The 71877-nt window shown below is 42.5% G+C and overlaps 1 protein-coding gene and 1 long non-coding RNA gene across 7 annotated transcripts; both read left to right on the forward strand.

The window, feature by feature from the left end:
- The first annotated feature begins 14023 nt into the window (after positions 1-14023).
- On the forward strand, positions 14024-53867 carry GCLC (glutamate-cysteine ligase catalytic subunit). Of its 6 annotated transcripts, XM_036414028.2 has the most exons (17): positions 14024-14052; positions 17786-17976; positions 35122-35234; positions 36009-36191; positions 39804-39917; positions 41867-41925; positions 42015-42148; positions 46164-46238; positions 46669-46785; positions 47878-48016; positions 48480-48592; positions 49092-49184; positions 49475-49579; positions 51749-51830; positions 51904-52019; positions 52110-52230; positions 53237-53867. In XM_036414028.2, exons 2-17 carry the CDS (start codon positions 17827-17829, stop codon positions 53446-53448), a joined length of 1926 nt encoding a protein of 641 aa, XP_036269921.1. In that variant the 5' UTR covers positions 14024-14052; positions 17786-17826; the 3' UTR covers positions 53449-53867. The 6 variants fall into 6 exon arrangements, with proteins under 6 accessions (XP_036269921.1, XP_045429354.1, XP_036269923.1 ...); XM_045573398.1 differs by lacking the exon at positions 14024-14052 and having other exon boundaries at positions 17397-17976; XM_036414030.2 differs by lacking the exon at positions 14024-14052 and having other exon boundaries at positions 17397-17976; positions 51907-52019.
- Positions 53868-54107: 240 nt separating this feature from the next.
- LOC118705349 lies at positions 54108-59891 on the forward strand. Its single transcript, XR_004983666.2, has 3 exons — positions 54108-54381; positions 59744-59748; positions 59882-59891. It is a non-coding gene; the product is annotated as an uncharacterized LOC118705349 (long non-coding RNA).
- The last annotated feature ends 11986 nt before the right edge of the window (positions 59892-71877 follow it).

The following is a 71877-nucleotide window of genomic DNA, read 5'->3' on the forward strand; positions in this document are numbered from 1 at the left end:
CTCCTTTTATTGTACTCTGCTGCCAAGTTAATTTCCTCACAGCATAACTCAAAGGCTCTCGGTAACCTATGGGCCACTGCTCCCCAGAGAAGTGCAAAGATGTTTACCAACCATAGGCCACAGGGAATCAGCTCTGGGGGAACTAGAAGAGGGAAGAGTGCATTTATCTTAAAAACAGAAATTCCTGAAAAGATTGAAGGTCACTGTAGACCTTGAGTGGAGAGGCCTGCAGAGGTGGAATAACAAGTAAGCTGAGTGTTCTTAGATTCTGCTCTGCCTCTTTCAGATTTCCTTTGAATCATTGCCTGTCCATTATCCCTACGAGTCAGAAGGTAGCAACAAGAGCCCACATAATGTTACCCTGAGCACTCATTCCTCCCACCCTCACCAAGCCCTCATAAGGGATGGTGGGTCACCATGAGATAACTCTTTTTTAAAAACTTTAGAGGAGAGCCCTTATTAGAGGAATGCCTGGTGGAGGGGCAACAGATGGGTGGCTGCCTGTAGTTCTGTTGTCTGGGACTCTGTGCCCAGGGGGCTCATCTTCTAACCTTTTCTTACAATCACAAGGAAGCCACTATACCTAGGGCCTGCGCCTTGGTGTTTCATCCTGGCACCTGATAACTCTCAGGGAACATTAGCTCACAACCTAAAGTTGAAATACTGGAACATATTAGAATTGAAAATAAACACAACTTATGATGTTGAAAGATACTGGTACTATGAAGCTGGAAGAAAAGAGACAAATGGAAGATTAAGTATAAAACACACACATTTGAAATAAAGTAGGTGGCATAAATAACATGCTGAATATAGCCAAAGAAGACATTGCAGAACTAAAAGGGCAGATTGAGACAATCTCCTGGAAGGAAGAAAAAAAGGTTAGAGAGATAAATATAGAAACAAAAAATTAAGTGGCATGGGGGATAGCATAGTAGATATGCTAACATATCAAAAATAGGAACCCAAAAGGAGAGAAAAATAAAAGAAGGGGGAAATATCTAAGAAAATAATCAAAATAAATATTCCTGAATTAAAGAAAGATGAAAGAACTTAGATGGAAAGAATTGTGTACCAAATAAGAGAGATTAAGAATTCAGATACTGTATTGGGAAATTACAGTACATCCAAGAGAAGGAGAAAATTATAAGAGGTTCCTACAAAAGTTCAAGAATCAATTGGATCAGATTTCTTGACAGCAACACTGGTTCCAAATATTTGGGGACTTTTCAGATATCATCCCTTCATTGATTTCTAATTTAATTCCATGTGGTCTAAAAATATACTTTGTATGACTAAATCCTTTAAAATATTTTTTAAAATATATTTTTATTGATTTCAGAGAGGAAGGGAGAGACAGAAACATCAATGATGAGAGAGAACAAACGAATGATCAGCCGTGCTCCTCCCTTCCCCCTCAGTCTCTGCACCAGGGATGGAGGTGCAACAGTGACATGACTGGAAATTGAACTTCAACCTCCTGGTTCCCAGGTCAAACCTTATTGTAGGTCAGGCTAAATGCTCTTAAATTTATTGAGACTTCTCTTATGGCCCAAATTATGACCTTTCTTGAGCAGATACTTTACCAAAGAAGATATATAGATGGCAAATAAGCACATGAAAAGATGCTCAACACAATTAGTCATCAAGGAAATACAAATGAAACCATACATAATGAAATACCTCCATCCCCAACCAAACTAAGGGTTGCCTAGAGTGTAGAGGACTGGAACTCTCATTACTGCTTCCTGGAATGTGAAAGGTCTAACAACTTTGAAAAAATAGTTTGGAGTTTCTTTAAAAATTACACAGACACTACCATATGATCTAGTCATACCACTCATTAGAGGAAAAGAAAAAGACTTATGCATGAGTGTTTACAGCATACTTACTGGTAATGACCCCGAAGAGAAGCAATCCAAATGCTTATTAACGGGGTTGGGTAAACAATTGCAGTGCATTCATACACTGGAACACTCAGAGGTCTGAATCCAGCCCTACAGGGCTCCTTTTCCAAATTTATAGATTTTAATAATTTCAAACTCTTCTAATATTTTGCAGAAATAGTGGGGAAATGGGAATACTACTTATTAAGAAAGAAACAATGAATTTTCACTACTTTTTTGTTGTTGTTAATCCTCACCCAAGGATATTTTTTTCCATTGGTTTTTAGAGAGAGTGAAAGGGAAAAAGGAAGGGGGGGAGAGAGAGAGAAATGTCATCAATGTGAGAGAGACACTTCAATTAGTTGCCCCCTGCATGCACCCCAATCAGGGCGGCATCCAACCTGCAACCTAGGCATGTGCACCTCACTGGGAATCCAACCCACAACCCTTTGGTGGAGGTGGAGGATGAGAGGGGAGGTGGGGGGTGACAATCTAACCACTGAGAGCACTGGTCAGGATAATTTTTCTCTACTTTCAAAGAAAGATAATAGCCTTAAAGTTTTGTTTCCTTCAAAAGGTGTTACATTTAAAACATTCATACTGAAATATTCATAGAAGAAATAATGTGATGCCTGTGATTTGCTTCCAAATAACTTCAGGGGAAGGATTGTTAAAGTAGGTTGGGCTATAGATAAAACAAGATTAGGCATACATTTACAATTATTACACATGGATGATACACAGTGCGTTAAAATATTCTACTTTTTTATGTTTGGAAAATTTCCACAAAGGCTATTTTCAAAAGCATGCACACAGTAGTATTTATATAATAAAAACATTCACACACAAAAAGTGAATTAGAATGGCTGCCATTGGTGTGGGTGGGGCTGGGATCAGAGTGGGAATGAAAGGAAATGAAAATGAAGGAAGGAAGGTCTAGCACAGACCAATGGTCAAAGGATGCTATAACCCCTGCAGAGTACTCACTGACTACTGCAGCGAGGAGAACATGGCTGAGAAACAGGAGATGACCAATGTAACTAGGCTCAGAGCTGCCCTCCACGATGATGCCAGGAGAGGTGAGGAGGAGCACCCTCACTCTTTGGAAATGCTACAGGAAATAGGGAAGAGGTGGGGAAAGAAAGGTCCCTGACCCCCATGTCCCCAGAGTCAATAGTTGACTTTGCAGGAGAGCCCTGGGCTCAGTGCCTTGTTCCCCTCTGGAGCTGGGGAAAAGCAGACAGCAGAGGGATGCCCGGAGAAGCCAGGTGTGGACACTTGCATTTGAATTGGGATTCTGCCATTTAATAGACATAACTTTAAAAAAACATGCTGACATCCTCCAAAGGTTGCTTTTTCTCAATGGCTAAATGGAGATATTGTTGCCCATCTCATCTGGTGGTCGTGAGAATTTAAAGAGAGGATGTGTTTGCCGAAACCGGTTTGGCTCAGTGGTAGAGCGTCAGTCTGCGGACTGAAAGGTCCCGGGTTCGATTCCGGTCAGGGGCATGTACGTTGGTTGCGGGCACATCCCAGGTAGGGGGTGTGCAAGAGGCAGCTGGTCGATGTTTCTCTGTCATCGACGTTTCTAGCTCTCTATCTCTCTCCCTTCCTCTCTGTAAAAAATCCATAAAATATATTTAAAAAAAATAAAAATAAAAATAAAGAGAGGATGTGTTTAAGAGTTCAAACACAATGACAGACACACACACTATGGCCTCAACCAAGGGAACTGTTTCCATAATGATTGGATCCTGGCTTTGAATTAGAGGAATCAGCCCCCTTAATCTTTTCCTGTCTTGAAGAATGAATCATCTTCCCAATTTCTTTCCAAACAATAAGATAGCATATCTTAAATATGCAAAAGTATAGCTTTTTAAATTTTTACCATAAGTGTTAATCAAAGAGATATTATTCTGCTCCTCCTCTGCCCTCATACACTCAACCTGAGTACTGGACACCCCGCACACTTTCTCACAAGATATGGATGTTTATTCTTACTCTCTGGGCTACAGGGCCTGAATCCCACTTGCAGGCCCTTGAAATACCTCCGATACGGTTTTAGAAATAAGACGATAAATGAACCTATGCCTTTCATTAATAATAGCTAGAGAGAATTTTCTTTTGTAGAGAATTTTCAGAAAGCACTTTTATATTCTGTTGTTTAACCCTCACAATAACTGTGAGACAGGGCTAGAATTATTATCACTTCCAGTTTTTTTATTTTTTATTTTTTTAATCTTCATTTTCCCTGCTGTCCCCAGAATCCAAGCTAAGAGGTTAATTTATTGACCCAAAGTCCTATCACCAACACATTAATATTTGAAAGAATGAATGAGTTAGTTATGAGCTAGTAAGCATGGAATTTAACACACCAATCCATGCCACTGCTATTGTCTTTCTTTTCTTTCCCCTTTCTCCCTTTCTCCTTTTCTCTCTCCCCACCTGCCCCCCTCACCCCCCTATGCTTTCTTTCTCTCTGCCTCTTTCTGGTAAATTCTCACACTCCAGTTTTTATGCCCTTCCTCTGGAGACTCTGGAATGCAACAGTAATGCGATTACTAATCTACAAGCCTCAAAGAAAACAAAACATAATAGCCATTGTTTTTGCTCATTTCAAAGTGTTCTTTCCAAGTACAGTTGAAAACAACCCAGCCTTCATTAATCATGCAACAACATGTTACCTCAAAGAACTGTTAACAGACCGTAAACGTTGAAGTAAATATTTTCAGGCTTACGTTGGCATTTCTTTTGCCTTTTAAATAAACTGTATAATCATCTAACTATAAAACAGCCCTAAAACTGCATGAACGAGACATAACTTGAAAACTAAAACTTGGAAACCTCTAAGCATACTCCTTTAGTTTAAATCTGATGGCCCTGATTCTCTTTTTCACAAAAACGGGCAAAGGAGAGAAAATTTTGTTGAGGATTCCATCTTCAAGTAGAATTTACGTTGTTTTATTCTGAAGGGAAGAAAACAGGATTTATAAGCAGCCTTGAGTGTAATATAATTTCTGTGAGGTAAATTTCTTATTTATTACAAATCTGACATCAAATGTACCAAATTTCTGAAAAACAGAACTATTTGGACTTTTCTCTCTTGTTTTACCTCCTAAATGTCTGCCACCAGCCTATACTAGGAACATGACAGCAATATGGTCTGCCTACAGAATATTATAGTGTAATATTAGCAAAGGCATGCCATTCAACATTGTTTTCATCCAAATAAGTTGGAGGAGAGGGAATAAAAATCTTATTACAACACAAGTCAACTTAATCAACAGCCTTAAGACATCAAATCAATTCTTGTTTGACATTTTGACACATTTTGGTTTTCTAAATAAATCCTACCATAAATCCCTCACAAACCCTTCTGGCTTTAGAAATTGTTTAAATATTATGTTTCTAAGGATCTATAGATTCATAACAGAACCTAAGGATTGTCAAAGGTAACTAAAACATGTGGTTTTCTTTTAAAGAATCATCTTTTTATTTTCATTTTTTATATACTTTGTAAAAAATTGATTTCAGAGAAGAATGGGAGAAGGATGAAGGGTGGGAGAAAGAAAGAGAAAGAGAAACATCAATGATGAATGAAAATCATTGATCAGCTGCCTCGTGCATACCCCACACTGGAGATTGAGACCACAATCCATGCATGTACCCTGATCAGGAATTGAACCGGGACCTCCTGGTTCATAGATCTTTACTCAACCACTGAGCCATGCCAGCTGGACTAAAACATGTTTTTCAATAACCTCTCATGATGATCTCATTTTGAAGGAATTTAGAAAGCTATATACCCTACCTAAAGAAAAGGAGGGAAAAGTTATTTCTTCATTTCAACAGAGTTTACCCGCAGCTGGAGCAGAGGAACATTTCCTAGAGCTGGCACCTTTCTCGCCCTGAAAAATCACAGCACTGGTAGCTAAATCATTAGCAAAACTAATTGAAGATTATCCAGCATGTCTAAGGTGTCACAATAACAACACTTTCTTCAAATTGGCATCTGAATCTATGGAGTTTCTTTCCTTGTCATTGTCTGTGTTCTCCAGGAAAGCTCCAAGGGAGCAGAAATGTTGCCCTTCCCAACCACCCAGTATCCCAGTACCAAGAACCAGACCCGCACAGAGTGGGTACCTAGTAAATATTTGTTAAATAACCAAGCATGAGTGTAATGCGCCTGGCAGAGAGAATTGCCTTAGTTATATAACATGGATATTTATATACTGTCCAAACTTCCAAAGTTTTTGTAGCCCAGATCAACACTGGTACTAATTTCACAGCTAGTTTATGGACATGCTATTAAATATTAAAAGACATCTGTAAAAGATTTCTTAGTTATTTGTTTAGCACAGTGAAAACAAAAAGATAGTGCCCAATCTTAGCTTCAATAATAACCTTGCCTTCAAGGACGCATTCTCAAGTTCAAGGTTTTGGCTTTTGCCATTGCTATTGCAATCTCATCATGACTCAGAAACCTACTGAGTTTCGCCATGACACTTGCCAGTAACTACAGGATGGTGCCCCTGACCTTACTGAGGGTTGTGTGAACTGTACGTGAAAATGGTTCATGATCTCTCAAAGTTGTATCTGGTTTTCCTGGAAAAGCAGCTTTGCTGTGCACTTGAGAGGAATCTCTAGACAGAGAATCTTCTCTTTTTTTTAGTGAATTATCTTACTAAATGATATGAAAAAGATTGGTCTGTTTTACATCCATGGATTTACCTTAACGACCATGCTCAATGAGGGTTTCCATTTAAAAAGAAATAATTTCTTTTTTTTTTTTTTTAAGCATTTCAAGATTTTTTTAAAAATATATATATTTTATTGAGTTTTTACAGAGAGGAAGGGAGAGGAATAGAGAGCTAGAGACATCGATGAGAGAGAAACATCGACCAGCTGCCTCCTGCACACCCCCTACCGGGGATATGCCAGCAACCAGTGTACATGCCCTTGACTGGAATCGAACCTGGGACTTTCCAGTCCGCAGACCGATGCTCTATCCATTGAGCCAAACCAGCTTCGGCAAGAAATAATTTCTTAAGGGACTCCTACCGCACTAGCTCTCCCAGTAAGCACTCTCACATCTCAAGCCTGTTCTTCACCTGATTGGTGATTTTACTTCGAATCTGCCTTTTTCTTTCTCCATAGCTTCTTCTCCCAGCCCATGACATAGCTATTGTTCTAAAACCCAAAAACTATAAGCAAGAAAATAAAAGGGTATAGAGAGAAGAGTTTCTTTTGTATAGTCATTTTCACCCAGTAAAGATGACTATCTTAGTTTGAAAGTTTCTACTGGATGAAATTGCACCATCGCTCATGGGGCAAGGAGGGTCCTGAATTTGTAGTCACAAGTCCTGAGTTTAATGTGCAAGTTCTATTATTCAATTCTTCTCCAGCTCAGTTTTCTCATCTCTAAAATGAAATTGTATTAAAATGCCACAAGATTACATGATCCAGTTGTGAAAACAGAGCATATTAAATAGAGCATATATATTAAAGTTGGCTATCAAATATACACTGAGTGGCCAGATTACTATGGTCTCTGAACACATAATAATCTGGCCACTCTGTGTGTGTGTGTGTGTGTGTGTGTGTGTGTGTGTGTGTGTGTGTGTGTTAGAGGCCTAGTACATGAATTTGTGTATGTGTGGAGTCCGGCCACTCTGGCCGGGGGGAGAGGACATGGGTTGTTGACCAGCCTGCCTGTTGGTTGAACTCCTGGTCGAGGGGACAATTTGCATATTAAGGCAAACCTACATATTAAGGCCTGCAGGCAGAATATCAAATGAGGGTACTGTCAGGAAAGACTTTGTGAGGACGAGTCGGGTGAATCTGGGCAGCCAAGCCATCACCCTGAGAGGAGGGATGCTTGATCTCACCACCTGCCCCAAGCCAGCATCTCCTCTACTCAGAGAAGAAAGCAATTTTCTGGATGAGCCTTCTTTTTGGTATTGGTTCTGAAAAGAGCAGTTGACTGAGGTCATTTTAGTTTTTATTTTTCCCCCATTTTTTAAATTCAATTATTATCTGTGTATATAATTTAACATTGCCCCCCCTCCCATATATACCCCCATATATAGAGTTTTGTGTCCATTGGTTGTATTTATATGCATGTATACAAGTCCTTCGGTTGATCTATTATCTCCCCCTGACTGAGGTCATTTTAAAAGGGGGGGGGGGGTAGGGAAAAAACTATCTGCTAAACTTCAACTCTTGAAGAACTGGGTTTGTGATGAAATACTAATCATTGTCCACTGCCAAGTGCTGGCAGCGTAAAGCAATAATGACAGGTGCCAATCCCAGCTCAAGCTTGGACTAGCAGCTGGACTTTGGAGCAAGACAAGTAACTTCTCAGCCTCAGTGTGCTCCCCTACACAGGTGTGTTATAGGAATAAAAGAGGATCAAATATTTGAAAGTTACACTGTCGTACACAAATATGAGTCCAGTTCTTAGAAGGAGTGAGGTTGGAGAGAAAATTTTGAAAGGGTGTATTAAACTTGTAAAACACATGAAAGCTATCTACTATAAATTTATACATAACAAATTAAAACTGTTAAGAAAATTAAATCAAACTGTTGATATAAAGCACAAGATGTGGTGTAGGTTTCTGAGTAATATTCGTTCCCTCACTGAAACTGGGTTGGCTCAGTGGATAGAGCGTTGATCTGCGGACTGAGGGGTCCCAGGTTCGATTCCGGTCAAGGGCATGTACATTGGTTGTGGGCATATCCCCAGTGGGGAGGGGGGGGGGTGCAAGAGGCAGCTGGTCGATGTTTCTCTCTCATCTATGTTTCTAGCTCGCTATCCCTCTCCCTTCCTTTCTGTGAAAAATCAATAAAATATATTTTAAAAATATTCGTTCCCTCATCCCTTAATTCCCCCTTTCTCTGTCAAAACACTCATAGGCCAGCAAGGTTTAATCAAAAAGTAGGTATATCTGTTTCTATGGTTTTGTTTTGTCTTTGCAATGTGAAGGGAGTGGAATGAACTTGGACTTTGAAGGCAAATAGACTTGAAACAAATCCTAGTTCTGCTGTGTTCTTGCTGTTTATAAGTGTGGCCTTTGAGTATGCTTCCTAATCTGTGAGCCTCAGCTTCCTCCTCTGTAAAATGGGTTAATACCTCACAGTAGCCTTTCCCAACCTTGTTTTTAACATTGCACTCCTTGAAAATGAGAATATTTTTACCTCAGAGGATGTTGCTGCCCACAGTGGCTCTAATCACCCAAATCCAGTCCTGCTCTGCCATCACAAGGGCTGAGGGAATGGGCATCTTGGCACTCCATTGCTCCTCAGGGTACATTACTATCTGGGCACACTCTGTGGGAAGCTCTGCATTATTTGGTTTGTGGAAAGGAGTAAATATGAACCTTCCTGATCATAATAGATGTTAAATGATTTCTTAGTTCCCCTCCTTCCCTAGATCAAGGACAGAGCAGCCCACTTAGCTGGTGCCCACCACCCTGACTGGACACTCCTCTGAAGGCTGACGGTTGGGCTGTGTCAGAGCAGAGATGCCCCCACCCCATGATGCTTCAATGGCAACTCCTCTTCGGTGACTTTTCTGGCCCACCCTGCTGTATGCCCACCTTGAAGCATGGTTCTGCAGCACCCCTGCCCCAGGCCATGCAGGCAGCTGCTGCCTAGCAAGTTGTTCGCTTCTTTGTCCAGGTTGCTACTTGGGGAGGAAGAAGATGGGGGTGCCTGTGAAGGTTTGCCTGAATGACACTTGCAGAAAAAAAAAACCCACAAAAAAACAGGCAATGGTCACCAAACCTCAAAACTTAAAATGCCAGAGAGGAAGCTATTAGTGGCCAGCAGAGAGCTCGTAACCATGGCTTTTCCAGGAGCTGGGCTTTTGACTAACAGGTGAGTGTCTTTTCCAGAAAAGTCTAAAACTTCTTACCATTGCAGCAACAGAAGCATCCATGCTGGGAGATGTTTTCCGAGCTTACTGCTCCTCCTGAAAGTCCTCCCTTGCCTGGACGATAGAAGAGTAGTACCATTAATGAGCCCCCAATATTTACCAGATGCTCTACATGTTATGTTCAGTCTTTGCAACCACTCAGCAGAGTGTCACTCTCCTCCCACTCCCATTATACAGATGATAAAACCGAAGCACAGTAGCTTGTCCAGGGTTACAGAGCTAGAAGGAGGCAAAGCTGGGATTCTAACTCAGTTCTAACACTCAAGCCGCTGTTTTTTCCAGGACCCACATTTCCTGTCCAATTGTAACAGAGCTTCTAAGAGATCTAATGAGTTTTCATTCGTTAAACCTGAATTTTTAAGAAGTGTAGACAGGGGGGACTAAGAAATCTGCAGTTTTATGTTAACGTTGGTACAAGTATGTAGCTAGCCTCACATGGACAGAAAAGAAGATACTACAGAGAACAGACCATGGCTGGACCAGCAAGTGGCCACGAGGAAAAATGAAACAGGAGAAAGAAGGGCCCTCACCTCTCCATCGTGGTCTCCATCGGCGCACTAGAGACTAGTAGTATATTAGATGACTATATATTTCTGCTTATGATAACTACACATAAAGTGATACTAACCATCATATATATTCAGTTCTTTTCAACTAACCATTTCGATGACCTTTGGAACTCTTGCAAATACTAAAGGAAAGGTGCCCATGTAATATTTAGAATTAATTCTGATGCATATAGACCAAGGGGTCTCAATGTTGGCATTGTTGACATTTTTGGATGGATGATGTTTTTGTGTGGGGTTGTCCTGGCCATTGTAGGACAAGTTGTGTCTAGATGAGCTGATTTTCCCCTCAAAGGTACCTACTACATTTTAGTCTCAGTACTAAAATAGGTGGCAGGGGGTATTGTGTGTGGAAAATCTAATACCTTCAGGAAGTACAATTATTTCCTTCTCCTTCTCTTTCTTCAGCTTCCTCTTCCTTTCCTCTCTTCTTTTTTGGCATTGAGCAACTGGTCTTATTGAGGCAAAATTACTTGATATCCAGTATAATTATTTTTTTGCAAAGATGTAGTTATGTTTAGCACTTTTTCACTTTTCATCATCCACAAATGATGGGTTGCTCTGTGCCAAAGATGAATTATTTGGTGTTCTCTAACCTACAAATAAATTTAAATATTTTTTGTGAAGCAAGGTGAGTGAAGTAGGAGAAGAGTGGTGAGTAAGGTTAGGAGTCTTTAAAAGATTAATTACAGTCTTAAAAACCTTACTCACCTTTTGAGAATGGGTCTACTTTGATCATAACAATTATCCAGGCCAGCCATTGTGAAATAGTTTGCGTGACAAACATGGTTTTTTTTGTTTTGTTTATAAATACAATGTCCCATAATTTATATCAACAATAGCTAAAAATTCATAATAAAGAAATTGAATAACATAAACAGTTTCCAATTTCAGGATGAAGGAAGTTGATTTTCAGTAAGGGATTAGCTTGTTGCCCATTCCTTTCCATCTCCCTGGGTTACCCCTCATACCAATTGCTCAAACCATCTTTATATCCCTCTTTCTTTATTCTGCCCTCATTTCAAGCTAACTACCTGAAATCATAATCCAGTGAGATTTGCTTCAAACCCATGGTCAGCAAACTGTGGCTGAGAGCCACATGCGGCTCTTTGGCCCTTTGACTGTGGTTCTTCCACAGAATACCATGACCTGGGCGAGTCTATTTTGAGGTGGCATTCGAAGAAGTTTAAGTTTAAAAAATTTGGCTCCCAAAAGAAATTTCAGTCGTTGTACTGTTGATATTTGGCTCTGTTGACTAATGAGTTTGCTGACCAGTGCTTTAAACTAATAAAAGAGAGTGAACACCAGAAATAGGATTAACCACCATGGTGATTCCTACTACTCATGAGGTACATTACACTATATTCTCTCTGTTTTTGTGCTTGTTTGGAGATGTCATTATAAAAAGTTGTGTTTCTTTAGCCATACTCCCATGAGGAGATTGATTCTACTGGACTCAGCTATCACCTTTCCCATCCCAACACACTGTTGGCTCCTTACTTCCTTACTACGAAAAAAAGCTCACCATTTCACAGGTGTTCTGGATCTCATTAAGTTATGTCTCCTGAGGCACTTGCTGTAGGCACCCTTTCTCATACCCACATGTTTAACCTGACCATTTTCTTTATTCACTTGAGCTTCCCTGTCTTAATAAAGGCCTTCACTTGACAGAGCAGACCTTTTGTACTTCCACATGATATTGAGCATATCTATATTTTAAAAAAATCCATATAAGCTAAAAGTTGGCTTTAAAAACCAAATTAAGAGGTTACATTTGTTTTGTAAATCTATATTTTTATTGATTTCAGAGAGGAAGGAAGAGGGAGGGGGGAGACAGAGAAAGAGAGAAACAATTATGAGAGAAAATCATCAATGATGAAATATAATCATTGATTGGCTGCCTCCTGCTCCCCCACTTCCCCTTACTGGGGATCAAGCCCACAACTCAGCCATATATCCTTGACAGGAATAAAGCCAAGTCTCTGATGTCCTCAGAGCAGACCAACACTTGTTCCTCAGAGCCAATCCAGGTAGGGCTGTTTGTTTTTACTTAAAAAGACAATGGTGCATCTCAGAAGCATATGGAATACTATACAATACAAAAAGATTTGCTAATTTAGTAGTACTGAAACCAGAGAATATTTAGGTTGGGAGGGAGTAATCGTTTCTTTATAGACTCTCATTTGAAGAATGAAGAGGGTGGGGTTCCTGAGGATAAACACAACTTGGCTTAAATTGACCCAGCAGGTTACCCTCCGAGCTAAGATGAAGACCCCAGTGTCTTTTGGCTACTGCTCTTCTATCATACAGTCCTGGGGCCTTGTTCAGTATAAGCAAATCAAGTTTCAAGTACAATATAATGCAGGGAAAAATCCTCTCTACGTCTTCTGCATTTTGTACCATGTACACTGAAGTTAAGAAGTAACTGCACTTGTTCCTACCAACTGATTCAAATAAAAAGGAAGCCTTAAGTGCTTCACTGGCATATCAGAGGTCTTTTGGGGAACAGGTGTATCAGAGAAGGGGAGCTGTGTGGAGCTGGTATCAGTATTCAGGAAGAGTCCTGGAAAGAGGCCCTCTGCTTCATGAGGCTGTGAGGTGTAGCAGAAATGGCAAAGGCTCTGAAATCACAGTTATTCAAATCCCCGTGTAGCCACTACCCGTTATTTACAATTACAGTAGTACTACGCCCTTATCCAGGGTTTTGATTTTCCTTTCTTAAAGTTTCAGTTACCAGTGCCAAACGCAGCCTGAAAATATTAAATGGAAAACTGCAGGGGGGAAAAAAAATCATATTTAAAATGTGTGTGCCCTTCAGGGTAGCATGATGAACCCTCCCACCGCCCCCTCCAGATGTGAATCCCCTTGTCTGGAGTCTTCACCCTGTATTCCTGCCCTGCCCTAGTCATTCAGTAGCCATTTCAGTCATAGTTCAACTATCTCGAGTACTTACGTTTCAAGTAAACTTTATTTAACTTAATAATGGCCCCAAAGCACAAGAGTAAACTTTAAGTATGTATGCACGGAAAAAACACCATATATAGGGTTCTGTACTACCTGTGCCTTTAGGCATACTCAGAGTGGGGATAGGGACTTGGAATGTATCTCTCACATAAGTGAGGATGCAAGGGGACTACTGTACTGGATCCCAGTTGCCTGATGTATATAAAACGCGGCAACGAGGACTGTTCTTTGGACTCCAGATCACAGTGCTTGGCATAAAGCAGGTGTCCCATAAAGAGCGAGTTACTGAGCCCACCGGAGAGACCAGAGTATGCGCAGGCCAAAGAGAGCAGCATGGTCTGGGGCGGTGACAAGTTCTTCTTTCAGATGGACCCCTAGGCACACACCGCTGCTAGCCTCATTTAGTCTCTGCTCTGCCAGCTCCCAGCGCTGCGCGAACCGCTGACTCAGGGTAACGGGAACTGCGTGACTACTGGGAAATAACCATTTTTTTCCCCCCTCCTGGCCCGGAGTCCCGAATAACCGACGAGTCAGAAATGGCTGCTGCAGCAGCAGAAGGAGCCAGGGGGTCAGGGTTGGCCAACCCAGACTTTGCCCCCGAAGCAGCCTTGCCTGGATTGACCTCTAGCACGGAGCCCGCACAAAGTGCTGAGTCACGCGGGGGCGGCGCCCCGCGCCGGGAGGCGGGCCCGGGCCGTCACGTGGCCGGGGCGGTATCACAACAACCCCGCGGCGTGCAGCGCCCGCGCTTCCTCCCGCGACCGAGCATGCTCAGCTCGGCCGCGCGGCTGCGGGAGGCCCCGGCGCCCGGCTCCACCGTCCGGGTTTTCCCGGCGGCCGTCCTGGGTGCGGGGAGCCCGGGATGCGCTGTCCGAACCGCCGCTCTCTGAGCTCGGTTCCGGCCTTAGGAATCTTGTAACCCGGCACCAACCCCAGTTTGTCCCCCACCCTCCCCAAGAAATCACCAGGAATCTCCTTTGGGAAAAGCCTGGGGAAGAGCTGATTCTGCAACATATGAGCTCCTTCTTGTCTCCTTAAGGCTCGTTGAAGCCCTAAGCGTGTCAAACTCGCAGCATGTCAAACTTGCTTGCTTGCGGGGGCTGCCTGCTGAGACCCACTCCCTAGTCCTGGTTGCAATCTGCAGAATGAGTTCCAGGAGTAAACCTAAAAATGCAAAACGCTGTCCAACACAGGGGAATGACTGTTGTGGAATGTGACTTCGTTGATCGGTGTTGGGTTTCCTTACCCCTAGTAACAGTAGTTGGCAAAGGCACTGCAGAGACCATGGCTTGTACCTAACTGCCTGGTGGTGCCGCCACGCTGCACCCAACTGGGGATTGTCCAGAGCCCAGAAGCTCCCTCTTGGGGTGCTAGTTTGGAGTTTGGGGGCCCTCCTGTGAGAATCAACCGGAATCTAAAACTGACTCAAATGATAGTATTGACTCTCACTACATTCAGTATCATGAGCACTAGCTAGACTAAACCATGGCGCCTCCTGACCACACACCCCCTTCACCGTTTCCTTTTTAAAACGAAACTGACGCTTTCCCAAGAGACCAGCTTCACCATATTGTGAGGAAATGAAACAGGTGTAGAGGAAAGTGGGTGCTTTGCAAAGTGTAAAAGTCTACACTTGTACTGCCTTAATTAAGTGGAATGCAAGCCACAAATGTAATCTAAAAATTTCCATTAGGTACCTTTAAACACTAAAAAGAAACAAGTGAATTAATTTAAATTATTTTATCTTGACATATCCAAAATACTCCTATAGCAATATAGTCAATATGAAGTTATTGAGGTATTTGCATTTTGGGGTACTAAGTTTTTTAATTGGGTGTGTGTATTCTACCCATATCACACCTCCCAGGCCACTAACTTTTCACTGGAAATTCTTGATCTGTGTTTCATAAAATGAACAGATGGAAAAGTGGATTTACATTCCCAACCTCTTGCAGGTTCCCTTAAAAGTTTTCCAGCAACCACATGAAATATCCATTTTGACATTTACATTTAAGTGGGCTTAAATAAAACTGAAATTCAGTTTCTCAGTCAAATTAGCCATATTTCAAACACTGTAGTCACAGATGGTGGACCGCTATTGTGTTGAACAATGCAGATCTATGCAAATATGCGGTGAGATTGTGAGAAAAACAAAAGGACCCTTTGGATGCCTCCTCACCTGTATTCAAAACAATGGCCAACCCTGTCTCCCACCCTAGCCCCCACACGTATCTGCCTTCCACAGGAAGCAAACATTTAGGCAAAGCACTTTTCTAGAATTAAAGATACAAAGGCATAAATGATATCTATCCCAGAGGAAATCACTATCTAATGTGGAGATATTTTTAAAACGATTCTATTATAATGCAGAAATCGAGGCCTGTTCAAATATGACCAAAATACAGGCAGGAGTAACTGCAACTCCAAGAACTGGAATGTGTTAGGTGGAGAATTCCAAGATGAAAGACACAACGGAAAGCCAGGACTACACAGGTCTGGAGAGATTGGTGGGGAGGGTACAGGTGAGAGGGCAGGGCAGGGCGAGGATGAGCTCCCAACTCCGCCCCATAGGGCGGAGTTATCCCTAGCCCTCAAAACCCCTGGACTGGGAGAAATCCGCTCTCTTCAGCCATGCTGCCGGTGTGGGTGGGAGGAGCACATGCTACCATGGTGAAGGCTCTTTTGTTTATTGTATTGGACTTGGCTCCCTGGTGGTCCTTGGGGATCTGAAGTCTGGGCGTAACACAGGGAAGAGTGTGCAGTAGGTGGGGATGTTTGAGTCAGCTGGGGGTAAATTAGAACAAGACTTGGTTTTTATCCCGGCTATACTTCTGGGATTGAAATTTCATCCCCTGAGCTTCAATCACTGCCACACTCCACTCCACCTACATACACATAACCTACTTGAAAATTACAGCCAGTCCTTGGGTATCCATGTCCCCAAGGCACATCCAACATGAAGGATATGAGAGAAGAGACTCCTATCGTATATCCACTTAGCAGCTAACAAGTGCTTACTAAATGTTAACTTTGTAGTGTGAGGGAACTGGGCACCGTAAGTACACACATTCTGGCCTCAGTACATGTATGATCTAGTTGCTGTCACTTTCCCCCCTGACATGTCATGCCATTGCTCTGTCAACACATTTATTGAACAACTACTTTGTGGCAAGGTGACTCATAGCTTCCCTTTCTTGACAGGCCAACCCCAGCTGTTTCTTATATCTTCTACCCCTAGGGGTAAACTCACAGGAACATTATTGTAATCACTTACTGGATGACTCTTAGGCTAGGACCCGGTATATATTTTTGGAGGTGATTCCTTCAAATGACCCATCTAGGGCTATTGAACAAAGTCCCTTTTGTTACAATAAATGGTGTCTGTGTCATCCAAAGAAAGTATGTCATCAAATAATCAGAGAATACACACACACACACTTGTAATATACACAGGTGTCTATTGTAGACAAATTGATTCTTCTTAATAACCAGACATTTATTGACCATTAACTCCATGCACCTGTGCATTGTGCACATTCTTACAAACAGGCAAAAAAGACAGAGTTAAGATAATTTTGTACAGGCGTGAAAATAACTTGCGCAAGGTCTCACAGGTAGTAAACAGCGGACACTAGAATGGAACATGTGTTTCATCTGCCTCCCAAGTTACTATTTTTCTTGCCATTCCCTGCTGTTCTCACTCTGCTTTTACAAGGGGGAAGCCCCTCTCTCACCTAAAAAAAATAATCTGGTGGGTCCTTCATTAATTCAAACACTCAACTTTCTTCCCCAAACCGGAGTCGGTATGTTTGGGTAAGAGAAAACTGACTTCTACATTTCGCTTTTGCTGACATCCAGGCCGACCACACACTCCCCGGCCCCGGTGAGCGCGTTCCCTCTGACTCCGCCCTAACCACGCCTGCGCACGCCCCCCTCCCCCGCTGCCCGCTTTGGTCGCTTCCGGCGCTAGGACCCGCCCCTCCTCGGACCCGCCCCGTCCTCCGGCCACGCCCCGTTCCGTAGTTTATAAGATCCGGAGCGACGGATCGCGCCCAGGAAGGGCGGGCGCGCAGAGGGGAGCACTGGGCATGCTCCGCGGCGGCGCAGGTTTTGGTCACAAGTAGGAAGGAGCCAGCGCAGGGCTCGGGGCAAAGGGAAGCGGGAGCCGCCGCGGCCCCGCCGCCTCGGAGCGGGAGCGGGCGAGGGGCGAGGCTGCCGGGCCCAGAGCCGCCCAGCCTGCCCGCACGTCCTCTGTCACCCCGCGAGGTGCGCCGGATCTCGGGGCCGGTCACGGGCCGGTGAGGACCGCGTGTGGGGGAGCCGGACCGGACCGGACCCTCCCTCAGCCGGCTGCGGCCCGAGGGCGCCCCTCCGGGGCGGAGCCGCCCCTGCCTCCTGCCGGCGGCTGAGTGTCCGGCTCGCACTCGGCGCCGGCTCCCGAGAGGAGGAGGAGGAGGAGGAGAAGGGGGCGGCCATGGGGCTGCTGTCCCAAGGCTCGCCCATGAGCTGGGAGGAGACCAAGCGCCACGCCGACCACGTGCGGCGGCACGGGATCCTCCAGTTTCTGCACATCTACCACGCCGTCAAGGACCGGCACCGGGACGTGCTCAAGTGGGGCGATGAGGTGAGCGCCCGCGGCCCCCCGGTCCCCCTGGACCGCCCCGTCAGGTCCCCCTGCGCCGCCTTTGTTCCGCGAGGCCCCACCTGCGACCCCGGCCCCGGGACCCCACGGCTGTCTGCGCCCCAGGGTCCCGGGCGCCTCCCTGCCCCGGGCGCCGCCCCCGCCCTCTCTTACCGGGCGTCCAGGATGGTCTGGGGCGGGGGCCCTGCTCTGAGCCTTCCGGCAGGACTGTTCTCACCCATTCATTCATTCATTCATTCACGCGGGTTTCCTCCTCCTCCTCGAAGCAAATGCGGACTGGGCACTGGGCGGGTTCCACCGTGGAAAAGCGTGATATTTACAATACTTGGTGCTTCGGGGAGTTTACAGTCTGATACTTCTCTGCCGGCCGCCTTTCGCGAGCTCCTCTCAAGATGCACTTTCGCTATTAACGTGAAAGGGGAGTTATCCCAGGAAGGAAGGCCCGTCGTTACTAGGAATCGGGTCTAAAGGATGTTCCTTCTGCCCCGAACCCCCTCATTGGTTATCTTTTAAACCTCTGACTCCTCATCAGTCCCCCCTTTCCTTTCTCCTTTCCTCTCCCTCCGCCTCCCCCCCCCCCTCCACACACACACACACAGAATTGGGATATGTTAATACCTTTCTGTGGCCTAAATCCAGAATCTTAAACTTTACCACAGTGTACGTTCTGCCTGGAGGTGAAAATGTCTCTGGGTTCTCAATATGTTGAACCTGTGTTTAATTGGAAAGATCTGGAAAGCATTGCTTCCGGTGAGAGTTACTCTTTTCTGCCAAAACATTTTGTGCTCTCCTCCCGTTTTAAAAAAATCACAGGTATATACAGTTAAGATAATTAAGTGACTTCATGAAGAACCCACTTATATTTTCTGTATTTCTATCATTGGCCTTTTTTGCGTGGTCAGGTGTAAGTGACTCACCTTCTACTTTGCTATCACTCTTGGCTTAAGTGTGCCAATACACACTCTCTCCCGGAAAGAGTTAGTTGTCGTGTTTCTAAGATTGGAACATAACTCTTCTTGCTGTTTTAAGTTAGAAAAGTATAATAACCAGTAATTCACATTTCTATGTTGTGTGTGTGTTGTTTTTTTTCTTGTCACAAAAGGGGTACAGTATATGTTTGGTGATGATTCTTCAATTTTAATCAAAAGTTAATTGTTTCTTTACAACATCTGGAATTTTATACTTTCATTTGTGTATTGTGTGTATTTTATTATCTATTTATTCTACCCTTTGGAATTCTTTTTTCTCCAGGACTTTTATAAAAATGGAATACTATGAAGAATATTGATTTATTCATGCATAGTGAAGAATGTCAAACTTTTGAGTTATTATTTGAGGTACTGTGTATGGGGTCACATGTAGGGTATTTCTCACCATGGTTTCAGTTAAAGGAGTTTGATAGCCAGATTTATTGTGGAAGGTTTCCTTGATGAGGTGAGGCTTTAAAACAGAGCGGTGGAGTAATTACTCAGGTGTTAGCACTGATCCTTACATGTAGTAGGAATTCACAACTACATTGCTGAATAGAAGTCTTCAGGCTGGGCCAGACAGCAAGCAAGTTTGTTTTTATACAGACCCCTCCGGCAGTAATTGAGAAACTGGCTGGGCAGATAAGAGTAGAGAAGGGTGTGGTGGGTAGTATGGCCCCTGAGATGGTGAGTGGCCGTGGCAGACAGAAAATGGTGTTTGGGGGGCGATATGTTGGACAGTGTTAACGTGAAACCAAAATACGTATTGCTCTTCGTGGGAAGTTTTGGTGGTGTCCTTACCAGGTCATGGACTTGGGTTAAAAAAGAAGAAAGAAGTGCCTTGAAACCGTGGCAGGAGAAACGCTCAGCCCTGGTTACTAGGACACTGTTTGTCTCTGGTAGTATTTAATCAGAAAGAACCCTGGATCTGAGGTTTCACTAGTGTATTCCAAGGCCTGCCAACCTGCCTGTGTGATTCTGAGCCTCAGCTTCCTCGTTTGGCAAGTGAGGGAGTTCTTAAGCTGTAAAAACTACTCCAGCTTTTACAGCTTAAGTACAGTTTGAATAAATTTTAAAATAATGTACATCTTTCAAACTAGAATGTTAGTCTTTGAAACTCACCTGGAGATAATCTTTAGATTGCTGAGTAAAGAGAAGGCTGTCACAAATTGCCATGGTAAAAATGGGTTGTATGCTGGCTTATTGAAACTAAAGAAGTGGGAGCCTTGTATATAGATAGGTAGATTCCAAGATCAGCTTACAGATGCTCTTTCTTTCTCCCTCTTTCTTTCTTTCTTTCCTTCCTTCCTTCCTTCCTTCCTTCCTTCCTTCCTTCCTTCCTTCCTTCCTTCCTTCCTTCTTTCTTTCTTTCCTCCCCTCCCCTCCCCTCCCCTCCCCTCCCCTCCCCTCCCCTCCCCTCCCCTCCCCTCCCCTCCCCTCCCCTCCCCTCCCCTCCCCTCCCCTCCCCTCCCCTCCCCTCCCCTCCCTCTCCTTCCTCTCCTTTTCTTTCTTTCTTCCTTCAGTGTGACAGTGCTAACCCTTGCCACCATTTATTATGCTGTCTCTGTTGGGAATAGGAGTTCTAACTCCTAGGTGCCAGGAACTCATGGGTTCATTTTGCCTCAGGATGAGGTGGGGGTGAAGGGGAGAAGAGGGATATCCCAGGGCGCTCTATTGCTGCTGAACATTGTATGTATGCAAAAAAGTATGCACTTCTCTCTTCACAGCTCACACACAACTTTTCAGGTACATCTTTTGTTTATAACTTTTTTTTAAAATATATTTTATTGATTTTGTACAGAGAAGAAGTGAGAGAGATAGAAACATCCATGAGAGAGAGTCATCGATCAGCTGCCTCTTGCACACCCCCTACTGGGGATATGCCCGCAACCAAGGTACATGCCCTTGACTGGAATCGAACCCGGGACTTTTCAATCCCCAAGCCGATGCTCTATCCATTGAGCCAAACCGGTTTCGGCCATATTTTGTTTATAACTTGAGTCTGCACATTAAAAAACAAACTTATGAAGTCTATGGTGCAAATGTGGCCATAGATACAACTTTTGAGTTTCCCCTGATAATCACTCTAGTATTAGCTACCTGCCAGCCCTTGGCCGCTATTTAGTGGCAGAGGCATTATCAGAACTGAAATCTGTCTGACTCCAGGTTCATTTCTTAAGCACATTATACCGGTTTTGGATTATTTACAATGTATGAGATTTCACCAAATCTCCATTTACAGAGTTCAAACTCTACAGGTTGCAGAGGTATAAGAACACAACATTTAAAAGCAAACATAATTTTTCTTAAATGTTTTTAATCCAATGTGTGGCTCTCAAAGGCAAGAAGATAAACTGTCCTCTAATTAGAAAAGTCCACGTGAATTTTGAGAGGAAAATATGGTATGTCTTTAATATTTGACTGATACGTATAAAACTAATAAAACTGAGGTGGTGGGATTTAAGCGTTGGTATATCATCTGTTGATTTTGAACTACAAGTTTGCCTGTGTGGGTGTGATTGTGTAAGAGTGCTTAAGTGACTATTTAGAAAATGCATCACTTGTCAGGTAATAAGATTATAATCCTATAACAAAAGTACTATAATCTTCAGCTATAAATCTGGAATAGACAAAAACAGTCATTTTAGTCTAATGGAAGCTTTTGTGTAGCAAGTATCTTATCTCGCTTAACCTCATATTCGTCATCTGTAAAATGAGGACAATAATACCTTCCTGGTAGGGTTATTAAGATTAAATGAGATAATGTTGATGAAATAATTTACAAATGAGGGCCTAGCCTTTTAATTAAAGACTCATAAATGGTAACTTAAAATGTTTACTAAAAAAAATTTAATATCCAGTATATCTCATTTAAATTAGAGTGGTCATTAGGGAATGAGGAATTCCATGTATGTGGGTTTTTAAACTAATTAGATATAGTTATATTCCATTAGTTTAGTAACTTTTGGTGATATTTCCAAATTGCATTTAAAAGTAATTATTTCCTGATAGCCATTATGAAGATTTTAGGTTTGTGACACATTAAATAAAGTTGTTGCCTCTTATCTTTCTCAGCTGTCACTGCAGGTATTAGTTTAATATCATTTATTAACTTGTGACTAATAGCAGGGTGATGAAATGAAGAAAAAAAGTGAAACATGGCTGGAGCCTTCTGGTGTGTTTTTTTTTTCCCCCTCTTCAGAATTACCTTTTGTACCAAGAGGTTAATTTTTGAAGGTTAGGAAACTAGTAACTGACCCTATGTTTATATTAGGGATTGAGGCTGAGAATTTAAAGCTTAAATGTAAGCTTGACTATTGCTTCTGAGGTAAACCTTAGTTTTTTGCTGTTTATTTTGTGTTACTTTTGCATGGACTTGGCTTCTTACATCAATTTCATTGAATTGTAAATTACATACAATAACGACTTTTAACAAGTATACATACCAAATATCTACCAACACAGTCAAAATTAAAAATATAAAAAACTTGTATATAGAACACTTCCATCACACTCCAGAAGCTGCTCTGTTCCTTTGCAGGTGTGTGTGTGTGTGTGTGTGTGTGTGTGTGTATGTATGTATGTGTAGCTGCCCTAAGAACGTGTGGCTCGTAATTAGATGAGGAGAAGGGTAGGCAGGCATTCTAGGCAAAAGAACAATGTAATGAAGGTGAGAAATAGCATTGGCATGTGCTGGTTATGTGCACTTAGGTGTTGTAAATGCAGTAAATAGGTCCGATCAGTTTGTAGGAGTTGATGTATGGCTCTGGATAAGTAGAGGTTTTGCTGTAGTTTAAAGGCATGAGGAGAATAGAATGGAAGAAAAAGATTTAATACTTCTGTACAACTGGCTCCTCTAGAAAAACATTTCTGTACTTCTGGTCCAGTTACTGTATCCCCACCTTATCACTATGTGAAGAGGAATGCCTAGAATATAACTTCTAATACTACTGGTAGTAATGTCTAGAAGTGGGGTTAGCAAATGTACTTCCTAGTATTCTGTGTGGCTTCATTTCGAGGTGTAAATTTAGGTAAAGTTTAAGATCCCCTATCTTGAGAAAAGATATCAGAATATTAATTGAACATCAGAATTTCTGTTTCTGAACATTTTTAGATACTCAAGTCATCTGAATGTATTGTTAAACTATATATGGGGCATTACTGATGTTGCTGGTGTTATTTAATGAACTTGCTAATTAATATTCTTTGTTTATGAATTAGCCACATTGTGTGTGTTTTTAATCCTCACCTGAGGATATTTTTTCCTTTTGTGTGTGTGTGTGTGTGTGTGTGTGTGTGTGTGAGAGAGAGAGAGAGAGAGAGAGAGAGAGAGAGAGAGAGAGAGAGAGTGTGTGTGTGTGTGTGTGTGTGTGTGTGTGTGTGTGTGTGTGTGTGTGTAGGGGAAGGAGGAGGGCAAAGAAAGAGAAATATTGATGTGAGAGAGACACATCAATTGGTTGCCTCCTATTCACACCCCAACAAGGCTGGGGATTGAGCCTGCAGCTGGGGTAGATGTCCTTAACTGGGAATCGAACCCATGACCCTTCAATCTGTGGGCTGAGGCTCTAACCACAGAGAAAAACTGGCCAGGGCTAACCAAGTTCATTTTTTAATATTGTAACAGCTTTGTTTAGTTATGATTGACATATAGTAAACTTCATATATATAAAGTACACAGTCTGATAAATTTTGATATACAATATGTATACACCTGTGCAGCCATCACCACAATCCAAATAACAAACATATTCATCACCTCCAAAATGTATTTGTGCCTCTTTGCAATTTCCTCTTCCCCAAGGGATCTTCTTTATATTACTGTAGCTTTGTTCTAATTTCCTAGGGTTTTATAACTAGGAAATCATACAGACCAAAAATCTTGTACTTTTTTGGTCTCACTTTTAAACTCTGCATATGTGTTTTGAGATTCATGTTGTTGCATGTATTATATTTCATTTGCCTTAATTGTTGAGTAGTATTCCATTGTATGGATATACTACAATTTGCTTATTCACTATTTGGGTTATTTCCAAATTTTAGCTATTACAATAACACAAAACATTCATGAACATAAACAGAAGTTTTTGTATGGATTTATGCGTAAATCTTTATTATTATCTAGGAATGATGTGTTTTAGTTTTCAAAGAAACAACCAAACATTTCCAAAGTGGTTGTGTACTATATTTTACATTTACACCAGTAGTGTATACTAGTTCTAATTTGTCCACATTATCACCAACACTTGGTATACTCACTCTTATTAAATTTAGTCATTTTAATAGGTGTGTGGTAGTATTTCATTTTGTATTTTTCATTGTATTTTCTTATAGACCAGTGATGCTGAGTATCTTTTCATGTGCTTATTTGCCATCACTATATCTTTTTGGTGAAGAGTGTTAAAATCATTTGTTTATTTGAGATGCTTTCTTATTACTGAGTTTTGAGATTTCTTTATGTATTTTTTGGATATAAGTCAAATCAGGTATGTACTTTTGTATCAATGTTCTCGTAGTCTGTTTTCATTCTCTAAATGTGTCTTTCGAAGAACAGAAATTGTTCATATTGATGAAGTCCAATTTGTTCCTTTATAGATTATGCTTTTGGTGTGGTATCTTGCTTTAATCCCAGATTACAAAGATTTTCTACTATTCTCTCCCCCCCCCCCCCCAAAGTTTTATAGTCTTAGTTAGGTTTTTACAGTTAGGTCTGTGATCCATTTTGAGTTAATTTTTGTATATGGTGCAAGGTATGGATTTTCTGTTTTGCGTTTTTGCATATTACCCCAGCATCATTTATTGAAAAGATTGCCTTTTCTACACTTTCAAAAGCATGCACAGCCTTTGCACCATTAGCTAATATCAATTGTCAATATATGCGGAGTTTTGGAATTTTTTTGTACTGTTTCATTGGTCTGTTTATCCTTATGGCAGTACCACACTTCTTATTGCTATAATTTTATAATAAGTCATGTGATAAGATAGTAATAGCTCTATAACCTTGTTCTTTTTTAACTTGCCTTGACTCTTCTGGGTCTTTTGAATTTCCACATACATTTTAGAACCAGTTTGGCAATTTCTACCAAAAACAAACAAAACAAACCCTGCTAGGATTTGGACTGGGATTCAATTGAATCTATAGGTCAATTTGGGGAAAATTGACATCTTCATAATAATGAGTCTTCTGATCCATGAACAAATACATCTCTTAATTATTTATGGTTTCTTTAATTTCTTTCATCAATGTTTTGTAGTTTTCAGTGTACAAGTCTACATCTTTGTCAGATTTATCACTGTTTTGTGTTCTTTTGTTATAAGTAATATTACCTTTAAAGCTTTTTTTTTAAAGCTTTTTAAAAATATGTATATTTCTTTATTGATTTAAGAGAGGAAGACAGGAAGAGGAAGAGAGAGAAAAACATCAGTGAGAAAGAATCATTGACTGGCTGCCTCTTGCACACCCCCTACTAGAGATTGAGCCCACAACCCAGGCATGTGCCCTTGATCGGACCCCAGGACCCTTCAGTCTGCAGGCTGATTGCTTTTTCTACTGAGCCAAACCAGCCAGGGCTAAAGTTTTAATTTCTAGTTCATTGCTAATACATAGTGGGACAAAAGTAAGCTTACTGTTGTGGTAAGTAGAAGAGTTTATTCTTGTATTATTATTTATTAATGTATTTCCATATGAACAACTAAACATACTTTATGCATATCATGAGTATAGAAATAAAATTTTGTATATTTATCTTGTATCCTCCAACCTTACTAAACCTACTTTAAAAAAAATATTTTTGCCCTAACTGGTTTGGCTCAGTGGATAGAGCATCAGCCTGTGGACTCAAGGGTCCCAGCTTCGATTCTGGTCAAGGGCATGTACCTTGGTTGCGGGCACATCCCCAGTAGGAGGTGTGCAGGAAGCAACTGATTGATGTTTCTCTCTTTGTTTCCAACTCTATCCTTCTCCCTTCCTCTCTGTATAAAAATCAAGAAAATATATATTTTTATTGATTTCAGAGAGGAAGGGCGAGGGAGAGATCGAAACATCAATGATGAAAGAGAACCATTGATTGGCTGCCTCCTGCATGCCCCCTACTGGGGATTGAGCCTGCAACACAGTACATGCCCTTAACCTGGGACCCTTCATTCTGCAGCCTGATGCTCTATCCACTGAGCCAAACCAGCTAGGGCTAAACTTGCTTTTGAACATGTGCAATATAGTTCTAATCACTGTTTTAATGTTTTTGTTAACTATAATCTTTGTTATTTAAGGTCAGGTTCAGTGGATTTTTCCCCTCTTCGTTTTGAATATGTTTTCCTGCTTCTTTACATGTCCGATAATCTTTGATTAGAAGCTAGGCATTATGAATTTTATCTTGTTGGGTATTTGTTATTTGTATACTCCTAAAAGAATTCATAAGTATTCTTGGTTCCTGGAATATAGTTATTTGGAGATAGTTTGTTCTTTCAGGTGTTGCTTTTGCAATGTCTTATTTATTTATCTTTATCATTATTATTTTAATCCTCACTGAGGATATTTTTTCCATTGATTTTTAGAGAGGGTGGAAGAGAGAGGGAAAGAGAGAGAAATATCGATGTGAGAGAGACACATCTGTTGGTTGCCTCCTGCATGAGCCCCAACCAGGGCCAGGGCTGGGGAGGAGCCTGCAATCCAGGTAAGTGCCCTTGATTGCAAACGAACCCGGGACCCTTCCACCCCCAGTTGACACTCTATCCAATTAGCCAAACACGCTAGGGCTGCTTTTACAATTTATTAGGCAGATGTAGAGAGGTCTCAGTTAACAGCTAATTCCCTTCTACTGAGACAAGACCTTCATGAATACCTTCCCCAGTGATCCTAAATTAGGAATTATCCCATTATGACTTGTGGGGACACACCTTGCCCCAGCTTTGAGTTCTTGGCTCACATTGTGGGTTAATTCACTAGTGAATCTTTAAGGGGGACCCAGGGTTTTATGAGCAGCTCATTTCTTTTTGGTAGTTGGTCTCCTGACCTGTAATTGACTTGATTTCCTCAGACCTTCAGCTCCATCTCTTCAATTCAGGGAGTCCTCCAGGCTGTGATTCACCTCCCTGTCCATAATGTAGAGCCTCTTTTTAATCAGTAAGTTGGGGCTATTGTAGGGCTCACTTAATTTGTGCCCTTTCACCCCATATCTCAGGGATCTCTGCCCTTGGCTATCTTATGTCCAGTGTCTTGAGAAACTATTCTTACAGCCCTAGCCAGTTTGGCTCAGTGGATAGAGCGTCAGCCTATGGACTGAAGGGTCCCCGGTTCGATTCTGGTCAAGGGCACAGGTTGTGGGCTTGATCCCTAGCGGGGGAGCATGCAGGAGGCAGCTGATCAGTGATTCTCTCTCATCATCTTTCTCTCCCCTCTCCCTCTCTGAAATCAATAAAAATGTTTTAAAAAAGAAAAACTATAATTATTATATATATTCTCACTTTCCCATTCTCTCCTTTCCCTCCCCCCTCTCACACACTCTTTCTCTTCCATTGTTTAGGTGGGAGGATAAAATTGGTTGCTATTATACCATCTTGATTAGAAGTGGAAGACTTTCAGTTTTCCTGTTCTTTCATCTCTACTACTTAGGCTCTAAACTTTGTCCAAAGGCTGGCTACCCTCTTGGTTATATCTCCAGCAACTAAGATGTAGCCAGATTTTTAAAATCAGGATTTTCTTCGCTCCTTTGCTGTAATGTTCAACACTTGATATCACTGTTATCATCCTACGGCCAGGTATTATTTTGAATGTTTGCATCTATTTTCTGAATGGACTTTAATTTGTAGATAGGAGTCCAATTCTTCTCAAATGGTTGTGTGATCCTAGATATGGAACTTAAATTTTTTTGGACCACAGTTTCCTCATCTGTAAGACAAATAAAGGAATTTGTACGAACTACTCTTGTAGGCACTTTATATGCAGTTTCATGTAAGTTCCCCTCTTTTCCCCCTCCCCCCAGAAGGTCGTCCCCCCCCCCCCCCCCCCCCCCCGTGGCTCTATGAGGTAGCTATTCTCCCCATTTTACAAAGGAGAAAAACTGAAATTCACTAAGATTCAAACTGACTCCAAAGCCTACACTCCTCTAGCTGCTCCCTTAGGGACCACCTCCCAGATATCCTGAAGGAAAAGAGCTCTGTGACTGTTTATAGGCTGCAACTTGAGGTGGGATTGAAGGTGAAAGGAAAAGAAGAAAGAATACAAAAAAAGTAGGATTTTGTTTCTGAATGAAAATCAAATTGTCTTAGAGCTACAGGCGCAGGTTTAAGTATTTTTCATTACCAGATGGCTGCCAATGTTTCTCTTTTAGTGAATGCCAGTATTCCTTCAAAACTATAATATTGAATATGAATCTGTCAATTTCTCAGGCTGCAGGACAAATGTTAACAGGTTTGGTAATGTGGCCACAGCGTCCCAGCTAATGTGCTGGCAGCAGAGCCCTATGACCAGGCAGCAGCAGACGGGCCCTTTACATGAAGATCAGGCTCACTGACGGTTATGCAGACTGTGCAGCCTCATCCCAAGACAGCAGGTTGCGGGCCAGAATCAGGGCCCCAATCAGGAGTTTTGACTTACCTTTTTTTTTTTTTTTTAATATATATTTTATTGATTTTCCACAAAGAGGAAGGGAGAGGGATAGAGAGCTAGAAACGTCAATGAGAGAGAAACATCGACCAGCTGCCTCCCGCACACCCGCCACTGGGGACATGCCTGCAACCAATGTACATGCCCGTCACTGGAATCGAACCTGTGACCTTCCAATCCGCAGACCGACGCTCCATCCACTGAGCCAAACCGGTTTCGGCTTGACTTCCCTTTTTGAGAGTTTGCTCCTTTCACTCGAATCTCAAATAGGGCAGTGAAGGAGTTTGTTAATAAGAGTCTCCATCTTTCAAATCCCATCTGAAGCAGGTCTATTTGTGGCTTCTGCCCTACCATGCAGGAGTAATTCCTGAAGAAGCGCCTCAATGCTGCCCTAGGAGATGTGATCGTGAAAGAGGAACTGCTCAGATTCTTGTGATGGTGGAAGAGCATTAAACGTGGAGGTCTTAATTGCTGTAACGGGGGCTATAGGTGGGCCCCTCTGAGCACAGCAGTTACTTTGGAGTTCAAATTCCTCTATGGTAGCATTTGCTCTCAGTCTCTTTAAAAGAAAGCATTCTTTTTCCCCTCTTCTTCTTTGTCTGGGTTAGTCTACCACCAGTTCCTAAGAACTAAAACTCTGATTTTCTCATAGGCAGTCCCTGAATTTAAGCCAATCTAATTTATAAACATACGTCACAAGGGGACGTGCTTGCTTTCTCGATTGCTCATCTCTAGTAGTGTATCAGGCCCTGAGCTGGGGTCTCCTGTGGAGGATGTGTGTTCTGTAGCAATAGTCCTGCCTCTGCTAATGTCTTAAGCTTTCTGTACCTGGAGGAGCCACCGTAGAGGTTCTTGATGGGCCTTACCCCCATAGATTCTTGATGCAGCCTCACTCGGTCACACGCCTCTTACCCACCTCCAGCTGAGCACTCCAGAGCAGTTGATCCAAAGCAACCTCTATCTGGGGATCAGAATACCCTCTTTGTTGTCAACCACATTGTAACTGGGACTCTGGTAGGGGAGTTATGTTCTCAGAAATGAGCCAAGAAATTCACTTGTCCTTAGAATTCAGAAGCTCTATACTCTAGTACAGGTGTTTTGAGGTAAATAGAAATTACTTATATTTAAAATATTGTTTCTTTAAAAAAAAAAAAAAAAATATATATATATATATATATATATATATATATATATATATATATATATATATATATATTGCCAAAACCGGTTTGGCTCAGTGGATAGAGCGTCGGCCTGCGGACTGAAAGGTCCCAGGTTCCATTCCAGTCAAGGGCATGTACCTTGGTTGCGGGCACATCCCCAGTGGGGGGTGTGCAAGAGGCAGCTGATCGATGATTCTCTCTCATTGATGTTTCTCTCTATTCCTCTCTGTAAAAAGTCAATAAAATATATTTTTTTAAATCATATAAAAATATATATAGTATATTTATTTATTTTTTTTACAGAGAGGAAGGGAGAGGGATAGAGACTTATAAACATACAATAGATGAGAGAGAAACATTGATCAGTTGCCTCCTGCACACTCCCATGGGAGAGAGCCAACAGTGAATAGAGGAGCTGGCCCCCAACCCTGAATTTTGAATTTCAGTAGGGTGGCTTTAGACAAAGGAATTTTCTCAAAGTATAATCTCCCTAAATAGGGATGTTCCTGTAACTGCTTCTGAGTCTTAGAGAAGTAGAGTGTTTGCCTGATTAAGCACAGCTTTCACTTCCAGAGAGTAGAAATTTAAAAAGAAGTATTTTATAAAATATCTAGCCTTTCCTTGGACATTCTAAGTTTTCTGTATCCCGCACCTTAATGGTAGAGTATCAGAATGTTTTTGTTGTAGTATTAAAAAGGAAAACTTTTATTTTAAACTTGGTAAATACCATTTAAAGACAACAAACATACTAAAAAGTTTAATGTTTACAGTTAATATTTACTGTTACCTTGAACTTCAATGTCACAAATATTTCACAGTCTTACTATATGATCAGCATTGTACTGAGTACTTACATCACCCTCAATTAAGATTATATTTATTGGCCTAATTTCAGATGAATAAGGCATCTTGTGCTTGTGCAAACCTGCATTAAATAACTAAGGGGTTATTGTGTACATGTCATTCCTAGCAATGCTATGTAACAGTAAACTATATAATAGTCTTTGAATGTGCCTTTGATTAAACAGCTTAGAGATATTAGTGACTGTTATTCTAGTAGGATAACATTTAGCCACTTAAGTATGAAATTCAAAAGATTTTCATTTGTAGAAAGAGTAATGTGCATTTTTAAAATATGAGTTTCTCACAAAGAGTGGTAGGTTATTTTTATGGGGCTTATTCTCCCTCCACTAAAAAAGACAACTGATGGGCACCAAATAGCAGTGTCCCTAAGTTACATCTAGGGCATTATGATCTGTGTACTGAGAATAGTGCAGTGGCTATTTTTGCTTTTTCCAAATGATGTATTAATTACACAGATTTGGATTAGTCACTCTGCAGTCCATTTTATGTTCTTTGGGCATACACTTTTGGAGTTGTGTGTGTGTGGTGCACATAGATGTTGCTATAACTCTGGGTGTACCGCCTACATGCTTTTCGAAGTCAGAAACCGGATTCAATTTAATCATTGGAATCTACGTTATGTACCGAAGGGCCTGTATATCCTGTTTTGTTATTTTCTCTTTGATTTTATCTTTTCCTCTCCTCTCATCTCTTGTGTGCAGAAAGATTTAGGATAGGGACAAACTCCAGAAGGAATAAAACAAATCACTGTGGTTTTAGGTATTTTATATTGGGAAAGCATTGTCTTATTGTATCACATTTTATTATCTCTCAACAGCAAGATTACTGAGCCAAAATCCATTTTAGCTCTAGTTTGACTCAAAGATTGAGTTAGTTATTCGAGTGTTTGTATGAACTAGAATTGGAAACAAATACAAATGTATTGAAGTTAGTGGGGGAAGGATTAAATAAGATAACAAAAAGCCAAGAGGATAAAAAACCATTTTGGGCCCTGGTACAGAATGGTTAAGGTGACTGTAGGGACAGCTACTTCAGAACACCTTAAATTTTGAGTTTGAAAAATCTTCCGGGAGTTTTAAGGCTTCTAACTGAATTTGGATTTGTTTCCAGAAGTAAGTTTTTCTTTCTCACTTGATAAGTGCTCTGATGTTTTTCTGTTTCATTTGCTTAATGAGATCGATGCTGAATATTTTTTAGTTGAGAATTGGGTTTGTTAGCATTTTAAGTATCATCCATTTGGCTGGTATGTAAAGCTCAAACTGAGTTTGAGTGCTTGGCTCTTTTTTGCCCACCCATGCTCTTAAATTGTGGGCTAAGAATGAGTTTTGAATTTCAACTATTTAAAAACTAGGAAACTAACAAAAGTAATTGCAATTTAGGTTATGCAATTGGTACAAAAGTTCTTGTTCATTATGATAGTAAATGATGGGAACCCAGTAAGCTAGGAAGTTTCTCTTCATCTTCCAGAAGATAACCCTGAAAACATATGCTGCCAGGCAGATATGTTGAATCCAGTGATAGAAGGAGCGGATACTGAAGGAGAAGATTCCTTGTACCTGGGAGAGTTAGGAATGCTGGATAGAGCACATGTGCGCTCCACTCGTCCGGAGCATAAGAGATGAACCTACGCATCTATTTAAATCTGTAACCATACTGTTATATCACAGCTACTATGATACATTGTCAGGCCCACCTCATAAAATTGAGGCATAATCAATTTGAGAGATTTTCAGCCAGTATTATAAACTTTCCCCCTGCCTCATGTAGCTTACTGCAATTTTTTTAAAAAGCTTATTTCTAACAAAATCTGGCATCCTCTATAGTCCTAGCAGTAAGGTGTGCTGGGCCTTGAGGCCAGTCAGAGCTGGGCTCAAATCCCTGCTCTGATACTATGGCCTTGGGCTACTTACTCGGCATCTCTGAGCCTCTTTGCCTATCTGGAAAAGGGTGAAAATGTCAACTTGGCTTGATGGGTTTGAAGATCAGAATCCATAAATCAAAGTTCATGACATACCTTTTCTCATTATGATCATTTAGAGGTAAATTTGTTTCTCATACCTATGATACTTTATATATTCATTCTGAGACTTAAAGGTTCCTGTTCCATCATGTTTTTGTTATTCAGAAGTCATGGGCCTGTAGATGCTATCTGAAAGCCTGCACTTAAAATTGAGAGCAGTTCCAGATTCTGCCGCCCAAGTTTCAGGCATTTCACATGGAGTGATTGTACACTTCTAGCTCATGTACCTAAATCAAGTAGTCTTACCTACTTTTTGAACTAAAAAATTTTGATGGAGAAGCATGAATGGGAACTTAGACTCACTGATAAAGTAACTATCTTGTCCGTTCAGGCTGTTGTAACAAGTACTACACACTTGATGGCTTAAACAGACATTTATTTCTCACACTTCAGGAAGTTGTGAAGTCCAGGGTCAAAGGTGTTAGCAGATTTAGTTCCAGGGAAGGGCCCCATCCTGGCTCATAAATGCCCGCCTTCTTGCTGTGTCCTCCCACATTGAAGAGAGAGATCACTTGTCTTCTAAGGGCACTAATTCCATCATGAGGACTCTACTCTCCTGACCTAAATACCCAGAGGCCTCACCTCAAATACTATTACATTGGAAATGAAATACTATTACATATGAATTTTGGGGGACAAAAACATTCAGTCCATAGCAACAGTTAACAAAAGTTAATTGAAAGTTCATTATTTTGCCGATACCGGTTTGGCTCAGTGGATAGAGCGTCGGTTTGCAGACTGAAAGGTCCCAGGTTCGATTCCAGTCAGGGGCATGTACGTTGGTTGCGGGCAGATCCCCGGTAGGGGGTGTGCAATGGGTGGCTGGTTGATGTTTCTCTACCATCGATATTTCTGGCTCTGTATCCCTCTCCCTTCCTCTCTGTAAAAAAATCAATAAAATATATTTAAAAAAAAGAAAAGAAAGTTCATTATTTTGTTGCTTAAACTTACCAGGCTATGTCATATGGTTCCTAACACCCCTCCTCCCCCCTCTCCATCTCCACCCCCCGTTAATTCTATTTCTTAGCTGAAGGGCAAAACCATTTCTTGAAGGGGTACCATTTCTGTGCTAAGGAAAGCTGGCTCACATGCCTTCCAAGGTGGGACAGGTACACATAAAAAAGGGAATAGGCCACTGTGGACCACAGAGCACCCCCCAAAGGGGAGCAGCCCAGCCCCAGCCCTGCAGGACTCTGACATAGTCCTGGGCTCTAGGTGTGTGATTCTAAGGCTGGGAATCTGAATTGACATGCAGCTGTCAGATAGTAGATGTATTGTTGCTTGCTTTTTTTAAAAAAAATTCTTATTTTCATATGATAAGCCAAACAAAATACATCTGTGTATTGGTCTGCCTTGTGGGGCATCAGTTTGCCTCATCTTCTCTGTCTTGTGCAAAAGGTACTCTTAAGTGTTTGCCTGGAAGATCTATTTCCATACCTTTCCCTTAAATATGGGTAATGTGTGTTTTATTTCAATTGTGGAGATTCATAAACTTCAGTGTTCATATCAGGTACTTTTAAAGTACCTGATTTGAGGGAAACCAAAAGTAGGTTTTATGTGTACTCTGTCCAGAAAAGTCTTACTTTGGTACTGAACTCTGATTTTTTCAGAATTCCCCCAGGTATTGTTATAAATGCACTAGATCAGTAGTCGACAAACTCATTAATCAACAGAGCCAAATATCAACAGTACAACGATTGAAATTTCTTTTGGGAGCTGAAAACCGACTTCTGTGCATGGGCCACAAAGTTTCAATTGCACTGCCCACACACAGTATTTTGTGGAAGAGCCACACTCAAGGGGCCAAAGAGCCGCATGTGGCTCGAGAGCCACAAATTGCCGACTACTGCCCTAGATCACCTTGCATTGTCAATTTGATCTGGTTTCAGAGTTGGGAAGTTGTCTTACATTTTTATTGAAAAACAGAATCAAGCAGGTCAAACTCAAAGGCTGACACGGTCCAAATAAATGAGGCATGCAGAGAGTTTGACATGGCTTGCACCAACTGGTTGAAACTTCTAAAATAACTGCTCCATATTGGTGTGTTGATTATTGAACTCTACAGTAGTGGGACTTAAGTGGGATTATTAAATAACCTGCCAGGAAGTAAGGATCCACCTACCTTGGGTCAAAATGCCCAGATTACCCACTTTATAATAAGCCAGTTGAGGAAATAAATTTTAAAATGCAACTTCTTGCCAGTGTAATGTTTAGAATCTTAGCTTAAAATACTTTCTCTTGAAGTACAATTTTACAAAATGGGCATCTTGACTTCTTTTAAGATATTAAGAATAAGGGGGGAAAGAAGTGGTCCTCAGTGCCACTGTTAACTATTTTCTCCAGGTTTTCAAATTTTGCAAACAAATGTTTATTTTATGCCTTCGTGTCAGGGAATGTGAGTCTAAAGTTATTGTCGATCCTTTCCAACCTCCATGTTTCCCTGCCTTCTTCTCTTAAAGGTCACACAGCACCAACCTGAAAGAATGTTCATCTTTCTCTCAATTTCAACAGGTGGAATACATGTTGGTGTCTTTTGATCATGAAAATAAAAGAGTCCAGTTGCTCCTGTCTGGAGAAGAAGTCGTTGAGGCTCTACAAGAAAAGGGGGAAAAGAAAAACCCAAAGTAAGCTGTTCTAGTGTTTCTGAAACTGTCAAACTACTAGAATAGAGTCTTTCCTTGAATGTAAAGGACAGAGAGCATACCAGTTTAGAGCCCAGGTTCTGATTCCCAGCTGCCTGGGTGCAAATCCTGGTTCCTGTACTTAACTGCTGGGTAACCTTAGGCAAGTCACTTAACTCCTCTGTGCCTGTTTCCTCATCTGTATGGTAGGGATAATGATACCTACCTTGGAGAGTGTTGACATTTCAAAACCCATTAATATATTAAAGCACTTAGAACAGTAAAGGCAAAATATAGCTTATTATTTTTAAAAATTGCCATAGTGTTACTGAGACCACGAACTATGGTGCCAGATTAAACTTGCAGATTGGTTTTGTTTGGCTGATGGGATATTTTCTAAATATTTATTTAACTAGACAAAGAGGGGAAGAGGGCCTGTACTCTGTGGTTTATTTTTCTCCTCACCTCAGCCCAGAACTGAAAGAGACCTTAGGGCCTCATCTCCTTTCCTGCACAGGGACTAGCTTGTCTGGACAGAGAGTGCCCTGTGCGTGTTTTCGGTTATTTATAAATATTTTGGGCCTGGTACTTTTAACCCTTATATAGTTGAAGAGCTATAGAAAATTAATGGCCTTCGGGAATTAAAAAGCAGTTTTTAGCTTCATATATACCTAATAGTTTCTAACATTTTTGAGGCAGTGCTTTAAAAGAACTTCTAAGAATCGAGTAGACTGCAGCAAAGAATAAGATGAAGCAAATGTTTTTCTTCCTCTGTAGCCACCCTACACTTTGGAGACCGGAGTACGGGAGTTACATGATTGAAGGGACGCCTGGACAGCCATATGGAGGAACCATGTCCGAGTTCAACACAGTCGAAGACAACATGAGACAGCGCCGGAGGGAGGCAACTTCTTTATTAAAAGAAAATCAGGCTATTTGCACAATAACTTCATTTCCCAGGTTAGTTTCTACATGAACATGCCCCAGGGGACAGTTCGGAGCTCAAGGTTTTAAAGAGCAAATCATGACCAAGCATTTGACTCTACAGTTCTCATACTTGACAGACCACAGACTGGTCATTCTTCATAGCACTGCCTTAGGCAGCCTCCTATTAGAGCTATAGGCAGACGTTGCACACCAGCTCCCGTGGATGGTGGTGGCCTGGAGCACTGTGGTAAGGGCTGTGTCTGGGCTTGGTGGGAAAGACCAGGAGGACCACAGTGGCTGGGTGGCAGGGTGGAGGGAGCAGCACATCCTGTGCCATGCAGCTCTGACCTTGTGAGGAATAGTGAGTCTCCTGATCAAGTGCTCCTTGCACCCTCACATGTGTTTGCCTACTGGTAAAGGGTGACATTGGTGGCCTATCAGAAGTCACCTTTTGGACGGCCACCCTCAGTGCCCCCAGGGTACTATGGCATTGAACAAGGGGCGGAGGGACATTAGGTCATATTTCCCCTCTCCCTGCCAGAAATAAAAATATGTGGAAAATTTTCTTTTCCATATATTTGGATATTATGTGGAAAAGAAAGTTTTAGATTTGTCTAATTTGGAATGTAAAGCAGTTTTTAGCTTCAGTTATACCTAATCTAGTGATGGCTAAAAGTTCATAAATATTCAGTAAATAGAAATAGTGAGGTTATGTTCTTAGCTTACAATGAGGTACATAAATATGCTACAATGATATGTAGGACCTGTACATAAGAATACGGTTCTACCAAATCGTCAATCTGATCTATGCTAAAATATCCGTCAGAGTGTTACCAAGTGTGCTCACCTCCTCAAAGTTCAAAAGAGCTTTGGGGGTTAGTATCTATGTCCTGGAACAGTTTGATAAATGTCTGTAATGAACACAGACATTCAGAGTCATTCCATTGGCTCAGGACACTTGGATAATAATTTTATTTTTTAACATTTCCATGGTCACATCTAAATAGTTCAAACCTGTTTAAGCAACTCATCAAACATTTAGAAAAACATCTAGTATTTTCTGTGATTCCTTTGTTCATTAGTGCAGGCCACTCCCCTCTCCCTGCCAGAAATAAAAACCCCAGCTGGGGAGGGTGGGCAGGTGTGCTTGGAAGAGAATTGGCATGTTCCTTTGCCCACTGTTTGAAGGCGGTAAGGAAATCATGACTGCCATTCACAGGATACCTGAGCGCCTGCTCCACACCAGACCACGCAATGAGGATGCGACCATGAGGGAAAGCAGTGAGGGGGTGTAGCTCACAGAGAGAGTGACCTGTTTGTCTCATGGCCTCTGCGCGGTGGAGAAAGGTGCGGCCCAGGTAGCAACATTCGAGGTTCTAGTAGGAGCTTAATAGGAGGGGAGAGGGAAGGCTGTACTAGGGAGGGGGCACAGCATGGGCACAAGTCCTAGGATAAGCCAGGGGAGCACCGAGCCTTCAGAGCTGGAATTAGGCTGGCCAGTGTGACGAGGATGCTGAGAATGAAATGGAAGTGTGGGGTAAGGTGACACCGGGCAGGTAGTTGGTGGGCCAGTTGTGCTCACTAAGAATTTCAGTTGCTATCCTAAAAGCAGTGGGAGGCCTTGGGAAGGTTGGGTTGGGCAGATCCCATCATGTTTTAGTTCTACAGCCCCGCACTTGGGCTGTGGTGTCAGTGTGGTTGTAGGATGGGTGCAGGGCTTGCTAGGAGACCAGCGGGGGGCTCAATGGGAAGATGAGGGCAGCCTGAAGAGGGTGGGTTGTGGAAATGGAGAAACTGGATAGATGAAGAGACCGAAAAACCAGCAAACGTGGGGGTGGAGAGAAAAGATGGCAAAGCTGCTGGTTAAGTAATTATGAAATTTAGAATAATAAGTAGGCTACAGGTGTTATTTGACAAGTTTCAATATTTAAATTTTCCTTTCCCCCCCCTTAACATTAGAGGATTCTATCTTTCACTTAGCAAATTAGAAAGAAAAAGAGTTTGTAATACAAACCAGAATTGTTTTCACTTAGTAGTGTGGCAATGGGCTGCAAATGGACTTTTAAAAATTAAATCTAATGGGTCTTTTCTTCCTGTTAATGGCTCTATATGAAACCATTGCCACCCATGCCCACCTTTGTTTTTAAAATTGAGCTGCTCAAGTCATTATGAGGGAGAGTTGAAACAATGAAATAAATTTTATTCAAAAAGCCTAACATATTTTAGAAATTAAAAACAAACCAAGAATAATATTTAGTTGTAGAAGCTTCACCTTACATCTATAGTAAATGATAAAGTTTTATTTTGGGATCAATAGTAAAAATAGTACGTGGTTTCTTAAGTGTAAAACAGTATGATTTTTCTTTCTGTAAAGAGGTAAAAAATTCTCTAGTGTGGAATTATAGTCCAAAATAACAGTTATATGACATGAATTTAATCAAATTTCAGGGAATGAAGAATTTAGTTCCCCAGTCACACTGGCTGCAGTCCAGCTCTCAGAGGCCTCCTGTGGCTAGTGACCACATGCTGAGAGTGGACAGTGCAAGTGTTAACCTGGCCATCTTGGCAGGAGGTTCTGTGGGGGTGCTGGTCCAGAAGCAAAGCAGAGCTGTGCAGGAGTCTGAGGATCTGAGCTCTGACCCCCAGATCAATGCCCTGGCGGAGAATGCCTGTGTGAAGTTGTCACTCCCCCAAAGGACTCCCTATCGCACATGGCATGTGCCACAGGAGTGCCAGCAACCCTGGGAACAATTTTCTGGATAAGATCAGCAAATTCAATTGTTCACAGGGGAAGTGAGGCGTGGGGGCTAGTCTTGGCTCTCAACCAAGTTTCCTACCACTGATCTATAGCCTGACAAGAGCCTCCCTTGTGTTGCTTTCACTAACTTGATTCTTTATCCTCTCTCACAGCACATTTACCAATGACCTTAAAATTCTTAACTCGAAGAACAGGTGGTGTGATGGCAAGTGAGGTGGAATTGGAGCTTTCAGCTCAGGGATGCATAGAGAGCTTCCCTTTTCTGTGTCAGAACTAAAACTCTTCTTTAGGTCAAGTAGATAATAGGGTTGGGTTTCAGAGCTCAGAGAGAGATCTCAGGGGTGGATGGGGACACCAGTGGAGACACTACTTAATCTAATCTTGAGGTATTTGTGAAGTGACCTGCAGAGGCAAAAAACAGGAGACTCCTTTCAGATTCAGGCAAAACTTATCCAGGGGGTTGGGGGCAGGGCCAGTACAAGGGTCAAAAGATAAGCTGATAGTTTAGAGCTAGTAAAAGAAGCCTCAGCAGCTAAATAGGGGCACCTTACCGCTGATGTGGGTTGATGTTATTGAATGAAGAGATGGGCCTTCTCTAGAGAAGCAGTCGCCATCCTTTCAGACCTCACGGAGCACTGGTTGGCGACTGCTGCTCTAGAGGGAGTTCTGTGGGTGACGAGTGAACGAAGTTCTCTGATGAGGTTAGTAAAGGGCTGGAATCACAAAAGAAGATCTTGGTGAATAAGAAAAGCAAAGGCATAGTTGTGATGGAGCATAATATTTACAAACCATTTGTGTGCTTGACCCTCTGGAAAAGGGAATGATAGATGCTAGGTATCTTCACAGGTGCAATGATGATGAGGCATAATTAACTCAATTTGTTGTAGATTAGGCTGTCCTGGGTTCACGCTGCCTGAGGTCAAACCCAACCCATTGGAAGGAGGAGCTTCCAGGTCCCTCTTCTTTCCTGATGAAGCAATAAACAAGCATCCCCGATTCAGGTGAGTATGGCTTTGTGTTTAAATACAGGTGCCTCTCACTCAGATCTCTGCCTTCTGAGAGGATGATATGCCTGCCTGGGAATCCTTTTTAAGCATTTACTGAATTCTGGCTCCCTCTGTAATTAACCAGAGAAGACCACACACACACACACACACCCCTCCCCGTTGTGTATCCAAGGCTGCTTGATTATTGCTTCTGGGGCCAGGCTTGACTTGCCCATTTCCAACTCCTCTTAAGGTCATTAACTTGCTTAGCCACTGTTTTCTCCTTTAGTGAGCAGATTCTTTTCCATCCTAGTTCTGTAAACACCTATTTTGGGAAGCTTTCCCTTAGTTATTTCTATCTTTTCCCCTCTAAGTTACCACCAGTGTCTGTGATCTGTTCTCCCCATTCTGTGTACCCTGATAATAAGGTAAATTATGTACATCTGCATATAATAGGCACTCTCCATCTTTTCTGTTATCTTCTAGGTCTATTCCTGTTTAATTCTTGGGTTTAAATTGCGTCAGGGCTCACATCAGTCTACTAACTTTGTACCTTGAGTCTTACTCTTCAACCTGAACCTGGGTACCTGACCTAGAGTTAGGGATGTTGGCATTTCTTATGATGCTTAAAAAAAAAAAATGGTAGCACTGCCCTGGCCAGTGGCTCCGTTGGTTAGAGCATCATCCTGCACACCAAGAGGTTGCAGGTTAGATTCCTATTCAGGGCACAAACATACCTAGATTATGGGTTCAATCTTCCATGGGGGCGCATATAAGGGACAACTGATTGTTTTTTCTCCCTTTCTCTCTAAAAAAGCCAATATAAACATATCCTCTGGTGAGGTTAAAAAGAAAGTGGGGATGCAGGGGTCCTCCTGGGGGAGAGCAGGTGCTTCTGACTGAGGATCCATGCAGGCTCCTGAGGCGGTGGCACTACCAAGTCTACAGCAGGATGTTAAATTTTCTATTAGCCATGTTTAAAAAGTTAAAAATGTAGACTTGGCTTTATAATATATTTTATTTAACCCTATATACCTAAAATATTATTTCACTTTAATCTCTATTTTTAAAGTATTAATATGAAACTTTTTTGTACTAAGTTGTCAAAATCTGGTGTGTACTTTCTCCTCACAGCATATTTTTATCAGGATTAGCTACACTTCAGGTGCTCAGTAGCCACATTTGCTTCGTAGCTTCTAGATTAGACATCACAGGTTAGAGGATAAGTATTAAAGCTGCAGGTTGGGGGCAGCAGTAATGAGGTCTTGGGGCTCCAGAGACGCCTAGGAGAGCAAGCACTAAAGTTTAGTTAAAGTTTGGGTTAACATGGGAAGTGTTAGAAGTGCAGGGTGAGACCAGACCATGGGACTCCAAACACGTGATCTGGAGAGTTAGAGGGAGCTGGGGAAGCAGGGGTTAAGCAGGGGAGAGACAGCAGTCTTGAGTAAGGAACCAGGGAAGTGGTATTAATGTAAAGCCCTTTTTCAGAGGATCCTTCAGAGTATCTTGATTCATATATCGATAAATTATCTACAGAGTGGCCTCAGAATTGTTTTTTTTTTTTAATGTTTTATTGATTTTTATTTATTTATTTATTTATTTTTATTTATTTATTTTTTTAGAGAGGAAGGGAGAGGAATAGAGAGTTAGAAACATCGATGGGAGAGAAATATCGATCAGTTGTCTCTTGCACACTCCCTACTGGGTATGTGCCAGCAACCAAGGTACTTGCCCTTGACTGGAATCGAACTTGGGACTCTTGAGTCCATAGGCTGACGCTCTATAAACTGATTGCCAGAATTAGTTTGAAGGTATAGGATTTCATTCATTTACTTGTATATGATGAAATTTCCTTTTACATAATGGGTCTTTGGTACCGTTGGATGAGCCAATATAAACATTGCTTATATTGTTTATAAGCAACCAAATTGATTTGGTTTACAGCATTTGGTTGTCTGTTTCAGTACCCTAACCAGAAATATCCGGCAGAGGAGAGGAGAAAAAGTGGTCATCAATACGCCAAGTGAGTCCAAGGGATGGTGGGTGGAGAGATTCCTGTTGTGTTGTTGTTTAATCCTCGGCTCACACCCATTCCTTTTTTCCCCCTCCCAGTATTTAAAGATAAGAACACACCGTCTCCGTTTATAGAAACATTTCCTGAGGATGACGAGGCGGCGAAGGCTTCGAAGCCGGATCACATCTACATGGACGCCATGGGATTTGGGATGGGCAATTGCTGTCTTCAGGTATTAGCCATAGGCAGAGGCGAGTGCCCTCACCCACTTCTCTTTATAACTCCTTTATAGGTTTGTTTCCGTTTTAAAAATCATACTTAATCAGGTCGAAATGGTAGCTGGTATGCTTTTCTGAAAACCAGTGAAGTTATTTTGGTCAATTGGAAACTATCTCTTGACAAAATCTACCTTTTTCACTACAAGGAAAAGGTCATTGTCTCTGTTCTTTCTATATACCTGATTTCTGCTGCCATCTAGTGTAGCTGTGAGGTTATAAACATGGCTTAAATCTCTTGCTTCTGAAAGTGAAGTCTAATGGATGCATTCCAGTGATTTTATATAGGCAAGGGAAAAACTGTTTGGACTTGAAGTTTTTATATTCATGCAAGGCCACTTAGCAGTATAAAAAGAAAGCAGCCCGAGTTTGCCCTGCCCCTGGCTAAGTTATACAGGAGGTAGAACAGCCTTTCTGACCTAATCAGATCATGGTGCCCCTCGCAGGGACTGTGCCCAGGCTCACTTAGGGCCTGGGGGGCAGAGCCCGGGACTCTCCGACAGCACAGGGTCTGTGTGCAGGGGTTGGCTACTCTGGTATTTGGGTAACTTCCTTCACTTTTTTGGGGCCTATTTTCTTAGCAGTTTAAAGAAGGGTTTACTATATTAAGGCCCCTTTTAGGTCTGACTCCAAGCTAATGTTTATTTCATTGTTTTTATGAATAGAACTATTTATTTAAAATCCTCTTAAAACAGGAGTTGAAAATTTGAAAAAAAAATCAAAGAAAAGGGAGCCTCTTGTTATTTTTGAAGGAGATTTTATCTAGGTCTCATTATTTTGGCTGAAGCAGCACCACACACTGTCCCCACCGAAGGGCCTTGGACCTCCAGCCTGAGCACTGTGTCACACAGGGGAGGAAGAAACCGGCCTCCCCATCATCTCACACAGCTGCAGCTCAGGCACACTTCCTGCACATATCTCTAATGCGTTTATTTTCACAGCTATGTGGAATCAAAAGCGGCTTCCCGGGTCCGAGTTTTCCATACCGAGTTTTTAGTAACCATGGCCAAGGTTTCAGTTTTCCCCTGCTTTTCCTGATGTCCAGAGGTAGTATAAAATATGTGGCTTCCAAATAAACGTAGGCCAGAAAGTTTCCTTATACGTGGTCACACTTCATAAAAAGGAGACCTTTTGACTGTTAACTGCATATCTGCCTCCCTATCTTAATTACAAACATTTCCATAAAGAACCATTAAGCTCTAGAACTCACAGTGCACGGCTTGAAAACTATGGGCGCTGTGGGAGAACCACTTGCCTTTTTTTGGTTTAATATTAAACCAGGGTGTTTTACCAGAGACATTGCAGTTGTTCTATTCCAAAGGGCTCTTCTTTGCCTTGAAATGCTGAATAACATGCGGTCTCGTGGTAGCTATCAGCAACATTTTTATTGCTGGTAGATAGTTTCCGTCCAATTTAAGCTTTGTCATGGGAATAAGATCCTTTTTCTCAATGGCACATCCAACACCCCAGTTTCAATACTGAAAAAATTGGCTCAGATGTGAAGTGTGTGGCAGAAGCAGCTTCCACAAATCAACACAGAACTTCCTGCTGTGAATCTCTTTAGTGAAACACCAGCAACTGCTTATACTGTAAAGCAGAAAAAAATGTTTAAAAAGTAGTTCAAGATTAATGGAAAATTTACAAGACAAATCATTTAACCACATTCAAATCTGACTCTTGGGAGCTTTTTAGTAATCATTTAATGAGTTTATGTCAGTAAGTTCCTGTGTGTGGTAAGAAGTCTCACATCCTAGAAAATCATGTGGCTTTCAACTGCTTTCGAGATATTAATAAATTTTAAATATGCTTGTGTTGATTTTAGAGAGGAAGGGAGAGGGAGAGAGAGATATATAGAGATAGAAACATCAATGATGAGAGAGAATCAACAATCGGCTGTGTCCTGCACACCCCTGTGGGGGATCCAGCCTACAACCCAGGCATGTGCCTTGAATGGGAATCTAATCTAACCATGTCCTCCTGGGTCATAGGTCAAAGCTCAACCACTGAGACACACTGACTAGTCCTAAATAAATTTCAGATGAAATATTTGGGTTTTTAACATCTGTTTTTCAGCCTTTACTTTTCCCCTCTCAACAGTTTCCTGGTAACATTGCTTCTCTTCTTTATATACTTTAAATGGATACCAGAAGCCAGCTGTTCATATAGTTACACCTTTTAAAGGTATTAGAACTTCTTTTCCTTCCTCCACTAAAGCCTTTATCTGCAGTGAAGCTGCATTTGGTTTGGTAGCAGTGGTATCAGCTCTAGAGTGAGGAAGACAGTAAATAGGTTTAGAATTGTTCCTGCAATTGTAATGCAGCTGTTGAATTCCAGGTGCTAATTTTCACCCTCTTCTAGGGTTGGCTTTTCTAGGATCTGCCTGTGGAAACAAACAATGCTCACTGTACTATCTTTTTAAAAACAAAATTCACAGTCACACACTAACATTTTCAGAAGTGCTGAAATAGGACCTAAGTAAAGTAGAGAAGTCTATTCAAAAGAATTCAGCGGTGAACACTTGGGGAACATTTCGATGCTTGTAATTTCAATCCATGTGAATTTAACCTGGGGGTTCAGTTTTTCAAGTATCTCACTATTTTATTAAAATAAAACTTATCTTTGCACCTGTGTTCTCCTCTATAGCACCCTCATTCCTTCAAGATACTATATAAATGTAATACGTATCTATTAAGTACTAAGTAGATGTCAAACACTGTTCTTCACACTTGGCATAGAGATCTCTGCTGTCCTGGGGGTTTCTGTGATGGGGTCACAGCAGATAAGCGGGTACTTTATGCACCCTCCCCCATCTCCTCATTTCTCCTTTAACCTTTACCCAGCACAGACTGATTTCTGAGTTTCCACCTCTTTCCGGAAACTATCCTTCTGGTTATCAGTGATCTAGTTGCCAGTCCTTTTCAATCTTTATCTGTTTTAACCTTTGATACTCGTCATTGATGTCTGACTCAGCTCTTCTCTGGGTTGATTTAATCTACAGTGGTTGGTGAATTATCACATTTTAATGAAAGCATAGCCTTAGCATAGGAATTGCAGGAAGATCAGGACCAGTAACCCAGCTTGCAGTTAATACAAATGTGCCAGCACAACCACATTTATATCGCTTGCTCCCATCCACTGCTCCCAGTGTCCTGCCCCCAAAAAGGTGGAACATTTTTTATTTTCTTTTTTGTAATTTGTGGAGGATTTGTACTAATCACTATGTGATCTTTTTCTCTGCCTAACTCTTAATTGTCCTACGTACCCATCATGTGCAGACTCTCTGGGTGATCTAACCATCTTCAGGTCTGTGCCTACTCCCCAAATATTTCTCCAGCCCAGGTTTTTCTTCCAGGAACCAGCTCTGGACCCAGCCACTTGTCTGTTTCTTGGCTCCGTAAGCCTTTGCCTCTTCTTCCTGTCTTGTCCCAAGCCAAGTGCTAAGTCACACCCTTACTCTCTCTACCCTCTGGCCACCAGAGCTTGGTGCCTTGTTATGGTTTTGCCTTTTTCTTAGGTGGATGCAGCATTTGAACTTCCCTGCCTTCCTCCAGTCTTGCCCCTGCCAAGCTGTTCCTGATGCTGCCACCAGTGCTGTCTGAAACCCATTCTTAGTATCTCCAAGTCTCCTTTTTACCAAAACGCATGTAACCTCTCAGCCAACCGAAGCGAATGGGAAGCTCTTGAAAGAAGGAAATGCCTAATGAACTCTATCATTTATCTAGTGTCTTACTTTTCTTTATCGACTTTTAAAATCTAACTTATTTATATTAGCTTTGAACATGATTAAATAGCATTTTCTAGCAAAATTCATGTAGGGCAAGCTTTTAAACAAACTCCTGTATTAAATATTTCATCAATGGAATGACCATTACATACCAGGCCCCTCCCTTCTTCATTCTTCTTCCCAGACTTCACTCCTTGGGGAGGATGTTAATGATTCTTTGTTGTTAATAATTTGCAATTCTTAATCAGGTAACGTTCCAAGCCTGCAGCATATCCGAGGCTAGATACCTGTATGATCAGTTGGCAACTATCTGCCCAATTGTCGTAAGTAGAAATCATACCTTATTTTAAATACTTCTTGGCATAGAATAAAGACCGCATGTGCGAAATTTGCTGAGTGTGCTAGTTAAGTCCATTGAAGACTTCATTCAGAAATGAACTAACGCAGATAATATGTAGATTAAGAACCAGTGGACTAAGTCTAAGCTGTAGACCATTACTGTTGCTAGTAAGACATTTATGTGCTAAAGTGTTAAGTTCGAATGTTAGCCATCTTATGTCCTCGCATCAGAAAGAGGAAGTTAAATGTATAAGATCCAGGGATTTCAGTCACTATGAGAAACAGGCACAGATAGTGCTGTAGAGCTATGTTTGCATAACTGATTCTTTGTGACCAGAGATAACTGCATGGAGCTTTTTTCAGCATGAAAGTGACATTTTGAACCTGCAGGTGCTGACTTCTGTTTGTTTTTAGATGGCTTTGAGTGCTGCGTCTCCTTTTTACCGAGGCTATGTGTCAGACGTTGATTGTCGCTGGGGCGTGATTTCTGCATCTGTAGATGATAGAACTCGGGAGGAGAGAGGACTGGAGGTGGGAATGATTTTTCCTTAATAGTCTTTCTATATCAAGCACATTAAACAGAGTTATTGTAATACATACTTGTGATTCTAAAGTTTCCCTCAAATTTTTATCTCGTAGGTCAGTCACATATGGGAAGAAATTCATGGTTTATAAAACCTGTCTTTGGCTTTATAGTGTTTGTTCTGGGATGAACATGTGGGAAATGTGATTTGGTTTGGTTGGGGTTTTAATTTTCATCATTTGTTGAAATCTGTATTGGTTTTATCTTCTAAAATTAAGAGTGTAGTTTTTTTGTTTTTTAATGGGCAGTCACTGCTGATAGCTGTTTTACCAAATGCTTTTTGGCGCTACATGAGTGCTTTGTATATGATGCTTTCTGCTGTGGAAAGTGTACTCTGCTGTCAAAGATTTTTTTGCCTCATATGAAGGGTTAGGCTTTGCCTTATAAGAGTCAGTTAGTGCCTCTTGTTTGCCTGCTGAACTGTGACCTTGCATTTCTCCAACCAAGAATATCTACCAGAACCAGTTCTGGAGATCTTTAAAAAATAGACCCATGGCCCATCTCAGACCTTTAATAAGTTTCCCAGGACCGGAACCTTGACATAGGTGTTTTTAAAGGAGCCCTCCAAAGTAATTCTGATGTTCTGAACCAGGGCACACTACTGCTGCTCTGCTGTTCATGCAGTTGTTCATACTGCATGAAGTATGAACATTGTTGAATATGCTTTAAAAAAAAAAGTGAACTTTAAAGGAGAAATCATTTTGAAAGTTTTCTTTTACAGTATAGGCTTATTATTATTATTTTGCTGTCAACCTTGGCGTTTATTTTTGAAGCTTAATAAGAATGAAGGTGATGTGCTTTAAAAAAGAAAAAGTTAAGGTATATTTAAATCATCATGCAAAAGGCCTACTTAATTTTAAAATAAGTTTTCCCTAATATTACTTTTCAGTGTTATTTTTCAGAGTTTTATGTTAAGATTAGACATTTTAATATAATTATTATATATAAAAACATGCAGCATTTTAATGAAATTATTTGGGGCATAAGTTTATTTCCAGATAATTTTATATGGCATTCATTTCACATTTTTTAAATTTTAGCCACTGAAGAACAATAACTATAGGATTAGTAAATCCCGATATGATTCAATAGACAGTTATCTGTCCAAGTGTGGCGAGAAATACAATGACATCGAATTGACAATAGATAAAGAAATCTACGACCAACTGTTGCGGGAAGGTGAGCATCCATGCCTCTCCCCCACTCTCCCTAGATTTGATTACATGTCTTTAGTTCTTCAAAACTCTCTTAAACTTTTTTGCTGACTCCTGGTCTGATTTCTGTTTTTAGTGTGAAGTCTCTAACTTTTCTTAGGAGGCTGCTTGTTCCTAAAGTTTCAAGTTCCAAATACTTGTGAGATCTTCTTGACTTTTAGCAAAAGGAACTTACTTTGGAGGTCTGTATCTAGGTCCCACCAGTGCCCCAACAGGCATTGTGTAAGTAGCGAATGAAACTCCGGCGCTTCCCCAGGGCCCGTAGGATAAGGTCCTGGGCCACACGAGAAAGCCGAACCAACCAGCCACTGCCTGAGCTTCTAGGTACTCTCTCTACAACCTCCTGAGCTGTCCTGTCTTCTTTTGGGACTTGGAGGACAGTGGAGCCTTGAGCGGTGTAGTGAGTCCAGTGCCACTTCTCTTTGCAGGCATTGACCACCTCCTGGCCCAGCATGTTGCTCATCTCTTTATCAGAGACCCGCTGACTCTGTTTGAAGAGAAAATACACCTGGATGATGCCAATGAGTCTGACCATTTTGAGGTAGTTCCTGTTTTAAATGCATTTTTATCTCACTAACCAAAACGGAGGCAGTTTTCTGTGTCTGTGAGAAATTGGCCAGTGGAAAACCTCATGTGCCTTTCATTATCTAGTACAGTAAGAAACCAAGACACATTTTAAGTTGGTACAAGGTACTTTTATTCTGATTCCTACAGGTTATATCTCCAGTTCTAAATTTCTTATTCAATATTTTCTCTTGTTTGCAGCATGGTGAAAAGTTCAAGCATGCTACATAAAAATAACCTGGTCAGTTATTACAGTGCTGCTGGCATATCACCCAGCTTTTATTAAACACTTGCTGTTTGTTTTCCTAGCAGGTCACATTCCAAGAAAATCTTTAATTTATAAGAACAAAAAAGGTATAATTTTAAGAGTATTAGGTATGGGCAGCAAACAGTCTTCCCTCATTAACTATCAAATCATCTTAGTATTTTCTGTGGCTATGGAAAGTTGGTTTTATTCTCTGCCTTTTTTATTACAGAACATTCAGTCCACAAATTGGCAGACAATGAGATTTAAACCTCCTCCTCCAAACTCAGACATTGGATGGAGAGTGGAATTCCGGCCCATGGAGGTAAGACGAGGGTTAGCAGGAGCAAACTCACATGCACCCGTCTTCTGACTGCCCACCACCCTCTGATGCTCTTAGCAGAGGCTCCTAAATTCACTAGAAGCCAATACAGATCAAGTGTGTGCACACAGTCAGCACATCCAAAAGCTATGAGGGTTGATTTCTGAGAATAGATTGTGAGGAGACCCAGACCCCGATGGGGAATTGGGGGTGATGTGGTCTGAGGAGGGCTTTGTTGGGGAATGGCTTGCTTGTGTGGTGGGTTGCTAACTTCTGGGCTCCTGCCTGTCTAGGTTCAGTTAACAGACTTCGAGAACTCTGCGTATGTGGTGTTTGTGGTGCTGCTCACGAGAGTGATCCTTTCATACAAATTAGATTTTCTCATTCCACTATCAAAGGTAAGAGAGTGATAAAGGGTAGCAGTGGGTCTGGATAGCTGTAGATTATTCTGTTCTTTTATATAACATATTAATTTTAAATGTGAACTCATTTAGAATTGTTCACTCTTTAGAATAGGGGTGTCGAACTCAATCAGAGAATAGGGGTGTCGAACTCAATCAGAGAAGGGGCCAAAATCTAAAATCCAGCCGAAATCGCGGGCCGAATGGTTTACTGAACAATCATAAACTGTCATTGTGATGGAAACGCAGCGGAGTGCAGTGATGACAGCGCGGTGCGGGCCACATTGCAAGGCCTGGCGGGACGGATTTGGCCCGCGGGCCTTGTGTTTGACACATGTGCTTTAGAATAAAATGCTTCTCCCTCTGTCCTATTCTTTTGGTTACAGTATTAAACTTAGGATGCAAGGAGAACGGGTAGCTGCTGGAGTGCAGGGGACAGTCCCTGCAGTGGGGCTGAACTGGAGCTGTTCCTGGAGAATGTGATGGCTTGCACCATCAGAAAAACAAAATCAAGGTTAAATCAGTCCCAGCCCAATAAAAAACAGAAAAGGAATCTTCTAGAAACAGTTTCCTGGCAGAGCCTCAGAATAGGCTGTGAGGCAACAAATAGAAGATTTTTGGTTCCCGAGCCAGAGAAAAATGGCTGGGAAACGCTGCCAGGCAGAACGGGGTGTCTGGTGAGGTGTTAGAGCAGAGCAGCCCTGTCCCAGTAAGTGTGGAAGGAGGAAGAAACCCCGGAGCTCTGCTCCCTCTCCCCCAGAGGGCACTGCAGCTGCCCCTGTCCCTGGAGGCAGTCTGGCTGCCAGGTTGCCCCTGCCTGCTCTCACACCCAAGCCAAAGTGGGCCGTGGAATTCCGTGGACCCACAGATTGGGGAGTACCTGTTGGGGAGAGCAGCCCATCTGAGGCATAGTCCATGTAAGCTACCAGTCTAAGCCTTTGTTTACAATAGATGTCTAAAAGTCAGTAGGAAACTAAGAACTTTTAATGGCCTTAAAGAGCCTATATTACCCTAAGTGAAACACAGTTAATTGAAGAAATTGGAAAGAAGTCTTAAATTCTAACTAGTGCCTGCGAGGAAATTCTGGAGAAGGCTCACATCCATGAAGCAAGCACTGTGGACCACAGAGCATTTGGAGAACAGTTGTTAGAAACAAAGAACAATGGTAGCCACAATTTTAAAATTCAGTAAATGGCCCTAGCCAGTTTGGCTCAGTGGATAGTGCCTGCCCACAGACTGAAGGTCCAGGGTCTGATTCTGATACCTCGGTTGAAGACTCAGTCCCCAGCCCTGGTTGATCTATCCACTGAGCCAAACTGGCTAGGGCAGTGACCACGGTGGAATTTTAGACAGTTATTTGAATATGTTTCTAGAGGTAGATTATTCAGGTCATATGTGTCTTAAAAAAAAAACAACCTTAAGAATTAACGAATATGGTGAAGAGGCCAAGTAATCAAAGACTTGGTATAGCCCGTGCTAGTTCAATGTGACCCTCTAACTTGGGTCTTTCATATATTGAGAATCCCCTCAGATTTCATCATAGGAAGTAAGGGATTACGAAGAAGCTTTAAAAGCTCTTTGTGAGTATTGAAAAGTCACTGGAGAGATGGGAAATTCACGGGTGAAGAGGTTTTGGTCTGGTGAATAAGTGAACATGCCAGGGCAGACCCTCTGATCCTGGAGAGCTAAGCTCGGTCCAGATCTGACAACAAGCGAGGCAGCAAAACCCCTGGGGTGGCGGGGGCAGAGCACTGAACTGGGAGCCAGGACTGGGTTCCCTGCCTTTCCTCACCTGGGGTCTTGGAGGAGTCGTGTGTTGTGTAAAGGGAGCCAGCCAGCCACCTGCCCTCAAGACAGGTTTCCTAGAAGGTCAGCCACAAAGGTGCCTTGAAATGCAGGCAGCCTACGTGATTATAGCTTTTTGTTTTGTTTTTTTAAGGTGAGCTGCTCTTTTCCCCCATTATTGTTAAAAAGCACATAACCAACTTGCGGTTGAGTGACACAGTCCCCCCCACATAAAAGTGAAAAGTCTGCTCTTCTGACCAGAAACCGCGGAAAGGACGGTAGAATACTTGAGGCAGGCGAGTCCTGATGGCAGAAGTGACGGAGGCACAGCTCTGGTTGGTCCAGAGTGTTCTGACTTAGGCATGTTATTTTTCTCCCCAGGTTGATGAAAACATGAAAGTCGCACAGAAACGAGATGCTGTCCTGCAGGGAATGTTCTACTTCAGGAAAGATATTTGTAAAGGTATTACATCCTCTTGGATTTCTGGGGTCACTTAGGCTACAACAGGCCACTAACACTGCTCTGCCGTCACCAGCAGGTGGCAACGCTGTGGTGGACGGCTATGGCAAGGCCCAACAGAGCACGGAGCTGGCCACAGAGGAGCATGAGGAGTATGCCCTGATGAGCATAGACACCATCATCAATGGGAAGGTAGGGTCCTGTGAGCCCACTGCCTGCCGGCCGGCCGACACCCACAAGCAGGAAGTACTATAAGCTCATGGCACATCCTGCTTCTTGTAGGAAGGCGTGTTTCCTGGGCTGATCCCGATTCTCAACTGCTACCTGGAAAACATGGAAGTGGATGTGGACACCAGATGTAGTATTCTGAACTACCTAAAGCTGATTAAGAAGAGAGCATCTGGTATGGTATCCTTTCCTTTCTTTAAAAAACAAATCTCAATGTAGGCACAATCTCTCAATCTTAGAATACTCAGATTCTTCAAGGTGCCCTTTAAAGCAGCAGTCACCAACTTTTTGGATTTCACAGACCACCAGTGGTCCACAGACCGCAGGTTGGTGACTGCTGTTTAAAAGGATGCATGTATTAATACACACCTTTTCACTTCTTTACAATCAGATACACCTTGTAATCTTTGATAGCCACTGTTTAATTAGCAGTGCTGTTTTTTAATACCGATTCATAAAATTGGTGCATCGTTAAGTTGATGACATTTTGGACACAGTATCTAGATTGCCTCGTTGTCACAGAGGTCCAGCCGTGCTCACTGTGCACCATCACAACACGGTGAGGCCATCGGGGTCTCAGCCTGCTGCATATGGTGAGCACCCCCAGGAGCCCCTCCTGTTAGCCTAGGGGAGCCATCAGCTGTGAACAAGAGCAACAGTGATGGTGGTAATGGCATCCATTTTACACGGGATGTACCCCCGATGGTATGTATGCCAGTTTCCCCTCTCCATTCACTCCACTTACTGTCCTTTTTTCTCTCCACCTCTTTGAGCAAAGGTCGCTCTGGAAAACTCGGGACCTGCTATCCTCTATGCAGTCTCATGACATGGCCAGCATATGTGGTCTTAGCCCTCTGGCCAAATGCCTTAGTGCACATGCTGGTTCTCGTTTCTTACGAGCTGGCAGTGTCGGTCCGTGTGCGGGTAGCATCGGCCAGGCAGCACGGGATGTGTGTGGTCGAGTTGCTGCCTGCAGCCTAGAATTCCTTCCCAGGAGGAGTCCTGCAAACACTATGGAAAGCATGCTTCCCCAGCCCTGCCACTTGGCCACACCAAAAGGTCACGCTGGCTTTTCTTCAGGATTGTCATCCTAGCCAAATGTCAACTTATATTTTAAAAAGCACTATTTTGAAGAGCACTATTAAAGTGCCTTAATTTTTTTTTTTTTTTCCCTTTTTCAGGAGAACTAATGACAATCGCCAAATGGATGAGGGAGTTTATTGCAAACCATCCTGACTACAAGCAAGACAGTGTAATAACCGATCAGATAAACTATAGCCTTATTTTAAAGTGCAACCAAATTGCAAATGAATTATGTGAATGCCCAGAGTTACTTGGACCAGCATTTAAGAGAGTAAAATACAGCGGCAGTAAAACAGACTCTTCCAACTAGACCCCTGCAGAGGGACACGCTTGCTGTTTCTTCCGAGAACTGGCCGCAGCTCCAGCCAGAGCGTGGCGTGAGCACCAGGTGACAGGGCTGTAGCGTGTCCTGGGCCAATGGGCTGGAAATGGAGAGGCTTCCTTCAGCAGGTAAATCTTGAGTTTTTACAGTGAACATGTACATAGTAAAGTATTTTTATGATTAACAATGTATTTTAATAACATATCTAAAGTTGTGAACTGGCTTGTACATTTTCTAATTCTCACTCTGGAGTAACAACTGCCCGAGCAGTTTTGTAAATGTACTGTTCTAGTAATTGTACTATATCTGCATTCCAGAGTTAAAAATGTTTACTGTAAATATTTGTGTTTTCGTTTGTAAAAGACTTTACCTGATCCCCAGAAATTGATCACTTCACTGTAAAACCAGTTTGTCTTGTTGATATTCTTTCAGTCATCTCCTTCGTTTTGTATGTAAAATCACTGTTGGATCCATTTGAGGGCTTCAGGGGTAACCCTGGGCTCTGGCACCTTATCTGTTCCCTTTGAAATCGGATTAGCTAAGCTGATGGCTGTTATGAAAGGTACTGTCCTTCGGCAGGAAACCTTTACCCCAAGTTCACATGTAGTGAATATTTGGGGTGATTTTTTTGTTAAAAAAAAAAGGGGGGGGGCGATTGTTTTCCTCCTGTGCATAATATAGAGTATTCTCAAAAATGGCACCCGCTCCTGTGTCTGTCCTGGTTGCTGCTGTTTATTTAAATGTGCAAATCAGGTGCAGTTGCTGAAGGTTGTTTTGCTCCTTCTTTCTAGTTTCCAGTAAGCATATTGACAGACATTTTTATAAAAGCCATTTGCTTTGGGTTTTACCTGGAGGATATTCTACATGCTGCTTATGCCCTTCTCCGTGAAACTCTTCAGGAAATCATGATATGCACTAAGTGTTTAACTGTAAATAAGTTTCACATAATTGTTGTTAGAGCATTTTGTTGAAGGTTTTTTTTCCCAGTTAAAGTCTTAACCTGCTTCACAAATAACTATGTACAGTAGATTATACAAACCTTAACAGGCATCAATATTTAAATTAATGTGAATTTAAGAGATTGTGACGAAGCTGCTTCTACTAAGTCTGCTTAGGTATAAATACTAGGGTTTGTGCTATGTTTCATACATGCTCTTTGGAGGATTAATGAATGCCTGCTTTTCATTTGCTTGTAAATCAGGTTGTAAAAAGGCAGATAAACTAAATGTTTGTGGGATGAGGAAATAAAAGAATGGGATGAGAATCCTGAAAACTTGAATGTGTGAGTTTTGCAACTAAAGGGGTGGTGGTGTAGCTTGTTTGTTTAATCATCTCATATTCTGTGAGCTTGTTATTGCGATCTTCAGAGGTTTTCAGAAAGGATAGTGACAAAAACAGACGCCTCTTCTGCCCTGTAGCTGTCAACCCCAGAGGGGAGGAGAAGGGGCAGAGGAGCTCCATGTTTGGCTGAAGTGACGCCTGAGCCACAGGAAGTGAATTATTTTTACTCCACACTACTGCTCAGCTGAGCCAGTGGTCACGGGAACGCTGAGGAACTTGGGTGCTGACGCACACTCCCACCTAAGCTGGAATCTGCAAGTCCTGCCGAGAGCTGCTTTCAACCCTTGGCTGCGTCAGCACCCTCTCCCCCTGCGTGCCTGTGGCCAGTCTGCTTTTCTCAGCTGTGTTTATGGTACCTGAACTGCCCTAGGGCCATGCTTGTCAGATTAATCTGCATACAAATCTCTTGGGGGTCTTAACAGGCACAGCCTGGCTCTGTGGGCCATGCTGAGTAACATGGACTTACTGTACCCAAGTTGTAGACATATCTTGTATATCTCAAATGAGACTTGCTTTTCATTCTGTCGGTTAAAAACAGGTAACGGTGCTCTGTCTCCAGGACAAAATGAGCTTTACCACCAGCACACGGCCGTTTTAGAAACAGAAACTAATAACGCTGAGATAAGTAAAAAGCGCTTTCTCCCTGAGCCCCGACACACCCTCAATTAGAAGACTTCACCACTCTTACCCCAAGTCAGTCTCCAGCCCATCAATTGCTCCTGGGTTTACAAGAGGGTCTTCCAGGTCCCTAGACGCCCCTACCACTCGGCTCTTCCTGAGGCTGCTCATGAGCCTTTCCACTCAGAAAGGAGGAGGCAGCTCACCATGGCCACCTCTGTCTGAACTGCCTACGGACACACTAAATTAACCGGGTGACATGTGGAAGTCCAGGTGTGGTACAGGTTAGGCCACATCTCTGAGGAGCTGATGGGAAATTTCTGGGGACCTGGAACCGTGCAGAGAGAAAAAGTTGGACATTCCTTCAAGCAGCTGGTAGCCCTTGCCGTGGCAGGGAGGGACGAGAGGGCCAAGCTTTTCAAGTTCTAGGTCAACCCCCGACTTTCCCTGAAGATAAGCCACTGAACTCTCTCTCCTTTATGCTTTTGCATGTTTCCTGAACATGCATAGCAAGTGATACGTAGAAAAGTGTGAGTTAGGAGGGAACTGGTGAGGTTTGGACTAGGAACTGGTGGGCGGCCTTGGCAGATGCACTCTTCAGCCTGTTCAGTTCTCAGTGTGTGGAGCTGAACGAGGCTGGCTAGTCCCCGGATCCCAGCACTACAAAGCTAAGTATGGAAGATGCATTAAGTGCCACCCGCTTTTTATTTCAGACCAGTCGCAAAGGTGTGATAATCAGAGTATGGTATTGGCATAAAAATAGATCAAAGGAACAGAATAGAGAGCTCAGAAATAAGTCCATGCATGTATGGTCAATTAATTTACGACAAAGGAGCCAAGAATATATACAGCCTCTTCAATAAATGGTGTTGGGAAAACTAGACCCCATTATCTTACACCAGACATGAAAATCAATATGAATTAAAGACTTGAAAATCAGCACCTGAAACTATACAAACTAGAGGAAAACAAGTGGTAAGCTCTTTAATATTGGTCTGGTGGTGATTTAAAAAAAAAACAAAAAAAAAACTGACACCAAAAACAAAAAACAGGACATTAAAAAGTTTCTGCACAGCAAAGGAAACCATCAACAAAAGGAAAAGTCAACCCACTGAATGGGAGAACATGTTGGCAAATAAGGGTTAATATCCAAAATATAGAAACAACTCAATAGCAAAAACCCCCGAGTAATCCGATTTAAAAATGGGTAGCAGATCTGAGTAGACATTTTTCCAGAGACCTGGATATCCAACAGGTACCCGAAAAGATGCTCAACATCATTAAACATCAGGGTGATGCAAATCAAAACTACAGTGAGATGTCCCCTCACTCCACACCTGTTAGAATGGGTATTTGATAAGGTACAGGAAATGGTACAGGAAATAAAAGTATTGGTGAGGATGTGGACAGAAAGGAACCCGTGTGCCCTGCTGGTGAATTGGTACATCCACTATAGAAAACAGTTCAGAGGCGCCTACAATTGAAAACAACTATCACACCACCTAGCAATTCTACTTCTAGGTATTTATCTGAAGAAAATGAAAAGTCACTTGAAAATATATTTCTGCACCTTCATGTTCATTGCAGCATTATTACCCTGTTTCCCCAAAAATAAGACAGAGTCTTATATTAATTTTTTCTCCCAAAGTTGTGCTAGGTCTTATTTTCAGGGGATGTCTTATCTTTCCATGCGCTATTTTCGGGAAAACACAGTAGTAATAACCAACATATGGAACTAACCTAGCTGACCATCAGTAAATGAATGGATAAAGAAGATGTGGTACATATATAATGGAATATTACTCAGCCACAAACAAATGAAATCTTGCCATTTGCAAATGGACAGAACTAGAGGGTATTATTATGCTGACATGTCAGAGAAAGACAAGTGCTATATGATCTCACTTTTATATTGAACCTAAAAAACAAAATGAATAAATAAAACAAAACCGAAACTGGCCCATAGTTATAGAGAACAAGCCAGTGATTGCCAAAGGGGAGGAGTGTGTGAAAGGGGAAATGCAATTCCTCTTCGACCCAGCAGTTGCACTCTTAGGCATTTATCGCAGATAAATAAAAACATATTTATACCCAAACCTGTACACAAATTTTCATAGCAGCTTTACTCCTAGTAGCCAAGCACAGGAAACAACCCTAATGCCAATCAAGGGGTTGAATGGTTAGTGGTACATCTACATGTCCAAATACTCTCAGCACTAAAAAGGATCAAACTACTGACACAGCAGCAATCTGGACGAATCTCTAGTGAGTTGTGTCGAGTGAAAAAGGCCCAGTAACCATTAGTGGTCACCAGAGTGTAGGGACGGAGTGGGGAGAGCACAGGAGAGCAATGGGTATGGTTGTAAAAAGGGAGCTCTGAATGATGGACTTCTGCATCTGGACGCTGATGATGAACACATGAACTTGCACGTGTAAGCGAGTTGTATAGATACACATAACGGTACAATGAAAGCTGGGAAAACGCGAAAAAGATCAGTGGCTTATATCAATGTCAGCACCTTGGTTGTATTATAATCTAAACTCTTCCCATTGGAGAAAATGGTAAAAACCAGATCTCTGTATTGTCTCCTACAACTGCATATAAATCTGTATCTTAGAGTTTAAAAAGGGTAGTTGTGCAAGGTGCCAGGAGGTATAAAGAGGTAATACATGTTCTTGCCATTAAAAGAGTTTATCATCATCCAGATCCAGAGTTAGGAAGCCAACGGTTTGAAAGTGGCCAAGGCCGATTGGTCATGTGCAAGAGAGAGTTTAGTTGTAAGACATGAAGTCTGTTGTCAGGTAATCACATCCGTGAACTTTTTAAAAAATATCAATGCTCTGGTTTCTCTTCAGACCGCATAAATCTTTCGCCTTTTGAAAACAACCTGGGGCAGTCCTGATCTGGCCAGTCTTGAGCACTGTTTCAGCCTGTGGAAAGGGCCCTGGATTACTTGCCAGAAGACTTAGGTTCTAATCCCAGTCTGGAACTACATATTAACTGAGGAGTGATCCAACCACTCAATCGCTCTATTTGAAAAAAAAGGAAATAGAAGTACATTTCTAGAATCCTTACTGCACGAGCATTCAATATTTTAATAGTGCCTTAAAATGACTCTAAAATGAATAGTAATGTTTTTCATCCCCATTTTGACAAGTAGAACCATCTCCAGTGACATCATTTCCTCCTTCTCCCCCTTCAAGTGTTTATTGCACTTCTGCTCTAGGGCATAGGTTGAGTTTTCAGTTGTATTTGTGTTATTGATGCACATTCCACCCCCACTCCCAACCCTCCATTCTGGCACCTCTCTCTCTCCTTGACAACAATAGCAGTCATTTATTGCTTTCCAAGTGCTAAATATTGACACAGAAAGGTCATTTAGTCAACATAAAACCTATGAAATGGATGCTCGTACTGGTTTTTTACACTTCAGGCTTAGAAAACCCCAAGTGGCTGGTCTAAGGACACTCACTGATAATGGTAGGTTGAGACAGGTCTCAAACCCTCACCTACCTAACTTGGCCACACCTAGCAATATTGTCTATCCCTTTAAGCCTTGCAGAAGGGCATTTTTTTAGCAGGCAAATTGTTCCATCATGATTTTTGTTTTTTGTTTATTTGCTCATTTTGTTTCTGAAACTCCATTATATAAGAAATAATTTTAACCAAAAGTGCCTCGTGATTCCAGCAGCGCCCACATGGTGGCAGCATAAGACTTATGTATGTGCTTGCAGCCTTCGGCGCCAAGGAACTAACCTGTAGGTAATGTTATTTCACATGCTTTTTGGTCAGCTCTGGGGTTATGTAAAATACAAAGTCAGGGCACGCTGAAGGGAAAAAAAGAGTTTCAGGCATTCAGGATATTTACCCCAGACACAATAAAGAGTCAACAAATTTGCAAAACGGAAAATAACTTCCTGTGGGAAAAACAAAGCACCTATTTGTTGCCTCCCACCCATGTAATAACTGGCCTTGGTGGCCTTCCAGCAACAAACACAATAGCCTCGGCCGCAGATGTCTCCCCATTTCCTCGGTCCCCTCAAAACCAACCCTTTTACAATAAATAGGCCATTTCTCCTTTCTTGACTTGCCCCGGTAATTATAAACAAGGGGACAACAGGCATATAGAAATGCCACATCTTTTTCCTGACCAAATGTGGACACTGCCTAGGGACTAAATGAAAAACAGAAGGGTAATTCAGCCAAAATTCTCAAAGTGTTTGGTCAGGATCTCCCCGTCCCCCCCAAAAAACAAACAATAAATATTTATTGAACTACAGCCAAATATATGTTTAGGTTGTTTGCCCAGTACAGAACAGTGAGTGTGTGTGTGTGTGTGTGTGAATATATTTTTTTAGAGAACTGTTTCATCTATCCACAAAACCTAGTGCCTAGATACCAGGTTTTTACTTCATGACTGTCATAGCTGATTGGACTAGATGTGAACACCCTACACTGAAGGAGTCAAGCCATTGACTGGCCAGCAGCCAATGGGGTTCTCTCCCTTGATAGGCCAACTAAAAAACAGGTACAGGTTACTGAGCCTCCTCCTGGGTGGAGCGGCAGAGAGAAAGCCCAAGGACTCCCGCTGCTGACCATGGTGGTCAACCTTCCTCTGACCCTAGCAGGTACCCAATAACCCTCCTAATAAACCCACACGTTTGTTCCAGCTCATTCTGAGTGGGTTTCTGTTACAAGCATTCCCTGTGAGAGGCACCAAGGTCCTATGCAAAGTCCAGTGGGGGTATAAAAGGAATTTATGACTGCCCCTTGCCCCCATGGGAATGGGTAGACAACTGAGTCTCTGGAATTCATCCCAGCTTCATGACTCCGCAAACTCCTTTGTTTCTCTCAGAATTTCAGTTTGGTTCTCAGTTAACCCGGGAATGATAACATCTGCCTAACCAAGTCATTTCCAGCGGGCAGTGCTCCTCTGGCCAGGTGCCTGGCACATTGCAGGTGCTCAGTCAATGCCAGCCGCCACTGCCTTGCAAGCAGGTCCTCTGGCTGGGCTCAAATGCAAGTCACACCGACACCGAGGGGACTGTTCATAGAAAACACACCTGATATTCCTATGAAGGAAAAGAAATACAACCGCAATTATGGCAGTTTAGCCAGGGGCTGATTTTTCTCTGTTGGCGCCTGCAAGGGTGGGGAGGGGTGTCACTGCTCCTAAGAGAGAGGCTTATGGAAAGGGGGGGGGGGGGGGTGTGTGTGTGAGTAGCTCCTATATTTTTAAGCCATTGTTGAAGTTTGAGTAGGAAAGTTTAGAGCCCACCTGCTTGGGGAGGATAATTCAGCCAAGGTTCTTAAAATGTTTGGTCAGGACAAGAAAAAAAAAAAAATGCAATAAACAATAAGCATTGTTTACTGGAGCAGGTGAGTCTAATGCTCCCTTCTGGTCAGCTGTCCCTTTCTGGCAATCGTCTGTCTCGTGAAGAAAACTGTAACATGACCAACTCAGTCTCATGAAGGCTCAGAGGCCCAATGTGGATGCCCCTTTTTGAGGCATTTTCAAAGAAGTTAGGATAAGGAGAATCCAAGATGGCTGCACAGGTAATCACCTAACCGCAGCCGCACAACAATTTCAATAAAACACAACTAAAATATAAAATGGACATTACCCAGAACTACAGGAAAGTCAACTGACTGGAAATTCTACAACGAGAAGGAAAGAGAAAACCAGAAGGAAAATCAGAGGAGCTATAAAAGCCTAAGGTACGGAGACACGTTGCGCGCGCGGAGAGGACGGAGCCGGAGAGGAGGGAGAGGCTGAGTGCCTGGCTGGCGTTCCCTAGCGGGAAGGAGATAAAAGCTCCGACTGTGCTGAACCCCAGACCCGACAGCACTGAACCCCAGTTCTAGGCCAGACCCTGGGGACCCAGGATCATATAGAGGGAGCCTGGGCTATTAGGCGGAATCTCAGGGGAGCGGCAAAAGGCAGAGTCCCCAGAGGTGCACACATTGCTCGCAGAGGACAGACTGTTGACTCTGCTGCTAGATTGCCCTAGTGGGAAGGAGACAAAAGCTCCGGACTGTGCTGAGCCCCAGTAGCGACTGCACTGAATCCCAGTTCTAGGCCAGACCCTGGGGAACCAGGCTCATACAGAGGGAGCTGGGCTGTAAGGCGGAAACCCAGGGGAGCTGAGAAAGGAGGTCCGGGAGGCACACACATTGCGCACAGAGAACAGACGGTTGGCTGTGCCGTGGGATTGCTCTGGCAGGAAGGCGACAAGCTTCAGACTGCTCTGAACCACACTTCCAATCCCACTTCCAACTGAACTGAACCCCAGTTCCGGGCTCATTGGGGGAGAGCCTAGACTGTTTGGTAGCAGGCAAAAATTGAGGGCACCTTTCTCTCAGAAGAGACTGAACATAAACTGTGCACCTATGGATGAGGACAGTGGGGGGTGGGGAAAGGGCAGAGGGTAGAGTGGGAACCTGGTGGAGGACAGCAATGGAGGGGGGGGGGGAAGAAGAGGAACATTTGTAATAATATGAACAATAAAGATTTATTTTTTTAAAAAAAGAAGATAAACTATGCAATCCACTAACATTAGGGATTAATAATCTAAGGTGACCAGACGTTCCACTTTTGGCGGGACAGTCCCCCCCTCCAAAAAAAAAAAAAAAAGTTAGGATAACACAAACCGAAAAAACTATTCATGGAATTTCAGACACCACCACAGAGGAAGCCTTCTTCTTAGGGTGGCTATTGGACTATGGTCAAATCAGCCCGTTAGAGATGGGACATTGGGTCTCTTTCTCTGAGAAACCTTCCTTGTTCCTGGAGCTGCTGGCAGAAAGGCGGGAAGTCCTTTGGGTGCCAATGCCCTGTGGTGGAGGAAGCACTGAAATGCCATGCTAAGTTGTGCCTGGCAGCCAGCAGCTATTGACTGAGTGTCCACTCAGTGCCCGAGACCACTGAACTGGATATGTGAGATGGCCAAGACCACAGTTCTGTCCTCAAGAACTCTGCATCCTCGTGAGTCTACGCCACCTGTCACATACAGGGCTTAAGACTCAGATTGTTCCCACTGCCCAGCCCCTCTGGGTTTCTGTCTAATGTCTATGGAGAGCTCAAAAGAGCTGTTCCTCAAAGGCCTGTAGAACAGTGGGCACCCGTATCTCTCTTTACTATTAAAAAAAAAAAATCAAAAAACAAACAAACAAAAAAACACCATACCACCACAGGTCACAGGGCGCTCTTGCCCATTTTGCATCTGGAGATTGAATCGCTTCGCCACCAGGGGCACTGTTGTCACTTCCCAGGTATTCTATCCCTAGCTGGGCCCCATACCATCCTCCAAAATTTAATAAGATTTTTAAAAATTATCAAAAAATGGAAAGATGAATAACTAGCTAGGAGAATATTTGCCACAATATGACAAAATGTTAAAGCATTCACAAACATTGAAAATTAAAGGTATTAAGATAACCCAAAAAAGGCAAGGTATATGAAAAAAAATTATTTTTAAAAAGATAAAGCTGGCCTGGCTCAGTGGTTCAGCTTCAACCTATAAATTAGGGGTTTACTGGTTCAATTCCTGGACAGAGCACATGCCCAGCTTGTGGGCTGGATCCCTAGTGGGGGCATGTGGGAGGCAGCCAATCAATGATTCTCTCTCATCATTGAGTTTTCTATCTACTTTCCTCTCTGAAATTAATAAAAATAAATAAAAAGACTTAATATTAAAAAAAAATTGATAAAGTTTGGAAAGACACACAGTGTTCATGAATTGGAAGACTTAATATCGTGAATGTATCAATACTACCCAAAGCGATCTGCAAATTTAGCACAATTTATATCAAAGTATCAATGGTATATTTTACAGAAATAGAAAATCCATCCTTAAATTCACATGAAATCTCAAGGGACCTGAGTAGCCAAAACAATCTTGAAAAAAAAAAAGGGGGGCGGGGGAGAGGAGGGGGAGACACACAATATTGGAGGTTTCATTATTTTAAAACTTATTACAAAACCACAGTATTCAAAACAGCATTGTATTGGCTGGAATAAAGACAGACATATAGACCAATGCAACAGAATAAAAAGCCCAAAAATAAATCCTCACAATTATGGTCAAAGGATTTTTGACAAAGTTGCCAAAGGAGCAAAAGGTTCTGGGAAAACTAAATATCATATGCAAAAGAATAAAGTTGGACCCTTACCTTACACCATATACAAAAGTCAACTCAACATGAACCAAGGACTTAGATCCAAGACCTAAGACTATAAAACTCCTACAAGAAAACTTGAGGGAAAATTTTCATGGCATTTGATTTGGCAGTGATTTCTTGGATAAGGACACCAAAAGCACAGCCAACAAAAGCAAGAATAGATAAATGGGACTATTCCAAATGTCACATGTCTGTGTATCAAAGGAAATGGTCATTAGAGTGAAAAGGCAACTTATGGAATGGGGATCATATTTTCAAGCCATATACCTGAATTTACACATCTGGAATATAGAAGGACCTCCTATAATTCTACAACAATAGCAATACTCCCCCCCCCCCCCCAATAACTCATCTGTAAAAAATGGACAAAGAACTTGAATAGCCAAATCTCCAAAGAAGATACACAAATGACCAAGGAACATAGGCAAGGTGCTCAGCATCACCAGTCATAGAAATGCAAATCAAAACCACAAGATGTCCTCTCATAACCTTTCGGGTGACCACTATAAAAACAAATCAAAACAAAACAGAAAACAAATGGGGGTGAGGATGTGAAGTTGGAACTGTGAGCACTGGACTGTGAAATGGAGCTGCTGTTATGGAGAACAGCATGGGAATTCTTCAAAAATTCAAAAATAAAACTACAATCCCAGAAATTGACACAGCAATTCCATATCTGAGTATATGCCTCAAAGAACTGAAAGCAGGGTCTCAAAGGAATCTTTCCATACCCGTGTTTATTACAACACTCTTTATAACAGGCTAAACATGGGAGCAATCAACATGTCCATCATTGATGAATGGATAAGCAAAAGGTAGTACATGCATATTAGTAGAATATTATTCAGCCTTTAAAAGGAAGGAAATTCAAAGAAGAAAGAAAAATGGAGGAGGAGGAGAAGAGGAAGGAGGAGGAGGAGAAGGCAAATTTATATGACCTATAAGACCACTACCAAATTAGACTATGTATAAATAATCAGATATAAATGGTAGCCTTTTTCTAAGCTACATAAAAGTAATACTTCAAACCAAAAAAAAAAAAAAAAAAAAGGAAGGAAATTCTGATACATGCTACAACATGGGTAAACTTGGAGGACATTACGCTAAGTGAAATAAACTGGTCACAAAAAGACAAACACTGTCTAATGCCACTTGTATGAGTAGTCAAATTTATATATAAGAAAAATATACAAATGCATTTGTAATTAAGAAAATAAAAATAAGAATAAAATCAATTTTGCTGATCAAATTAACAGAGTTGTTTTTTAAGAGTATCATAATGGTACTGACATAGATATAGCAAAATGGGTGCTTTCCTATACTTCAATAGCATTAATTTTAAAAGCCTTAAATATTTCATATTTAGTAGTTTTATTTCTAGGAATCTATTCTATAAAAATTATCAGAAATACAGAGTATATATATATGTGTGTGTGTGTGTATATATATATTCTGAAGATGTCTCCTTAAAGTGTTATTTGTAATTTAAAAAATTAGGCAACCCAAAGTTGCCAATAAGGAAATGGTTTTACTTGTTATTGTGTAGAATAAGTGTTATGTAGCATTGTTAGAAATGACATTTATGAACAATTTCTAATGACATGAGAAGTGGCTGTTTCGAGTGCCTTCCCCCCCCCATGTCTGTGTGGGGTTCAGGGTTCAGGTTCAGGGTTTGGGCTCTGAAGGAGGCTACAGGCAAATGAAAGAAACAAGAAAATACTATTTTGGGAATGGGGGAGGAGGGGTGGGGCAAAGGTGGAAGCCCAAGAGAGGACTTTTATTTGTGATCCCTTTTATTCAGGTTTGAGATCCACCTACAGCCCTTAGGCAGGCAAGTTCCAGTAACAGGCAAACTATCTTATCAGTAAGGATTTACATGAGACTAAAAGGTGGAAGTTGCTTCAGCTCCCTTTGTCTCAACTAGACAGTGGGTGTAAGCCTCTGACCCTAGCCAGAGCCTCAAGGTTGACCAGCCTTCCAGGTTCCTTGTCCACCCCTTTCTGCTAGTGAAGGCAGTGGGCAGTGTTACGCCCAGACTTCGTGATCCCCACGGACCACCAGGGAGCCGAGTCCAATGCAACTGCAGAAAGCCTGAATTCCACGCTAGCATGGGCTCCGCCCCACTCACGCTGACAGAGAGGTGGAAGAGAGGCCAAACTTCGACAGGTCAAGGGGTTTTATAAGGGTGGTGATGTCACTGCTTTGGCTGACCCTGATTGGTTGGGTGAGGGCTAGGGTCCAGTTACACAAAATGGAGGATAGCTCCGCCCTGCTCTGCCCTGCCCCACAGCACAAAATGGGGTCAGGAGTTAGCCTCGCCCCGCCCTGCCCTCTCAGAGGCTTCCAACCGGCTGTGATGTAATTTAAGTACTGAAACAGCATATAGAATTTAACATGCAACATTACCACCATCACACCGTAAATGTAGGTGAGCAGAGTATAAAAAGAAGGAAAGCCATGGGAGGCGTGCACAATGATTCCTCCAGTTGGTGCAACTCAGGGAGACTTATTTCACTCTTTATACTTTTCTGTCATTTTCATTCTTTTAGTGGTCTTAAGGTCACTCCAGGGCCTCCCTGGGACATGCCATCTTTACCATCAGCCTCATACCAGATGAGAAGTAACTACTGTTAGCCAGCAGGGCTCAATTCGCTGACATTAGCGCTACCATCAGTCAGCTCTTCTTCGACTCTCAAGTTCATATCTATGTCCTAGATCCAAGTCATAAAATGTAGTCTTGACAATATTACACGTTTTTATTTATCTTTTTGTTGTCTGCAGTAAAATGCACACACAAGAGTATTATTACATTTTTAATAAGTCGCATTATTTTAGTGTGTGTGTGTGTGTGTGTGTGTGTGTGTGTGTTTTAAGTAAGAGCAATTAAATATCCTCCTAAAAATACCATTGCAATTTTTATGTTGCCATAAATAAGCTTTTTTTTTTTCTACTTTGTTCCACAGGGCACCTCTGAGAGGCATTTACAGGTAAGCCAGTCAGAAAGCAGTTCTGTAATAAAAGAAGCTTGGGGAACCCTGCTACTTGTTTTGTTTCCAAACGTATTTAACTGTGAACCTCTTTTATCAAGTAATGACGGTGAAACTGTTCCTAGGAGCCCAGCAGTGAAATGCTGGGGTAACAGCTGTGACTACAGATGCTAGTCAATGTGTGAGTGAGAGTCCAGGAGAAAGCAGGGTTATGCTGTTGTTGTTACTAATCTTCACCCGAGGATATTTCCCCATTGGTTTTTGGAGAGAGTGGAAGGGAGAGGGAAAGGCAGAGAGAAACATCAATGTAAGAGAAACACATCAATTTGTCTCCTTCATGAGCACCAACCAGGGCTGGAGCTGGGGACGAGCCTGCAACCCAGTTACACGCCCTTGACTGGAATCGAATCCAAGGCCCTTTGGTCTGCAGGCTGACACTCTATCCACTGAGCCAGACCAGCTAGGGCAAAAGTAGGATGTTCGTTACTACCATTGTACAACTTAACATACTACATAGATGGTGCCAGTGGGGTTAGGCATTGGATTGTGTCCTTCCACCCCAAATTCATCTGTGGAAGTGCTCACCCCCCAGTATCTCAGTGTGTGACTGTATTAGAAGACAGTGACTTTCCAGGGGTAATGAAGTGAAAATGAGTCATTAGGGTGGGCCCTAATCCAACATGATTAGAGTCCTTTGTAAGAGAAGGAAATCTAAACACCGACACACACAGTGGGAAGACCACGTGAAAACGGAGAAGGCCATTTATAAATCCAGTGAGAGGCCTCTGAAAACCAACACCGCCAACACCTTGACCTTGGGCTTCCGGCCTCCAGAACTGGGAGAAAATGAGTTTCTGTGGCTTAAACCAGCCACCCCAACCTCTCGGACCTCACGGACCACCAGTGGTCACCTGGTTGGCAATGGCTGGTTTAAACCACCCGGTCTGAGGTGCTTTGTACTCAGGAATCTGAGTGGTGCACAGACCTATTCACCGATGTACATGTGGGGAGATGGTCCCCTGGTAGGAAGGAGTATTTCACTACTGATGTTTAGAATTTTGGGAGAATGATGATATTAAAAAAGACTGGCTTTTAGTTGGTTTTTGTATGGCCTTTAAACTCCCGTGAACAACGCATGTCTTATTGCCTGTATGTGAGTGGGCTGTGCCTTTCACAGCCTCTTGGATGTAAACCAGTGCTGTAGGCAGAGCTGTGTCCTCCAAAAAGATATCCCCACTACCTGCGCATGTGATCTTATTTGGATATTAGTCTTTGCATATGTAGCTAAAATAATGTCATACTGGGTTAGGGAAGGTCCTAAATCCAATAAGTGGTGTCCCTGTGAGAGAGAGAGTTGGCTGCCCACTGGGAAGAAGGCCAAGTGAGGCTGGAAGCAGAGACCGTAATTATTCTCCCCTGAGCCAAGAAATGCCAAGGATTGAAGGCATTCAGAAGAGGCAAGGACAGGTTCCTAGAGCCTTCGGAGGGAGCATGGCCCTACTGGCAGCCTGATTGCTAGCCTGTCCTCCCCTCCTGCCCAGGAGACCATTCATAGCCTGTGGACCTTGCACACAGTAGGCTGCCTCTTCCCCACAGGCTCACCTCCTCTTAACTTAGACTCCACCAATATCAACTCTCAGCCACTCTCCCAATGCTTGGCAGCCCCCACTCTGTGCCGTTGCATGTGCTGTTTTCTCCACCTAGAATATTTCTTCTTCCCTTTCTGTCAGATGGCTCTTCCCATTTTCCAAAAATGAGAAGAGTCAGTGTCTCTTAAATTCAAAATCATTACTTTAGTCAAAATCATTACTCTTTGCTCTCCTTTTGTAACAATCTCTTATGTCAGAGACACACCGGGCTCCGGCTTGTCCCTCTGCTTCCAAGCATGCCCTGCCCAGGGCCTTGGAACTTGCTGTTCCCTCCGCCTGGCTTGCTCTCCTCCCCACTGTTCACAGGACTCGTCCCTCATCTCCGTCCTCTTCCCACGGAATGGTAGCCCTGTTGGGAGGCCTTCACCGACCCCCGTGTAAAAGAGTGTGTGCCCACTCCTGCACACATCATCTCGCTCTACCCCTGCCTCTGGGGTCTGTCTTCATGGCACAAATCAAGATCTGATTTTATGCCACACACTTATGTGTTACATTCATTGTCCATCTCCCCCAGCAGGATATAAGTCTGCAGGGGCTGTTGTGTTCACCAGCTCATCGTAAGCCCCTCGGTCCGCACCTGACATGCAGGGTGCCCAGGACACCGTGGCTGGCCATAGATGGTTTCTACCATGTTTCCCCGAAAATAAGACATCCTCCAAAAATAAGACCTAGCGCATGGAAAGATAAGACATCCTCTGGAAATAAGACCTAGCGCAACTTTGGGAGAAAAATTTAATAAAAGACACTGTCTTATTTTCGGGGAAACAGGGTAGTTGATTTCTAACATGATACTCTAGTGCCTCTAGCCACGCCCTGCATCTCTCCCTCCTTAAGGATCCTGGGTCAAACCCAAGAGGCAACCATGAAGAATTCTGTGTCTGTCTTTCGGGCTGCTTTGCAAAGATCCATTTCCTATGCTCCTTGTTTACAGCCCCCTGGGGCACCAGCCAGGGCATTGCTCAGGGAAGCAAGGGCACTGCTCTGCTTTGGCTGCTAAATTTTTGGATAACAGGACTTTGGATGTCGGAAAGCCTCTTCTTGGAAACTCAAAGCTAAAAATTCTCCAATGGCAACATGGAATTCTATAAATTTGCTGTTTGCAAATTCCAGCCTATTTACAATATGTCACAGGCCTGGCGCATAGTAGGTCTTCAATGAATAGCCACTGAAAAAATATGGGAATGTCTCCTAAGGAAGGCCAAGCAGTGGTCTGAGGCAACCGTTCCTGCTCCGATTCTACCATGTGTTATTCTCTTCTGTGCTTTCCTTCTGCACCAAGTAGAGCTCACAGCTTACTCTTTAGTGGGGGGTAGGGGAGGGTTGTATATCTGGGAAGCTTGGGATTGGCTAATAAGGGCTTTCCAAGTCACTCCCATTCTGCCCTTAATTTTATATAAGCATACATATACACTGAGTGGCCAGATTATGATGATCTCTGAATGCATAAAAATCTGGTCACTCAGTGTGTGTGTGTGTGTGTGTGTGTGTGTGTGTGTATTAGAGGCCCAATGCATGAATTAGTTCATGGGTAGGGTCCGGTCAGCCTGGCCAGGGGGAGGGGACATGGGCGGTTGGCTGGCCTGCCTGCTGGTTGAACTCCTGGTTGAGGGAACAATCTGCATATTAGTTTTTTATTAGATAGGATATATGTTGAGTGGCCAGATTATGATGTGTTCAGAGACCACAATAATTTGGCCCCTCAGTGTATATTTGTGTTTTGTCTTCTCTGTAGCTAAAAGCTCTTCAGACACTGAGACAGGGTCTGACTCCCTGTGGTGGGTTCCACAGTCACTAGTTCAGTGCCTTGCAGTAATAGTTTCTTATAAATAATTGCTGAATCATAAGATATAGAGACAAAGCAGCTCTTAAATACTTCTGCTGATTCCCATATAATATGATGAGGTCTCATAGTTCTGCATGTTTTGCTGCTATCCCCATTCTTCCTGTCTCCAGCCTTGGCTGAGAGATGTGACTTGCTGCGCCTAGATTAGACCCCTGAGCCGTGGTCCTGCTTCCAAAGCCCCTCTCCCTGCAGTCACAGACCCTGAGACACCTTCACCCGTTCTCTTGCTCATGCTGTTCCCTCTGTCCTGCTCACCCAGTTACCACCCGGGCGGGCATCACGCGCTTGTGGCCAATGCGGCCTCAGGGCTCTGAGGGGACTTAATGCTCTGGCCTTAGCGTTCTCAATAGTTTAAATCTAACTTTATCTGCTGGGACAATGGCTCACGTCCCACCTCTCTCACAGCCCTGGCAGCTGCTGGGATCCCCATCACCCTCCCCCACTCAGTACCAGCTGTGCGCCCCCCCTCCCCCCTGCAGAGGTCACGGGGTGGGGTGCCAGGAGGGCCAGGGCCCTGCCTGCTGAGTCTCAGGGCAGATCCGGTGCCTGTGAGCGGCTGCACTCACCCAAGCAGCAAGATTTAAAACAAAATTTTTAACAAGAATTAACAACAAAAGTCAGATCAATACAGATCGAGAGAGCTGGGTGTCAAAGAGATCAGTGGAAAGTTCTAGAAGGAGGGGTGGTGAGCCTGTCAGATGCTGGGCAGAGTGGTTTGGATCCATCAGGTCGGAGGCCCTGGACAGGGACAATTTGTGCTCACACCTGTGGTCCTGTTACAATTGTCAGTAGCATCTCCTCCCCTCGCAGAGGCATCCCTGCCGGGCCCCTCCTGGTACCAGTGACCTTTGGAAGAAACAGTTTCAGTGAGTCATTAGCAGCCAGAAGCAGACTTAGTGGAGCTAAGGAGAAAGGGAAAGGGGGAAAATGTGGCTGCGGAGCGGAAATCATTGGAGAGGGACTGGAACCGAGGGCCTGGAACGAACACAAAATGATGTTGAATGGAAACGGAAACTGAAAAAGAATTTTTTAAAAAAAATTGGAATTTACATAAAAAATGACTGTGCTATGCAAAGACAATTTTACATCTTAAAATAACAGAAGAATAGGACTGGGGCTCGGTTCTTTTTGTTTCAATGAAAGTAACGGTAAAAAACTAAAGATGTCATCTGCCTGGTACTGGAGGGGGTGAAGGCAGTGCATTCTGCTCCCTGCATGATGCTCTGCTGCCTCCTCTGCTCTTCAGAAAGCTGAGCTCCATAGAGGGAAAAGCACTTCTCTCTGCTGTTTGCCTGGGAGGGAGGAGTTCAGAGTAATCAGAGGGAACTGCAAGGACTTTTAGTGTTTGTGTGTGTTGTGTGTGTGTGTGTGTGTGTGTGTGCGCGCGCGCGCGCGCGCGCGCGTGCGCATGTGCGCGTGCATGCGCGCGTGCAAGCTATCTTATTTTTTCAAGGGTTATTTACAGAAATGAACTCTTAATTTGTTTCTCAGAAATGCATGAATGTGTGAAACAGCCGAGAAAACATATTTAAAAGAGGGTTCCCGGGTTGAAGAAAGAGAGAAGGATATGTTAGGGAGGAGAGAAACATTTTAGTGAGAGGGAGTGGCTTCATTTGTTTGAAAAGAACATGTAGATGGGAAAGGGGTACAAAAGGCTACTCAAATAAAGGGGAAAGAGGACACTTGTGGCCTGATATATCACTAGTGCTTTTCTCTAGAAAAATTACCTCCCCGATCCCTTCCTTCTGTGGGATGCGATGATCTGGCTTAGGGGTGTCGAACTCAATCAGAGATGGG

The sequence above is a fragment of the Pipistrellus kuhlii genome, unplaced genomic scaffold, assembly GCF_014108245.1.
Source record: "Pipistrellus kuhlii isolate mPipKuh1 unplaced genomic scaffold, mPipKuh1.p scaffold_m20_p_5, whole genome shotgun sequence".
Lineage (NCBI taxonomy): Eukaryota > Metazoa > Chordata > Mammalia > Chiroptera > Vespertilionidae > Pipistrellus > Pipistrellus kuhlii.

Excerpts from the sequence above, each read along its gene's own strand:
- GCLC (XM_036414028.2), top strand. The coding sequence starts at position 17,827 with ATGGGGCTGCTGTCCCAAGGCTCGCCCATGAGCTGGGAGGAGACCAAG. Across the intron at positions 51,831-51,903 it reads CAGGAAAGATATTTGTAAAG|CAGGTGGCAACGCTGTGGTG; the intron begins GTATTACATCCT and ends TGCCGTCACCAG. Across the intron at positions 52,020-52,109 it reads ACACCATCATCAATGGGAAG|GAAGGCGTGTTTCCTGGGCT; the intron begins GTAGGGTCCTGT and ends TGCTTCTTGTAG.